General features: G+C 38.0%; 1 protein-coding gene across 1 annotated transcript; it reads left to right on the top strand.

Annotated features, from left to right (window-relative positions):
• Window positions 1–17,887: 17,887 nt before the first annotated feature.
• LOC149275197 (mucin-5AC-like) lies at window positions 17,888–54,688 on the top strand. The gene is made up of 24 exons (XM_089504898.1): window positions 17,888–17,951; window positions 19,250–19,327; window positions 20,411–20,666; window positions 22,361–22,475; window positions 25,206–25,296; window positions 26,309–26,415; window positions 26,835–27,057; window positions 30,601–30,718; window positions 31,259–31,397; window positions 31,780–31,890; window positions 34,285–34,354; window positions 36,855–36,992; window positions 37,115–37,279; window positions 39,950–40,084; window positions 40,469–40,521; window positions 44,079–44,230; window positions 45,127–45,265; window positions 45,404–45,514; window positions 45,789–45,971; window positions 48,843–49,082; window positions 52,066–52,222; window positions 53,217–53,345; window positions 54,151–54,295; window positions 54,673–54,688. The coding sequence occupies exons 1-24, from the start codon at window positions 17,888–17,890 to the stop codon at window positions 54,686–54,688; spliced, it is 3,135 nt and encodes a 1,044-aa protein (XP_089361024.1).
• Window positions 54,689–72,089: the final 17,401 nt, after the last annotated feature.

Here is a 72,089-nt window from a genome sequence, read left to right as displayed (position 1 = left end):
CTGTCCATATGTAATGGAATGCCGTAACACAACATGGTTTGATAACAGTAAACCAAGTAACAAGTTGGGTGGAGAATTTGAAAGCCTGCCCAAACTAAGATCAAGTGGATATGAAATCTGTACAGACCGTGAAATGGAAAGCAGAATTATATGTGAAGTTGTAGAGAATTCAGGATCTGGATCCAATAGGAAAACTGCAGGATCGAGCAGCGAAGAGGAAAAAGACGTTTATACCTGTGACCTCCAAAATGGTTTAGTTTGTCTGAACTCCAAACAGAAAGGCTTACTCTTTAGAAACAAATGTTCCAATTACAGGATTAGGGTTGAGTGCTGTGCTAAGTATTGTGAACCAACACCAAGTACATCTACCTCCCTTAGCACATCAACTTCTAAGCCAACTATTTCCACAGCTACTTCCTCAGGCACTACTACAACTACTTCCTCAGGCTCTACTACAACTACACCAAGCTCAAAAACAACAAAACCTACCTCTACACCACCGGTTGGTTCAACAACCACTCCCTATTCATTAGTGACATCCTCCTCCACTTCCACACCTGCTACCACTTCAACAACCTGCCCATATGTAATGGAATGCCGTAACACAACATGGTTTGATAACAGTAAACCAAGTAACAAGTTAGGTGGAGAATTTGAAAGCCTGCCCAAATTAAGATCAAGTGGGTATGAAATCTGTACAGACCGTGAAATGGAAAGCAGAATCATATGTGAAGTTGTAGAGGATTCAGGATCTGCATCCAATAGGAAAAATGCAGGATCGAGCAGCGAAGAGGAAAAAGAAGTTTATACCTGTGACCTCCAAAATGGTTTAGTTTGTCTGAACTCCAAACAGAAAGGCTTCCTCTTTAGAAACAAATGCTCCAATTACAGGATTAGGGTTGAGTGCTGTGCTAAGTACTGTGAACCAACACCAAGTACATCTACCTCCATTAGTACATCAACTTCTAAGCCAACAATTTCCACAACTACTCCCTCAAGCCTTACCACAACTACTCCTTCAAGCCTTACCACAACTACCCCTTCAAGCCTTACCACAACTACGCCAAGCTCAGAAACAAAGCCTACTTCCACAACACCTGTTAGTTCAAGAAGCACTCCCTATTCATTAGTGACAACATCCTCCTCCACTTCCACACCTGCTACTACTTCAACAACCTGTCCATATGTAATGGAATGCCGTAACACAACATGGTTTGATAACAGTAAACCAAGTAACAAGTTAGGTGGAGAATTTGAAAGCCTACCCAAATTAAGATCAAGTGGATATGAAATCTGTACAGACCGTGAAATGGAAAGCAGAATCATATGTGAAGTTGTAGAGGATTCAGGATCTGGATCCAATAGGAAAAATGCAGGATCGAGCAGCGAAGAGGAAAAAGAAGTTTATACCTGTGACCTCCAAAATGGTTTAGTTTGTCTGAACTCCAAACAGAAAGGCTTCATCTTTAGAAACAAATGTTCCAATTACAGGATTAGGGTTGAGTGCTGTGCTAAGTATTGTGAACCAACACCAAGTACATCTCCCTCCCTTAGCACATCAACTTCTAAGCCAACAATTTCCACAACTACTTCCTCAGGCCCTACTACAACTACTTCCTCAGGCTCTACTACAACTACTTCCTCAGGCACTACTACAACTACTTCCTCAGGCCCTACTACTTCCTCAAGCCCTACTACAACTACACCAAGCTCAAAAACAACAAAACCTACCTCTACATCACCGGTTGGTTCAACAACCACTCCCTATTCATTAGTGACATCCTCCTCCACTTCCACACCTGCTACCACTTCAACAACCTGCCCATATGTAATGGAATGCCGTAACACAACATGGTTTGATAACAGTAAACCAAGTAACAAGTTAGGTGGAGAATTTGAAAGCCTGCCCAAATTAAGATCAAGTGGGTATGAAATCTGTACAGACCGTGAAATGGAAAGCAGAATCATATGTGAAGTTGTAGAGGATTCAGGATCTGCATCCAATAGGAAAAATGCAGGATCGAGCAGCGAAGAGGAAAAAGAAGTTTATACCTGTGACCTCCAAAATGGTTTAGTTTGTCTGAACTCCAAACAGAAAGGCTTCCTCTTTAGAAACAAATGCTCCAATTACAGGATTAGGGTTGAGTGCTGTGCTAAGTACTGTGAACCAACATCAAGTACATCTACCTCCATTAGTACATCAACTTCTAAGCCAACAATTTCTACAACTACTCCCTCAAGCCTTATCACAACTACTCCTTCAAGCCTTACCACAACTACTCCTTCAAGCCTTACCACAACTACGCCAAGCTCAGAAACAAAGCCTACTTCCACAACACCTGTTAGTTCAAGAAGCACTCCCTATTCATTAGTGACAACATCCTCCTCCACTTCCACACCTGCTACTACTTCAACAACCTGTCCATATGTAATGGAATGCCGTAACACAACATGGTTTGATAACAGTAAACCAAGTAACAAGTTAGGTGGAGAATTTGAAAGCCTACCCAAATTAAGATCAAGTGGATATGAAATCTGTACAGACCGTGAAATGGAAAGCAGAATCATATGTGAAGTTGTAGAGGATTCAGGATCTGGATCCAATAGGAAAAATGCAGGATCGAGCAGCGAAGAGGAAAAAGAAGTTTATACCTGTGACCTCCAAAATGGTTTAGTTTGTCTGAACTCCAAACAGAAAGGCTTCATCTTTAGAAACAAATGTTCCAATTACAGGATTAGGGTTGAGTGCTGTGCTAAGTATTGTGAACCAACAACAAGTACATCTACCTCCCTTAGCACATCAACTTCTAAGCCAACAATTTCCACAACTACTTCCTCAGGCCCTACTACAACTACTTCCTCAGGCCCTACTACAACTACTTCCTCAGGCCCTACTACAACTACTTCCTCAGGCCCTACTACAACTACTTCCTCAGGCCCTACCACAACTACGCCAAGCTCAGAAACAAACCATACTTCCACAACACCTGTTAGTTCAAGAAGCACTCCCTATTCATTAGTGACAACATCCTCCTCCACTTCCACACCTGCTACTACTTCAACAACCTGTCCATATGTAATGGAATGCCGTAACACAACATGGTTTGATAACAGTAAACCAAGTAACAAGTTAGGTGGAGAATTTGAAAGCCTACCCAAATTAAGATCAAGTGGATATGAAATCTGTACAGACCGTGAAATGGAAAGCAGAATCATATGTGAAGTTGTAGAGGATTCAGGATCTGGATCCAATAGGAAAAATGCAGGATCGAGCAGCGAAGAGGAAAAAGAAGTTTATACCTGTGACCTCCAAAATGGTTTAGTTTGTCTGAACTCCAAACAGAAAGGCTTCATCTTTAGAAACAAATGTTCCAATTACAGGATTAGGGTTGAGTGCTGTGCTAAGTATTGTGAACCAACAACAAGTACATCTACCTCCCTTAGCACATCAACTTCTAAGCCAACAATTTCCACAACTACTTCCTCAGGCCCTACTACAACTACTTCCTCAGGCCCTACTACAACTACTTCCTCAGGCCCTACTACAACTACTTCCTCAGGCCCTACTACAACTACTTCCTCAGGCCCTACTACAACTACTCCAAGCTCAAAAACAACAAAACCTACCTCTACACCACCGGTTGGTTCAACAACCACTCCCTATTCATTAGTGACATCCTCCTCCACTTCCACACCTGCTACCACTTCAACAACCTGCCCATATGTAATGGAATGCCGTAACACAACATGGTTTGATAACAGTAAACCAAGTAACAAGTTGGGTGGAGAAATTGAAAGCCTGCCCAAATTAAGATCAAGTGGATATGAAATCTGTACTGACCGCGAAATGGAAAGCAGAATTATGTGTGAAGTTGTAGAGGATTCAGGATCTGGATCCAATAGGAAAAATGCAGGATCGAGCAGCGAAGAGGAAAAAGAAGTTTATACCTGTGACCTCCAAAATGGTTTAGTTTGTCTGAACTCCAAACAGAAAGGCTTCCTCTTTAGAAACAAATGCTCCAATTACAGGATTAGGGTTGAGTGCTGTGTTAAGTACTGTGAACCAACACCAAGTACATCTACCTCCATTAGTACATCAACTTCTAAGCCAACAATTTCCACAACTACTCCCTCAAGCCTTACCACAACTACTCCTTCAAGCCTTACCACAACTACGCCAAGCTCAGAAACAAAGCCTACTTCCACAACACCTGTTAGTTCAACAAGCACTCCCTATTCATTAGTGACAACATCCTCCACCACTTCCACACCTGCTACTACTTCAACAACCTGTCCATATGTAATGGAATGCCGTAACACAACATGGTTTGATAACAGTAAACCAAGTAACAAGTTAGGTGGAGAATTTGAAAGCCTGCCCAAATTAAGATCAAGTGGATATGAAATCTGTACAGACCGTGAAATGGAAAGCAGAATCATATGTGAAGTTGTAGAGGATTCAGGATCTGGATCCAATAAGAAAAATGCAGGATCGAGCAGCGAAGAGGAAAAAGAAGTTTATACCTGTGACCTCCAAAATGGTTTAGTTTGTCTGAACTCCAAACAGAAAGGCTTACTCTTTAGAAACAAATGCTCCAATTACAGGATTAGGGTTGAGTGCTGTGCTAAGTACTGTGAACCAACACCAAGTACATCTACCTCCCTTAGCACATCAACTTCTAAGCCAACAATTTCCACAACTACTTCCTCAGGCCCTACTACAACTACTTCCTCAGGCCCTACTACAACTACTTCCTCAGGCCCTACTACAACTACTTCCTCAGGCCCTACTACAACTACTCCAAGCTCAAAAACAACAAAACCTACCTCTACACCACCGGTTGGTTCAACAACCACTCCCTATTCATTAGTGACATCCTCCTCCACTTCCACACCTGCTACCACTTCAACAACCTGCCCATATGTAATGGAATGCCGTAACACAACATGGTTTGATAACAGTAAACCAAGTAACAAGTTGGGTGGAGAATTTGAAAGCCTGCCCAAATTAAGATCAAGTGGATATGAAATCTGTACTGACCGCGAAATGGAAAGCAGAATTATGTGTGAAGTTGTAGAGGATTCAGGATCTGGATCCAATAGGAAAAATGCAGGATCGAGCAGCGAAGAGGAAAAAGAAGTTTATACCTGTGACCTCCAAAATGGTTTAGTTTGTCTGAACTCCAAACAGAAAGGCTTACTCTTTAGAAACAAATGCTCCAATTACAGGATTAGGGTTGAGTGCTGTGTTAAGTACTGTGAACCAACACCAAGTACATCTACCTCCATTAGTACATCAACTTCTAAGCCAACAATTTCCACAACTACTCCCTCAAGCCTTACCACAACTACTCCTTCAAGCCTTACCACAACTACGCCAAGCTCAGAAACAAAGCCTACTTCCACAACACCTGTTAGTTCAACAAGCACTCCCTATTCATTAGTGACAACATCCTCCTCCACTTCCACACCTGCTACTACTTCAACAACCTGTCCATATGTAATGGAATGCCGTAACACAACATGGTTTGATAACAGTAAACCAAGTAACAAGTTAGGTGGAGAATTTGAAAGCCTGCCCAAATTAAGATCAAGTGGATATGAAATCTGTACAGACCGTGAAATGGAAAGCAGAATCATATGTGAAGTTGTAGAGGATTCAGGATCTGGATCCAATAGGAAAAATGCAGGATCGAGCAGCGAAGAGGAAAAAGAAGTTTATACCTGTGACCTCCAAAATGGTTTAGTTTGTCTGAACTCCAAACAGAAAGGCTTCCTCTTTAGAAACAAATGCTCCAATTACAGGATTAGGGTTGAGTGCTGTGTTAAGTACTGTGAACCAACACCAAGTACATCTACCTCCATTAGTACATCAACTTCTAAGCCAACAATTTCCACAACTACTCCCTCAGGCCCTACTACAACTACTTCCTCAGGCCCTACTACAACTACTTCCTTAGGCCCTACTACAACTACTTCCTCAGGCCCAACTACAACTATAACTACTTCCTCAGGCCTTACCACAACTACTCCAAGCTCAAAAACAACAAAACCTTCCTCTACACCCCCTGTTGGTTCAACAACCACTCCCTACTCATTAGTGACAGCATCCTCCTCCACTGCCACACCTGCAACCACTTCAACAACCTGTCCATATGTAATGGAATGCCGTAACACAACATGGTTTGATAACAGTAAACCAAGTGACAAGTTGGGTGGAGAATTTGAAAGCCTGCCCAAATTAAGATCAAGTGGATATGAAATCTGTACAGACCGTGAAATGGAAAGCAGAATCATATGTGAAGTTGTAGAGGATTCAGGATCTGGATCCAATAAGAAAAATGCAGGATCGAGCAGCGAAGAGGAAAAAGAAGTTTATACCTGTGACCTCCAAAATGGTTTAGTTTGTCTGAACTCCAAACAGAAAGGCTTACTCTTTAGAAACAAATGCTCCAATTACAGGATTAGGGTTGAGTGCTGTGCTAAGTACTGTGAACCAACACCAAGTACATCTACCTCCCTTACCACATCAACTTCTAAGCCAACAATTTCCACAACTACTTCCTTAGGCCCTACTACAATTACTTCCTCAGGCCCTACTACAACTAATTCCTCAGGCCCTACTACAACTACCCAAAGCTCAAAAACAACAAAACCTACCTCTACACCACCTGTTGGTTCAACAACCACTCCCTATTCATTAGTGACATCCTCCTCCACTTCCACACCTGCTACCACTTCAACAACCTGCCCATATGTAATGGAATGCCGTAACACAACATGGTTTGATAACAGTAAACCAAGTAACAAGTTAGGTGGAGAATTTGAAAGCCTGCCCAAATTAAGATCAAGTGGGTATGAAATCTGTACAGACCGTGAAATGGAAAGCAGAATCATATGTGAAGTTGTAGAGGATTCAGGATCTGGATCCAATAGGAAAAATGCAGGATCGAGCAGCGAAGAGGAAAAAGAAGTTTATACCTGTGACCTCCAAAATGGTTTAGTTTGTCTGAACTCCAAACAGAAAGGCTTCATCTTTAGAAACAAATGTTCCAATTACAGAATTAGGGTTGAGTGCTGTGCTAAGTATTGTGAACCAACACCAAGTACATCTACCTCCCTTAGCACATCAACTTCTAAGCCAACAATTTCCACAACTACTTCCTCAGGCCCAACTACAACTACTTCCTCAGGCCCTACTACAACTACTTCCTCAGGCCCTACTACAACTACCCAAAGCTCAAAAACAACAAAACCTACCTCTACACCACCTGTTGGTCCAACAACCACTCCCTATTCATTAGTGACATCCTCCTCCACTTCCACACCTGCTACCACTTCAACAACCTGCCCATATGTAATGGAATGCCGTAACACAACATGGTTTGATAACAGTAAACCAAGTAACAAGTTGGGTGGAGAATTTGAAAGCCTGCCCAAATTAAGATCAAGTGGATATGAAATCTGTACTGACCGCGAAATGGAAAGCAGAATTATGTGTGAAGTTGTAGAGGATTCAGGATCTGGATCCAATAGGAAAATCGCAGGATCGAGCAGCGAGGAGGAAAAAGAAGTTTATACGTGTGACCTCCAAAATGGTTTAGTTTGTCTGAACTCCAAACAAAAAGGCTTCCTCTTTAGAAACAAATGTTCCAATTACAGGATTAGGGTTGAGTGTTGCGCGAAGTACTGTGAACCCACACCAACAAGTACAACTACCTCTCTTCCTACATCGGTTACTATTTCCACATCAACTCCTGTGATATATTCCTTGCCTACGTCTTCTTCAACTACCTCAGCTACTATTACATCTACCCATATCACTGTCACTTCAACCTCTGGAACAACTAGTTTCCCAGTGTCTAAAACAGCAAGCACTACCTTTTCTACATCACCTTCTTTTAGTATTACATCTTCAAGTACAACAGTATCACCATCACCACCAGTTACGGTGTCTGAGCCCACAACAATATCTACGTTTTCCAAGACCACTCCACCAACGCCATCTACTACATATCCAACTATGAGCATTTCAACTTCATGTTTCTGCCAAGTCAACGAATCTTTATTCTCACCCGGTAAGCCAATTATTATGTATTTTAGAGATTTGGTATATATTTGAAACTCCACTGCTAAAACCCTTTAGGTGGAATGATCTGTCACAAGTTTCTTTGATCTGTTATATCTCTGTTGTTCTAAAACACGCAACATTTCAGAGCTTGATGCATAAATTACAGAAAACATTCTGTAATTCAGTACAAGTGTACTATTTCTTTTATTTCTTGTGTGTTTTAGTCTGCTTTCCTGATCTATAAAATTGCATTTCAAATAATCAGTAAGTTTTACCTCTTGTGTAATGCAAAACTCTATGTTCCGAAGGTACAGACACCATGTTAACGAGGTGTTCACAGGCAATCAGATCTTCTCTTTATTAGTAAAAGTAATTTTCATTCATTAGATATGGTGGATGCCTTCATAGATCACGCTTCACATTGGCACGAGCAGCCATTCCACGAGTATGAGATTTTAAGATCCTGGCAGAGAAACTAGAAAATCTTTCACAAAGTACGCTCGTTATGGATACCATAGTGAGAGATAAAACAACGCACAATAGGAAACAGGAAATGTTGAATCAGGGACCACCACGTAGGCCAGAATGGTCAGCACCATGAGGTTCTCTTTTATTTTGTCAAGCAATGGGTCCTAGAGACATAATATATCTAGGACACCAGAAACCCTTGGATCAACTTAGAAATATTTGATTTTATTGTCAACTATATAAACATTTGCTTGCAATTAATGTTTTATTTATTTTTTGCTCTCAGGCGACATCATCTATAGAACCCTAGATAAGGTTGGTTGTGAGTACTATGCAAAATGTGGTGTTAATTGTACAACAGAGAGGTTTGTTGGAAATTGTGCCTCAACAACAGTCTCAACCGTTTCTTCTGTTGTGACTAAAACAACTGGCCTGACCACCTCAGCCAACACAACTTCAGTGATAGTGTCCACAGTCTCTACAACTGTTCCTGTATCCAGTAGCCCATGTAAGTAAACATTTAAATGATGCAAAAACAAAACCACATTTTCATCATAAGGATACAAATAAGGTTTCCTGTATATACAGAACCAGACAGTAAAAATTCTGAATTTAGAACCCAGATAAGATTGTTTATATGCAACCATAGTCAGTTAACTGTCAAGTAAAGCAGAACTATGCAGTTTGCTCAAGTACACAGAAAAAAATGTGTTTTGTAAACTATAGTTGGGAAATAGCAAATTAATGAAAACATGTAATTATATAAAAAGTACATTTCCATGTGCAAACATAAGGCCATGCCAATATCAGGAACAGATACAGAAAATGTAAAAGGATTCTTTTATACATACAAGCTATTAAACCATAAATAGTGTCTTATACACAAATAAACCCCTTAATGACAAAGCCCGTACATGTATGGGCTCAAAATGCATTGTTTAGGGACCGCCCATTGTCCTTAAGGGGTTAAAAATTGTTAGGAAGTTTCCTAAATTACAAATATGCCTTATTTATTTTACAGCATGTGGTGAGTGTGTATGCCAGATGCCAAAATGTGAAACAGGGTATCGTGTGTACTCTTTCCTGCCACCGGGTGCCTGCTGTGTCAATATTACTTGTGGTAAGCACAGTATTATTAAACAAATGTATAGAAAATTTTTCCCTAATTAACAATCTGAAGAGGAAGAAACTTGTTTTCCTTTAATACTGGAAAAATCCAGCTCGATCTCAAAACAGGACTACAATCTTTAATTTATTCTTATTGTATCTTTATCCACAGTACCCGACTCTGTTTGTGTGGTTGACAACAATGTATATCAGGTAAAGTATCATAATTCTTATAAAATGTACCCAATCTTTGCTGGCATCATGACTTATCCAGCTATCCAGAAAATAGTTTTTTCTAAATTAATTAGAACAATTCCAATAGACTGTAAGCTCGTTTGAGCAGGGCCCTCCTCACCTGTCTCTGTTAGTCTATTTGTTATGTTACATGCTACTTGTTATGTCCTGTCTACCCATTGTACAGCGCCATGGAATTTGATAGCACTATATAAAACAATAAATAATAATAATAATCTTCATTATATTATGATTATCCATCTTTTCATTGCCAAGGCAAAAGTAATAAAAGTACAAAGCAATTGTATTAATCCTTACATAGTCTAGTTTTAATATGAAAATGATTGGTTTCTAAATCATTTTTAGATTGTTGTTGCCCAATTGATGAAATCCCCTTAGCTTTAGAAACCTATCCATTTGCTGATGGGTGGGAATTCACAGCCACTTTAGACTGTTTTTCCAATTTCCCAGTAATCCACTTTTGACTTTGAGCCACCAGTGTTCATAAAGGAACAGGAACGACCATAAAGGAACTACCTATAAAGATATTATTACATCCCGTGACCAGAGAATGTCAAACAGTTTTCTGTAGGTTTCATGTATTTTAGGAACTGAAGTTCTATCTGGTAGATTTACATTGGTTGTTTTCAAAGCTTGTTATGTGTCCAATGAGATATGGCACAAAGTTGGAGTAGGAGGATAGGAAATATAGGATCCATGGCACCATCCTATTTAGATGGTTGCAATAGCCTTACAGCTGAATTCATAATTGTTTAATACCTGGAATAAACTTTTTACTTTTCTTGCAGGAAATAAAATCAAGAATATAATTGGCTATTTTCAGATATAAAATAAGGCTATAATTTCAGCTTGGTTCACATTAATGACACTTAAATCATTGTTTCGATATCACATCTCATATTGTGTTGGCACGGCGTGAATAAATATATTTATTGTTTATTCTAGCGGGGATCTATCATCCCACAGCCAAAAGGTTCATGTCAAACATGCTTATGTTCTAATGAAATGGACAAAAGTTCTGAGTTTTATGCTGTAAAGTGCCAGCCAATTGAGTGTAAGAAGACATGTAGTCAAGTAAGTGATCTTATTTTGTTACTTTCTTGTCACTAAGTACAAAATAACACAGTATCATCCCATGATGAGCTTTGTCTCATTTTATATTGTATTAGATGAGAATGAGACTCTAAAATACTTGGATATACGGACTAAGCACTATATGGACATATAATGTGGCGGAATTCCTAATCGTTATGCTTCAGATTTCTGTTGTTAAATAGTATTTATTATATTTTTTCACATTGGAACGTACTAAGCTTTTTCCAAATCACTTTTTAGATTTAAATAGTATTTGCTAGGTGTGCAGTGATTTCTTTTCTTTGTTGAATGTACATAATATGTACACATTAGTCATTTCATTTTAATTTATATGCATTTTAGGGTGTGCTTCTTTTTTTAAACAAAAGCATTTCTATTGGGCTAAATAAACTAGTTACCTGAACCAGATGCTATCACCCTACTCTGAATTGAAACCTTAATTGCAAAATAGTTTGCCTTATGTTAATTGTTATTCCAGATGTTTCAAGGATTCAAAGATTTTTACGTCTGGATTTACATGTTGTAAAGTAAAGCTGTGTGCACAGTGTTGTTTTAAAACTATGACATCATAAAGTCTGTATATTTTGTATTTCACTTAATGAATGAATAAAGAATTAGGAACTATACAATACTGGATATTAAAATAATGAAATTCAATATTATTGTATCTGCGAACAACACATTTATTGTAAAGTAGAATACATTTCTAATACATGTACCTACTTAAAATTTAGGGTTATGTCTATAAGCAAAAGGAAGGACAGTGCTGTGGTGAATGTTCACCGCTTCAATGTACTATGAAGGGAGAGGAAAACACAGAAGTAAATATTAAGGTAATGTATCACTATTTATATTAAAAGATGTTCAGTAAATCCTCTGATCTAGTATCACACAGTGAAAATTTTATGAAATAAATATTATTAGTCATATGCTAATTTAGAGCAGATTGCTTTTAAAGGCATCACGGACTCGCTGGTTATTATGTGTTAAATCATCCATACTATACTATTTAATTGTTTGAGTGGAGAAAGTTCTAGCTATGTTTATTTTGTTACACACAACATCAGTTCTGGACATCGATGAAATACAGACTCTGAGACGTTGACCCTTTGAAAATATTCCCTATTCTTTGTTGCATAGATTGGAGATACATACCGCACAAACTACAGTACGTGCAGCTATTATGAATGTAATGAGGAAAATGGTGTGCCAATTCTTACCAAGGTGAAGAAAGTCTGCCAGAATCTAGATCTCTCTAAATGTGACATGGTATGTAATCCCTTAAATGTTTTATATGGGTTTTAAAATGTTTTTTGAGACAAACTTTTTTTTGTAAAAGAAACCACTTGATGTCTTCTAATTTCATGCAAAGTACTGAAACTCTGATGTTTTGTGCTTTTTAGAATACCCTAAAATATGACGAAGATGGTTGCTGCAAGACATGTCAACCAAAGAACAGTAAGTAGCCTGCGGGAATTATTAGCTTGAAAATTGACCTCTTCTTACACTTGTTACATATTGGTAGAGAGCAGATGCCATCCTTTTACTAGGAAAGTGCTTGGATAAAATCTAAGAAACAGGTGAATGACTGGGACCCTTTGGCTGAAACAAAATGTGAACCAATTCACAATCATACACAGGGAGCGCTGTTATAAAATTATATAGTCTTGGTATCATTTAAGAAAATGGTGCAAATAATTGCACTACATTTATTCTAAAAAGACAATAACACTTTTAATGTAATCTTTTGTTATGTTCTATTTAATATTGAATACATTAAATATAGGAAAAAGAACATTTGAAAGTTACAACACTTTTGTTCATTTCACGTTTTATATTACAGACCCTGAGTGGTTTCCTTTTGTGGTTCATTTTGGCGACAATTTGTTCAACTATAAACATCCCATCACCATCTATAAAATTGTATGAAAGATATTGAAATGTTCTCTCTAAGAAATGTGTTCTAAATTCATATTCGTTTTGTTTTGTTTCCAGTCATTACAGTTACAGAAAAACCCAAGATTATCGAAGACTGCAGTTTGCGTAAGAACATAACAGTCCTGAAACAGGGTGACTGTGAGACTGAGGTTGAACTCTCATACTGTGGTGGACCATGCATGGGATCTTCCATGTAAGTCACTTGTTTTTCATGACACTGCAAAATAGTTTTCTAAATCACTGTATTGCTATAAATAAATGACATTGATTTAGAGCAGGACCCTCTCTACCTAATGTATTGGTTTGCCTTAGACCGTCTTCTCATATACCTTGAATGTATGTATTGTAAGAAGCGCTGCTTAAATCACTGGTGTTATAGAAATCTAGGATAATAGTAATATTAATAATTGGTATTATAGTTAGAGGGTTCAAGTTGAATGCTTGAATAATTGATAATGTGTTCTAGAGATGGGGCAGCAATAGAGAAAAACTTAAGTCAATACACCATAATAAAAGCAGACAAATAGCTAATGTATTGAGTGAAGAGAAGGGTTTAGGGGGCAGACACACTCTGGACTGCTATAATGAGAACATTCTGGGCCACTACTGGGAGCCTTTTTGTGTGTTTGACTTGTAGATTTTACAAAAACAGATGTGACTTTTAATTCATGTCTGTATCCTGCATTAAAGTTAGTGATTAAATTAAAACATTGTAATAAATAAACTGCTTCAATATATTTACTTATGTAGTCAGGAACCTTTTCTTAGCTTGTTCTTGTAGTTATATTGTCACATCTTTGTTTTCTCAGGTATTCAATGGCTAAGAATGGTATAGACCACAAATGTACTTGCTGTACTGAGATGGAGGTAGGACAGAAGACAATCCAGCTGCTTTGTGCTGATGGTGTCCGTAAAAGTTACACTTACATCGATGTCCTCCGTTGTGGCTGTGCTGGGGCTGAGTGCACGCCTGACAGTGGTCTTACTGGACTTCATAAATACTCCAAGGAAAGCTATGAGCTTAACTAAATGGTTCATATTGAGAGCTAGGCCTCATTTTAGACTTTTAAGGTAAAATGTATTTGTGCATATTAGATCTGTAATGTCAACACAATCATTGTTAACATTAGATAATCATGATCTAATGTAATCTGCAGTATTTTGGAAAGCAACACCCAGTTTTGTTTAATGCAGACTGTAATAAATTTTGAAGCAAAATATTGGAGTCATTTGTAATTTGTTCGGTTTCATGTTTAGTGGTAATTTACAGGCTACTGGATATTACAATGATCTATTGTTTAATGATTTATTAAATAAACATACATTACATTTCAGTTCAAATCAAGTGAACAAAGCATGTTAAAAGAAAAGAAATCAACAAACAATTTACAAACACCTGAAGCATCCCTTGGAAAATACATAGAATATATCTGCATTCTGCACTAAGCAGCAGTGTTTTGTCAACCAGATCACAATAATCAGGAGTTTAAGACAGAATTGGAATAGTAATGAGCAGCCATTGACCACTATTCGATTTTCTTCTGTATTTGGTAGATATGGTAGAATTGTTGCCCCGTAACACCTACTAAAAAGGGGACCAAATAAAAACATAACCTTACTTTGTTTTGCAAATTGTAGCTTGTGTCACATTTCAAGGGTCACATATGTATTGTTTCTGAATATATTTTGGGGGCTCTTACAGGAATTATTTTCCAATCCCCATAAGGCCCAAACATTCACTCACAAATGTGGAGCTGTGGCCAGCTTTCCAACTCGGATATGGCTTAGATGAATAAAATATCATGCGTCTGAAGGCGCAGGTCTTAACACAACTTACGAAAAATAAACAGGGATTTGTAAACTGCAAAATACAGGGCCAGGACATATCTTATCCATAAGCATTTTAGCTTGCACCTATATTGTCTGTAAGATATAGGTGCAGATCTTACTTTAATATAACAAGTTAAGTATGATAGGCACTCTACCTATTTATCTAAACCAGATTTTAGGATAAAGCTGTCTAGTACCATCCTTGTGTTTCAATGCAAGGTAGAAAAAAGGACTGACGTCTACCAGAGATCCAAAACAGTGACCACTGGAAAGAGAGACCCAAGACTCAAGGACTACTCCTAAACATTAGAGACGAAATGTATAGGACTGCCAGGACTTCTGCAGCTTTGCTCTAAGGAAAAAAACTATGAGCAACCCAAATACAGGTCAAAGGAATACAAGATACAATAAAATGTAAAGCATAAGCTGAAGGTTAGGCAGGTTGCCTATTTAATGTAGCCAATCGCAATCTAAAGGTCAGGCAGGCAGAGTTCAGTCAGTCTAGCCAAAATCAAAACCAAGAAACTCCCTACACGCTCAGAGAAGTTAGATACTGTCTAAAGTAAATTGTTCAAGAGGTCCAAAACGATAGATGTGTGAGTGATATTGCGATATTAAATCAGGCAAAACACTTTGTACACGAATATCAGAAATTTATCCAAAGTGCAGGAACAGAATGTGTGGAAATGTGCACTAAATAATATCTGGGGATGTCAGTCAGAATATAGATCCATGACAGCACCTAATTAATAGACCAGAATGCTTAAAAAGTTAAGCCCATCTTTCACATAGAGAAGGGTTGTGGGCTACATGGTTTTCAAAACAGCCTCTATCCTGCTTGAAGTACAGTATATTATTTTTTATTGATTTACCCAGCTAACTTATTATTATTATTATACTTTATTTATAAAGCGCCGACAGATTCCGCAGCGCTAGACAAGATGAAAATTTTACACATAACGACAAGTACAATACCGTAATTGACATATAGATACGAAGGGCCCTGTTCCTGCAGGAACTTACAATCTAGAACTATATTCTGCAGTTCCATACAATGGTTAAACGGGTCATAGCAAGTAGTACTTAACATAACCATTTTGACTTACCGAAACAAATGGTAAAGACGGCCCTGCTCAAACAAGTCTAAAATCTAGAACATGGGTGCAATTCATTATTAATTTAAGTATGAAGTGCCTCATCCTCAGTTTTTAAATACTAACGTGGACAGCACTGAATAAGGTTATAAAACAACCTGTATGATAAACATCTATGTATATGTATCCTGGTTTGGTAGTAAAGGTCACATTTGATTGCTTTTTTACACCTTGCCCTGTGAAAGGTTGAAGGCTTAGAGCCTGCAAACACAGCTGAGACAATACTGAATCATATTTATCAGTCGTTTAATCTGACGCTTAACTTTGGTACAGGACACTCCTTTTAGATTCATTCTGACTCTAACAATGGGTTCAGCTGGCATGACAGCCTGCTATTGTTCTAGACACTGGATTCTGGGATCATGTGACCTCATTGCAGTCAGGACGAGCTGCTCTGTAATGCTTTGTGATCCTTGAAGTCCTGTTGTTGTGGATTTATATTTTCTTCTCCCTAAAGGGTATCATTAATGGCATAAAATGGTGTAGGGAAACAAATTATCCCGTGTGTTACTGTACAGTAATAATAAAAAAATCCTTATGAATCTGCTTTTCCCTTCCTGTTTAATGGTTTTCAACAGAGACATGTAACCTGGGATTGTCTTTGGGACTTTGATGAGCTGGGTCTGTCACTGAATCACAATCCTAATCCGTAGTACATATATGTGATCATAAATAGAGTGTTTTGTAGAGATTTAAAAAAAAGTCTGTATGTCTGCTCAAAGTGACCTAAAAGGCAATACATTGTTAACCACCGCTCCTTCAACTATTTTTTATATTAATGCACAAGGTGCAGTAAAGATTAGAAGATGGAAATAAAGTAATACAGTGTGTGTTCTTAAATAAAGATAATTAATAAACAAATAAAAAAGAAAACAAGGAGGAAATAATGGTAAGGGCTTGGGGTGCAACCTGGAATTAGATAGCTATAACATTTAGACTTACTGAAAGAACTCAGATGTCCAAGATCAGTTAATGTATCCATGTTCGTGTCAATCTTTCCTCAACCAGTAGTAATAGAAGGTTTGGTAGTCTGCAGCCAGACCACCACTACATCTCGTCACCCAGCAAGGTTGTCTTACCACCAAGTTCTAATCAATCGTTTTGTTCTCATGGGTCTAGATAACAAAATTCTCCAAAAGTAGTGCACTTAGTTGTCTATGTGCGAAACGTAGATGTTGAATTTTCTTAAAATCAAACTGTAGAGGAATAAGAGAAATCTCCAAAAATAATATTATATAGTATACATGTGCTATGTGCCTTTTAGTAGTGAATTGCAGTAGCCTTGTAAAATTTTAGGTGAGACGCAAGAAAATATGTTATATCATGCATTATAAATGAATACAAGTGGAAAGGGGAGAGTTAAGTATCAAATAGAAAAGAAATTGATCTTATCTACTATAGGAGCCTATGTAAATTCATGCAATTGGCACTTTCTGGTTTCTTACACAGCATTGTATTTCATTTGCTGGATTTCTTGTCTTCACGGTTCAAAAAATTGGCAATGGATGCCTCAAACAAAATATGGTTAGAAGGAAAACAAGGCTAGTGGAAGTATAATAGGCACAGAATAAACCAAAATGCATCTGTTTAAAGAACATGCTACCTTTGCTGTTTCAAAGAGTGATGACCATTTAATAAAAAAATGAGAACACTGCTATTAAATAAGTATATAAATACCTATATTATATTTTGTAAGAAGAATTCAAGCACATACTTGAAACAATGTGCTGGTTGATTGTATCAGGGAAATAATGTTTTATACATCCAAGTCAAAAGTACACTGGAGACTATAGTCAGATACAAAATGTATCCACCCCGTGTTTTGATGGAGATGAGTTGTGTACAATATAGGGACCCACCTACAATGTGAAAACTGGGAGTCTGTCTGCAATATAAGCCAGATGCAAACACGTCGTTTGTTCTTCCTCAGCAGTACAGCTGAGAAGCTTGTGGCCAAGTCATGGACAGGATGGGACTTCACAGACCAACATGGATTCTCATGTTACAAGTGGTCTTCTTCTTCACCGACTATGGTAAGAACTTCAATGAAAGCTATATATCTTTGATAAAATACATAAACAAACCCACATACATGTGTGCACTTCTACATATGTGAGCAGTATTCCTTAGAAAATATTTAAAAGTCAAAAAATAATGAGCAAGATCACTTGTGTCGGTCTTGCGGCATTTCTATATAGTCCCATGTGAAATTGTACATGAAGTCAGATATAAGTCTGAATTTACTACTGAATTATGCCTTTTGCCATGTATTTGGATCTTGTTCTAGCAAACAGAATTTTGGTATTTATCCATACAACAAAAAAATCACAAAAACATATTAATTTAAGAATCTCTGTGTTGTATATTCTTGGGTACTTTTTCACACTTGAAATACTTTCATCCTTACTACAAATGGGTTTTCTCATCTATATACAATCCCATTAGAAAGAGTAATACTAAATGACCCCTCTATCATTTTTATTTATAGTGGAATGGAGATAGTTACAAAGATTTTTTTTAGAAGAAAACATTATATATAATATTGCAAATAATTATAACACATGAATGTAGTCAAAATGCTTTTGATTTGACTCATTAGACCTATGTATACAAATGTATACAAATGCAAATTCGGAAATTTGAAGTAATAAAGCAGATGTAGATTTCTTTCTTGCGTAATACAGACAAAAATGGGGTTCAACATTTGAAAATGTAATGATATGAACTTGTAAACAAGTAAAAGAAAAGTAATATTATAAATTGGACAATATTCTGTGTTGAAGGATTGGGGGTATACATTTAAAATACAGCTGTGCACAATCTTAATCCATAGTTACATATGATACATGTGTTGTAGAGGTGCAGGAATGGTCAAACACCATACCACTAAAATAAATAAAATGGAAGGTGTTCGTTACGAAGTGCTTACAAAAGAGGTGTATGAGCAGCTGGCCTGGGGTGGCATGGGTCCTTAGATTTAGTGAAAGTCATAATTAACATGAAATTCAATGCCAGATTTAGTGGTTTTGTCAGATTTAATACATATTTCAATATGTTGGATACAAAAGTGGGCACAGCCAATTATTTTTTTCAGGTAATGCTGATCATTGGATATAGGTATTTTTTTGGAGACAAGATAGATTTTTTAAACCTTGAGGCAAAATTTAACATTATGTAAAAACTGATTTTTTTGGATAACTGAATACTTCTTGACTTCTGTCCTTTTCAAACTAATTACCTTTGCAACTGTATTGAATGAAAAGGTCTGGTGAGTCAGTGTAAATGTTGCTAAATAATATAACAATAAGTGTATATTGTGAATCTTTTCTAGCTTGGGGGAAAGAATGTTACCAGATGGAGCCAAACAAGGATCAATTTAAATACCTGAGAAGTCAGAACCTATTTGACGGTACAGTATTACCTTAAACATCTAAACATAATTAAGCTTTAGTCCCTCCTTTCTTTTTAGTTATATGTTCTTCAAGAATTGAAATAAAAGGCCTGCTAAGTGTTTTAGTATTTTAATTTTAGTATCAACATATCATAAATGAGTAATGCTTGTCAGACAGTTTTTGAATGCTCTTCATTTATTAAAAAGACCCTATAAGCAGAAGATGGCTGATAACTTTTAAATCTTTAGACATCCTAAATTGTGAAATAGCAGCCCAAGACACTCTGGTCGGGCATATTAAATAACATTTTACACTAAACAAAATGGTTGAACAGATAGAATACAGAGATTTTCCAATACTTAGAAGAATGTTGGCTGAATCTGGAAATTGTATTCTAGGCCCATTTACAGTGGTTGCCCACATTCTTTAAAAATCGAAGCAAAGACGCTTCTGATCCCTGTCTCCTTTGATGACCCTTTATTGGGTTGAGAGATACTGCACTCGAAGGTCGCGCGCATTCTGCACTTCTGATTATCCCAGCTGGAGCACAGACAAACCCAATAATACACTTTTTTAAATTACTTGTTCTTGGTGAAGTCAAGAATTCATCGACTGTTTGTGGCCCTCAAGGCCTGCAGTTGAAAATCAATCCTGTACAACAATATGGTAGTTCTTTGTCCTACTTTTACACACATGCATTAAAAACATGAACACTGAATGAAACAACAGCACTTACAGACTTCTGAGTACTGAATGGGTGGTTTTGACAGCCTGCGTGCTGCAGTCTTCATGCTTAGCTGGGGGTGGAAGTTTCTGATAAAAACAACAAGTAATTGTAAACAAAAAACTTGATATTGTAATTTTTTTATATATTTAAAAAAAAATTGAAATTGTAGTTCCTGATCCTACAGCATAATTTACATTTAAATTGTTTTGTAGTTTATCACTTTATTGAAGTGTTACTGCCTTTATTAGGTTTAGTGTGTATTACCTGATGTTTTGTATTATTTAGAGAAGGTCTCTCTTATCTGCCGTAAGTTTGATAATATTTGTGGCATTGTTATAGCTGTTAAAATGACATATACATGTTCTCTCTTTAGTTGTCCAAAACAATGAAAGAGTCTGCAGCACGTGGGGTTACTATCACATCAATACATTTGATGGTTATACGTACAGCTATAAAGGTTATTGCTCATATATTTTGGCCAGGCACTGCCACAACTCCTTTGAAGACTTCAACATACAGTTCCGCCGCACAGTGGTAAACAAAGTGCCAATCATAAACTCAATTACTATGAAGTTGGAAGGCCAGCTCATTGAGGTGAAGAGAAATACTATACTAGTCAATGGAAAAAAGTAAGTTTCAGGTTTAGGATTCTCAAGTAGACATATTGCATAGATGGCCTAACAACTAAGGAAACTGTTTAGTCAGGAGCGTCCCTAGAGTATTTGGCACCTGGGGCGGATCCTGTATGTGGCACCCCCCCACACTTTAAAATTTAGAGACACCCACAAAAACTAATGTTGGCAAGAATATTTATTTAACAAGCTTGTAAACTTTGTGTCGATTGGAAAAAAACAGAAATCTGAAAGAACATTATTAACTTATAAGTAAATTAGATTGCCCCAGCAACAGCCTGCCTGTGCCCTCTCTCCCCCTGAAACAGCCTGCCTGTGCTAGCTCTGCCCCTAAAGCAGCCTGCATGTGGCACCTCTGCCCCTCAAACATGCAGTCTGACTGTGCCACCTCTGCCCCTGAAACAGGCATCATGTATGTGCCACCTTTGCCTCAAACCAGCCTGCCTGTGCCACCTTTGCCCCTGAAACAGTCTGCCTCTGCCACCTCTACCCCTTAAATAACCTGCCTGTGCCACCCTTGCCCCTTAAGTAGCCTGCCTGGGCCACCTCTGCTCCCTTAACAGCCTGCCTGTGCTACCTCTGTCCCTAACAGCCTGCTTGTCCCATTTCTGCCCCTAAACACTTATAACATTCACTCTTCATTCTTTGGAATGAAGCTTTACATCTATCCGATGCATGTTTAAATTCCCACACTGTATTAGCCTCCCCCACTTTTGCTGTGAGGCCATTGCATTTATCTACGACCTTCTCACTAAAGTAGATCTTTCTTAAGGTACATCTAAACCCCTGACTCTTTAGTTTTAGACCATGACCCCTTGTTCTAACATTGCTCCTCCTTTCCAACTCGACAGGATCTTCCTGTAGTAAACCTGTAGTAAACCTCCATTTCTGCCATCTCTATCCTTTCTATATAACTTGTATCCTGGTATCTCAACATTCCAGTCATTTTGCTCATTGTATCAGGTCTCAGTAACTGTCACTAAATCCACATTATCACTTGTTTCCAATGCAGTAAGTACAGAGATCTTATTCCCTAAACCACAAAGCTTCTTATACACCACTACCAAGCTATTTTCCAAACTATGTGTTACAACGTGTTTTGGTTTAGCTATTTCTACATCTGTACTGATCCCACCATTCCTTTCCAAGCTTCTCAAAACCAAGACCTGCTCAGAACCTACACAATCTACCCTTTTAATGCTATCTTCACTCCCCCCATGCTTTAGTTTAAAATCTCTTCCTTCCCTCTAACCATCTTCTCCCCCAGTACCGCAGTCCTCTCATCTTTGAGGTACAGTCTATCTCTATCTATAGAGTCCGTAGCCAACTGCAAAGTCTGCCAGGTTCCCTCAAAACCCAAATCCCTCTTTCTTATACTACTTTTGCAGCCACAAATGTATCTCCCTAAGCTCCCACTGCTTAGTGTAGTGTGTGGTACAGGTAAAATTCCTAACAAAATATTACCTTGGGGGTCCATTCCCTAAGTTTATCATCTACTGCCTAAAAATCTTTTTAAGGACGCCCCACCTGCCATTGACTTTGTCATTAGTACCAACATGGACTATGACCACTGGGTCATCATCAGCCCCTCACAACAACCTATCCACCTGGTCCACATAGGACTGTATAGTTAAAATTATTTTGTGTGGATTCATGTAAATGAACATATCCATGTTATCTTATTTTCTCAGAGCTGATATTCCATATCAGAAATCAACTTTGAAGATTTATCCTGCAGGATTGACCATAGTTTTCAATTCAAAAGCGGGTGTGACTGTCACATGGAATTTTATTGACTATTTACAGGTAATAATGTAGTATATAAATATTGGTCATTATGGATTTATAGATTCTTTATGAATTCTCTGTCTTGAAACACCATTTCCCCACAAATCATTTAGTAAGGTTTCCCGGTAGACAAGTATGCCTATTTGTTCTTTATCATTTACTTGACACCATAAACTAGCATGGTTGGTATGCAATCAGTTATTAAACTGGTATTTATAAAATAGATTTACAACAGTGGTTTCTAACATTCAACACAAGGCTATCACTATTGGACCAATAAAATGGTTATTAAACAACAGAACATAACATTTAGGCCTATCCTAGAGTTCGTTCGGCCAGATGAAGTTTCATAAGGGGGCTGTGTTTTTTAATAAATGTATTTGCTAAAACAGGAAAAATACCCAGCAAATTACTTTACATATATAGTCTGCTAATGCATATCTTGCCCATGCCTAAGAAATGCAGAGGTAAATTGAGAAAGAAAGGTGTATTGGCAATAAAAATAAAATCAACATATTTCTTCACGTACAATATAAATTATGCAGGCCAGGTCAACTCTCATTGAAGGAGTTAACCCTTCATAATTTGTAGTGACATAATTAAGTACAAATGATTCATTTACCTGCAAACTCCTATTTAGGGAATATATCTCAGAGACATATGGAGAGACCTAGCACAGAGACAGATAAAGAGACCCAGATAAAATATAGAGTAAAATATATAGGAACACTTTATAGAAGTAAACATCTATAGGACAAGCAATTAGCTTGGTATGTAATCATACCAAACACACTAAACAGTAGTACTACAGAACATAGTGTTTTTATACATAGTTTACTAATATACATAAAAGAATAAGCTATTTCTCCTATTACATACAGTATGTGACATATGATGGACACTGCCCTAGGTCTGGCAAAGGGCAAACTCCCTGCCCATAGCCACTTTCTGTATGCTGAGCTCTTGGATATGGCGTTATAACTTGATGTTCTGCCTCTTAAGAGTGTGCTGCATAGCTTAAAGCACGTTAGAGGGTGTGCAGCACAGTCCTCTGTAGAATAAATGGGCTGATTAAGGAGATCAGATATATTTATTTTTAAACAATCAACTGAACAGTGACAGAGGGGCTGTGCCTCCAAGAAATGTCACCCTTTCATGTGGACCTGTTGGCCTAGGCCAGAATACATCATTACTTTTATTTCGAAATATCCAGCAGATTCTACATCACTGATAGAATGTTTTAGAAATATGAAAAAATTACATAATGAGCATACTTTCTATTAGGAGGTGGAGGACGTTTGAGAATGAAAATAATAAAATAAATAAATATACTAAGAACTAGAGCCCTGCGCGGGACTGTTTTCCTAATCACGCTGAATTTCTGACTATTACCGTCTGCTCCCGCAACGGGTGTGTTCCAATCCCGCCTGCTCCCGCAACATATGTGTCCAATCCCGCCCACTGCCGAAAACATTCTGTCACAGCTTTTAGAGATTTTAGTGAAGAATTTAATTCCCTCATTTACAGATACTCATTCATTCCCTCATTCACAGATACTAATAATTCACAGATACTCATTCATTCCTTAATCACGCATACTTGTTCATACAAACTCTCCAACCCCCTTGCCTGAACTGCAGATTTCCTGCGTACTCCCGCAAGGCTGCCTTCGCGTTGCTCGCACACAGCGTCTCTTCTCTTTCCGGCCCAGGGGAAGCAGGAAAGGAGCAGAGTCATGTGACGTAAATTCATGTGACTCCGCTGGGTTCCTGGCGGAACAAGAGAAGAGACACTGTGTGCAAGCAATGCGAAGGCAGCCTTGCGGGAGTGCGCGGGATTACTGGGACCGCAGGTACATTGTCTGACCGCCCGCTCCCGTCCGCAACACCCTAAAATGCCTGATGCAGTCCTCTACTAAGAACTATATTAATAGAGGAAGCTGTTCTGTGCATAACCTTGACAAGCAACATGGCCTTTAGCCTAAAGGGACAGTTTAATGTCACTGACACTCCTACAACTGAAAAAAATGCATGTTGAGTTACTCTGTGAGTATTTTAATATGTATTTTTGCAAAACAAAATGACAGAAAAGATGCACCTCAACAGCCAACCAGTGTCAGGAACATGCTCCCATTGAAATAGATGTGAGCACTTTCCACAGGAATGCGGATGAGGTCTGAATAGACACATTAGACCCTCACTATAGCTTTCACCAAGCTATCACTGGAGATGACTTGATGTGAGTATATTGCTAAACACATCTTCTTGCATCTCATTTAGATGAGGAAGGGGTAAATGTGTGTGTGTGTGAATTCCAACTATATGTTTGAAAACAGGATAACACGAAAAATAAAAGAACTGCACAGCTATCATATTCATTAAAGTACATATGATGGCTGGAGTGTACCTTTAAGCGGTGTCACTATGATGCCAAATAACTAACTTCAGTATCAATCTTTTGTACTATTAACCTGCCCAAGAAAAAGTACATGCCTGTAAGAAATGTGTAAAAAGAAACACTGGTTTATATAAGTGTTCCAATTGTCTAAGGTCACTGACCCATAAAGCTGACTTTTCTAAGTTAACTAATCAGTCTATTATTTTAGAGGAACAGTCATGTGTAGCAGTAGGTATGTAAAGTTGTGTAAGCATTTTGCAAGTTTGAGAAGTTTAAAAGGCGATGCAAAAATTTCTGTTTTTCCAGGAAATATTTACCACATTTTATATTTGTCAATCTCTGTAACTGTAGGTAGAGCTCCCAGACAAATATAGAAACCAGACATGCGGCCTTTGTGGAGATTATAATGGATTTCCCCTTTTTAATGAGCTTTTCCAAGATGGTAAGTATTTTCACCAGTCGGTTTTATGTGTTCTTTCATGTCTTCTTAAGCCTTTTAAAAAATTCTGAATAGTACTTTTTAGTTTAAAGATGCAAATAATGTGAAGAGTCAGTGAGGAATAAAAGGGCCACACTGAGCCATTTTGTAAAAAATAGGGAAATAAATAATACATTCTTTTGAGTGATGCTTTCTGTTACTTACTTTAACTTTACAAGACAAAGTAAATCTACAACTTGGAAAGAAAATGTTTAAATATCCATAGCATGTTAGTTTTAGCTAATAATTACAAACACTGAATACTGTTTGTAAGAAATCATTTTTTTTAATTTTCTGGAACCCCGAAAACATTTTGGGGGTTTTCTATGACTTTGTATTTGTTTTTATTTACACATTAATATCTTTAATGCAAATGTTTTCATGTTCATTTGCTTTCTCCACCTCCAAGAACTGAAAGCCAGTTATTACAGTAATGTGTTCTTTGGGTTATATGATCCTGATTTAACATTTTGCAGTGGAACTGTTCTTAGCTCTATGATTTAGATATTTTCGATTTTTAGATATTTTACACAAAAAGTCAGATTTATGGTTGCTCTTGCATTGTTTTTTCTTGTGCTTGAGAGAACTTAATTCTTCTGGTTACTGGAAGGACTACTGAACATTTTAAAATTTAAATATATAGTTAAGCTAAAGGGTTTATCAGTATGCTTGGAAAAGCTGTTTAGGGTCACATGACTTTTAAATTATTTAGGCTGTTTTTATTTAAATAGTGCTTAAAGTCTTAGTAACTATTGATGCTATAAGAGAAATCAGAACAAAAAAAAACACAAAAGCTTCTGGTGGCAGCTCTAAATTAAAAGCAGCCCCCTGTGACTCCTTTCTTCACAGGAGAGCTATGACCCTGCCTTTCGCAAAAATAAACTCAACACATATAATGTGTTTGTACTTACGACATTGCAGGATATGGAGGTTTGCTGTCATTTGTTAACATGGTTCTGTGCTAAACTACTTACAGGAGAAAAACAAGGAATAGACGAGTTTGTGATAGAAAACACTGTGTCAGATCCTGGGGAAGACTGCCAGCATATCGATTTACAGAACCAAACTTCGTGTAGAACCGTTGTAAGTAATATGAATTTAAAATTAAAATGTTCTTAATGCCATTCGTTGCATTTGTTCCATTTGAAGCACTTTAATGCATATGAAAGCTGAGTAGTCACTTTATGGTTTCATATGGTCCCTCTTGCAAATGTTCTTTTTGCCCAGCTATTTGCCATTCAGGAAATGTGTTCAGCCTGGTGGCTGTATATTGACTCAAAAACCACACATAAAAGGACAGAAGTAGATTAGGTATTAAAGTTGGCTGTGATAGCCAGTCCAGGCTTGTAAAAGTAAGAAATATAAAATCTGGTTGTAGCCCATAATCTTTCAATCAGAGCTACTCATGCAGCAATTGCCACCAGAACCCCTGTCCCAGCCAGCCCTGCACTGGAAGGCAACCAACATTTCATCTTCTGATTAATCTGATTACTCTTTTCTAGAATGAAACCTGCAGAAACCTGCTGGAAGGCCCTGAGCTCTCTGGTTGTACAGAACACTTGGACATCTCAGCCTTCCTTGAAATATGTACCTTGGACAGCTGCATTTGTAAAGCCAGTAATCATCTAAGTGAATTCTGCCTCTGTACCACCATATCAGAATATGCCAGACAGTGTATAATTGCAAAAGGAATACCTGACAATTGGAGAGGGCCTGATAAATGCTGTGAGTATTTATGACTCCTATGCATGCAAGGTATAAAGAGATCATTGTTTACAGATATGCATTTTACAAAGATATACAGGATCTACAGTAACTGAAGCAAGAAATGAATTGTTTGTCATACATTTCAACATCTTGGGAATCTTGGACTCATGTATTAAGAAGTGGGGATTGTGCTCCGGGCAAAACAACCACCCTTTACCAACCCACCAACCAAATAATACACAGACAACTGTATATGGATAAAAACAGGCCACAGCTTTATTATAAAAAACAAAACCATACTGTGTTCACCAATTTTCAAGAGAAAAATACCAACTTATAAACAAATAAATATTAACCATAAATATTTTACGCTGAAAAAACATACAAACCTAACTAACACAGTAATAATACATTAACTCCGTCCTTGCCGCCCCTGATTCCATACTTGCAACCACCGAGGTAATCACCTCCCCCCTCGTCCAGTACAACAAACTGCTCCCTGTGCTGCCATCTATCAGTGCTAACCACCAGCCGACTATAAGCTCGGTGGGCACGACCAAGGTCATTGACCTTACCACAAGAGGTTAGGGGAGGATTGAGACTCGCCTTTCAGTCCTTATCACCACCTTCCATATCCACCATTACCAATTCCTGACCGGCAAAGACACGCCACCCGCCTGCTGTGACAAAGAAAAGAAAGTTAGTTCACCCCTATATCTCCTCTGAAAGCACGCCCCCCCACCATGCACCCACCAATCATTGGCACTCACCCACACTCATACATGTACCCAGGACATTAAGCTATGCTAAGTCCTAGGGGCCTTTTCACCTAATCTAATAAAATAGAATAGACAGTTCCAGTTTTGTGCCTCTGATGTTTCACTAGACAATGATCAGTAGGGGTTGAAAAACATTAGAGATGCAAAAGAGAGCAAAAAAGGTACCCTTAATGGCATGTGTGACTTACTGCTACAGAAAAGACTCCATATTGGGCCATAGGCAGGTCATACGAAGCACTGAATTCTCCATGGTTGGCAGGGGCACTTGTACTTGGTAAGCTTATGCCCCTTATACCAAAGCCAGATTCTGCTGTCATACAACTAGCTGAGTCTATAATGCAGTAACCACCATTAATTGGCAATGGCTAAGTCTATACAGTAGCAACGGCTAAAAAGTGGATTTCTAGGTACTGATTTTTTAACCTGGAGAAGATCCTAGGAATCAGTGTTCACCGAAACGGCACATCCAGTAACTTAAACTGCTTGAGATCAGATTTATAAAGACATAAGGATGCCAGGTGTCCAGGAGTTTGGACTGGACTGGGCCAATATCCTAATCCTCCGACGAAGAATTCAATGAAGGGTCATACATTGTTTCTAATAGCTTGTAGTTTTTTGTATGATTTGCTAGTCTAAAAAGATAGAGTGGTGATTTATTGCTATTGTTATTTTCAGTATATTTTTGTGTGAAAATTTATAGTGTATCGTGGTCAGAACTTAAAAATTTACATACTATCAAGCCTTGTGCAGAAATGTGAAAAGGAAGGTCACCTTTCATGCAGTTGCTTTTTGTCATTTTTAGCTCCACCTAATGGAGAATGTATAAAATAAAACATTAGGTTGAAAGATAGAATTCCATTCTCAATTTCATCCCAGGAACCTGAGTTTTATATCAATTTCAAGGTTTAATAAGGTCTGAATATCACTGTCCCAGTTTTAGTGGATAAGGTTAGCAACAGGACTTTCCTTTCCATTTTCTGTTGTTTGTAAAAACAGTATTAATACTCGTATGTCTTTGGAACACTGAGATACACACATACCCAATAGACACTTTGAGCTACTAGAAGAGTTAGACATTAAAGAATGAAGAAGGGCGGAGAGATTTGGGTCCGGAAGAGGGACATCCGGGAGGTATTATCCCAGTTTATGCTTTTCGCTTTGGTGTGTCACGTTTGAAATCCATGCATAAATACAGGTAACTATACAGGTGTACCACCATCTTTTGTGCAGCGGGCAATCTGGCAAGTAAATTTGGTCTTCCTAATATTTGCTATGTAATTGTTGCTGTGAAATTGCTTCTTGACTATTGCTAAAATAGTTTTCTGTTTTTAGCCCTAAAATGTCCTGAAACAATGATATACAAGGAATGTGGAACAGCTTGTGAAAAAACCTGCAGTAACCAGGAGGCATCATCATGTGACCGCAAATGTGTTATCGGCTGCTTCTGTCCAAATGGTTTGTTAATTGCTAAACAATGGCTTATTTTATCTGTTTTGTATATTAGCTTGTTCTACAGGCATCAGAACCACAATAACCACATCCTCCAATCTTCATCTTTGGGAAATACAGCCCCTTCCCTCCTTGGCCAAAAGGCCTGCAGAAAAGCCTGATACCCACCAGGGGTACTACTCCTTCTTCACCCAAAAAAACAAATCTTCTTGAAAATAAGAGTGAAAAATAAATTATAACCGGAATGTATGCCACTGAGTGTGCTGCTTTTCATACTGTTGATCACCATCTTCTTCTTGATTTGATTTCTTTGAAATAAATGCAAGATACAGCTCTCTCCTGGATCTCCTAATATCTGTCCAATTGTTCACCTGTCACCTTCTTTGGCAAGACATCTTCACCTCTTACACTTTCTGTTGGCGTTTCCCAAGGATCAGTCCTTGGCCCTCTGCTCTTCTCTCTTTACACTTCATCTCTGGGCAAACTAATCAACTCATGTGGCTTCAAGTATGATATAGCATTCAAAAGTTTTTTATGAAAAACAAGGTAATTTCTATCTGTGGTAACATATTTGCAAAAGGGTTTTCTAATGACCAATTAGCCTTTTACACTTAAACCTGGACTAGCCAACATGCCATTGGAATACAGGAGTAATGGTTGCTGATAAAGGACCTCTGTATGCTTATGCTCCATTAAAATCAGCTGCAATAGTAATTTACAACATTAACAATGTCTACACAGTATTTCCGATCTATTAGGTGTTATATTAATGGAAAATCAACTATTTTAACAAGTTTAACAAAAACAAGAGCATTTCTAAGTGACCTCAAACTTTTGAACGGTAGTGTACTGTATATGCAAATGATACTCTAATCTACTTGTCCTTTCCAGATCTCTTTCCATCTATCATGTCCCATATTCCCTACTGTTTGTCTGCTACTTCTCTGTGGATGAACTCATTATGTTCTCCTCTCCCATCTCCACCCCTAGTTGGTGTTATATAAATAAAATATAATAGTAATACTACTAATATATATATATATATATATATATATATATATATATATATATATATATATACCGTATATATACCATATATATATATATATAAAAATGAGACAAAACTGTAAGTATAAAAACCAGTGTATAGTAATTGCAGTCGACGACCAAATGGATAGGCCTTAGCCATAAACTACAATATATTTTAATATCGCAATGAAGTTAAGATACTAAAGATAGAACTTTATAAATCCCATTATGAAAGTTTCTATCAGTGACGTATGTAGAATAATACTGATTTTTCTCGTTCTTTATATTTCAATCTTATTTCCAGGCACGGTTTTTGATGATGTGAGGGAAAGAGGCTGTATACGTACATCAGAATGTTACTGCAAGTACGCAGGATACAAGTACGAGCCAGGGGCGCTATTACTCCTCCCATGTCAAAACTGGTAATACACCTTTTTATTACACTTTTTATTGCACCTGTTCAAATATAAACCTTAAATAAGGTTTAGATACCGCATTACAAATGAACATTATTGTACATAAATTTATGGTGGATTAATGTTTTACAATGTACAACTTAAAAAAAATAAAAAAAATCCCTGGATATATTTTGGGGATTTAAAGATCTAAAAGTGTACTTAAAGAACAATGGATGTGGTGTTACAGAATGGGGAAAATAATGTACAAAATTGTACCTATATGCTCATGGATGAACAGCTTTGCAAAAAAATTTACATCACACCAATCACACCAATAATCAGATCTATAAACTATCAGAAAAGTGGCTTATCCATTGTCTTAATGTTGGCGTGTATTTGCTCAAAATCTGAAACCCCAAGATTGGAAATGGGAGTATTGCAAAAGAAATACGTTTAAATTAATGTTTTAATGGCTTAGTGGTTACTACGAGTATAGTAAGGAATTATGCACAGCATGATTCTAGACATAATTAAGCAAAATGTTTTAATCTCTGTCTGTCACAGTACCTGCATAAATGGGTTATGGAATTGCATCAATACCCCTTGCCCTGGTGTCTGCTCACTGGAAGGAGGGGTTCACATTACATCTTATGATCAGCGTCGTTATAATTTCCATGGAGAATGTTCCTATATCCTGAGCCAAGTAAGAGAAAAATGTAATCGATTGATTGTCTAACTTGTTATCCTGGAAAAATAAGAAATTTTCTGCTCTTTAATATACTTTCAGCTTCAGGAAACTAAGGGCACGGTTTCAATCATACTTGCACGTGTAGTAAAGTAAAAGCAGTGTAGTGTTTTATGGGTTCTAATATCATAATACAGTCAGTGTATCCAGGCACTAATGATGATGCTCCTGGTATAAAAGAGAAAAATCACTGACATTAGACAACATGTGTTAACCTCACTATTTTGTATATTGGTCATTTTAATGTTATTAGTATCTTTGTACCAGATGTAAACAAGGTCATTGTTCAGAATTCATGGAGAACGTATGTTATCTGATCTGTGTTATGTTTTTTTTTCAGCTTTGTACAATGTCATTGTTCAGCGTTCATGGAGAACTTATGTCATGTAACCAGAATGAGGGAGAGCATTGCTTAACAAAAGTAATGCTATCACTTAAAAACATGGAATCAGTAAGATATCTTAACTTTTTATTGGGTCAGGTTAGGTGGGGCACTGGGGCAACATCGTTATTAGGGGGCCCTTGTATATATTGTGTATTAGCAAGCCATTTCTGGCAGTTTTTTATTCACCCTTAGACAATAGCACAATTTAGGAATGAAAATGGTCCCACAAAACTGCATGAAAGCGATCACAGCTATAGTAACAGACTGTCAACACATAACCACCATAAGTAGTATAACAAACAATGTTGTTCCCCTATGGTAGGGCCACACACACACACAGTAAGATACCCAACACACATACACACACTCTAACACATTTTAACATACTTAAACATACACAGTAACATATTTATACACACACACTAACGCACTTACATACACATTAACGCACACGCATAGTAGTATACTCACATATATACTGACATAATTACACACCTACTGACACAGTAAAATACTTTCACATACTTTCACATTCTGTAATAAACTTTCACAGACACAGACTCACAGCAATATACTTATACACACACAGTAACATATTTACTCATGCACTTTAACACATACACACATATGACTGTTGTAGCTTCGATTTTCCGGGCTAGGCTTAACTCCCCATTAACCCCAATAATGACACCACACACCTCTGAATATGGATAAGAAATGGCCACAGCCAATTTTATTTATTAGAGTCATTGTCACGCCAAAACCTGAAACAATAAACATAGGTGCGTTAACAAGGACAATGACTCAAAACACCAACATGTAAATATATACAATAAACACAATGAACACACCAAGCTTGCCAAGTAATCCAGGTACCATAACCAAATACCACTTAAGGAAGGGACATACCCAGATGCCCCCACCCTGACCTGAGGTTCCCAGCACTGACAGCCAAGAACCTCCCAACAGATGTTACCAACCATTCACTTACCACCACATTAACCCCCTGCATACCTGGCAAGCTGCCGCCCCACAGACTGACAAAACGACACAAACCAACAAACAAAAGAAAAGGGAGGGAGGGTGGGACACACAACCAGGTAAGCTAACCACAAGAATGGTTCCTGAGCCCGGGAATTCGACCCCCGAAATTCCCGCCAAAAAAGCCTACCCCTCCTGCGCACAACTGTCAGGGCCCACTATAGCCCATGCTGGCCCCCCGTAGGCATCATACTTACTTAAACACACACACATCCCCTGCATCCTACCTTTATTGTCCACACACTGATGAGAGCTGTTCTCCTTACTCGATGGCTCAAATGCTCCCAATGTCTGAGTAAAGGGAAATAACATAATAACCCGATGCTCAGACTCAGCGTGCAGGGACTGAGGGAGTGCGGCACTCAGGCTCAGCAGTATTCATGGCCCAGGGTGAGGTTTAGCACAGTTGTACTGGTATTGAGGGCCAAAACGGGACAGGGGGCCCTCCCTACAATGCAAAGGCATCTGTTATGCCAGTACACAACAAATCATCTATCAGATAAGGCAGTAAAATAATGAACCTTCAGATTTGTCATGGAAGCGGCTTCTGTCTTTGTGTTGATTATATTAATTATATTGATTATGCATAGACATACAAAGGAGTGATGCACATACATGCATATACACATATGTTTAATAGGCACAACAACATGCATTCATGATATCTCCACATAAATTCATACATACCTGCATATTCACAGGTCTCAGTAATCTCTTTTCCTGTAGCTTCAGCTTCATGGCTGGGGGATCCTGACACATTAACTCTGACCTTTGCCCTCTGGCCTTTTCCCTTACAAGCAGAGAGCCATGTAGCTTCCACTCTTGCTGGCTTTAACACGTCACGACAAAAGGAGCTTCTTACTGACTGATCCTTTCACATGACAGGAAGTAGGACGCTGAGTCCATCTGGCGCCCATCTTACCCAGCACAAGAAGTACTGTATTCAAGTTGTGTATGTGAAGACACATACACAAATTACACTGTAGCAAGTAAACAGCAATTAGGAGCCTCTGCCATCAAAGGCTCTGGGGCAAATGCCCCAATTTCCCCATTGTTAATTTGTCCCAGTCCCAATTAATTAATACATAAAAAAACAAAAGAATTTTAAAACTGGGCCACCTCTTCAGTCTTCTCATTTATTTGCATGTATATGTTATTTAAGTGGAATACTTATTTGAGCTAGCCCCACGTATTGCTTTTTTAAACTGGTGAAATGCTCTCATGAAATCATCCCACATTAACTGGGCCAACCCAGCGATTCTTTTTGGAAGACACTCAGGATTATCCTTTTCATTCCTCTGATTTTGCATACAGTATATGCTTTTGCACCAATGACTTTTCATTTCTGGTAACAAAAAAACAAAAGAAACAAAAAAAAGGTTGTTCACTAAGATTTTACATTTGCTTCCTCCACAACAGATCCTAGTTATCAAACATAATGGATATGTGAAGTATAACTCGCAAATGGTGCAGTTGCCTTTCAGTTCTGGTAAGAAATTAAGTATGCAATCTATGATCCAGAATACACCGGTGTTAAATGGATGATGTACATTATTGCATTAATAATTGGGGTGGTTGCGTTATGGGGAAAAACATGGCGTACTCCCGGCCATTCAAATCGATGAGAGTTTTGCATAATTTACCAATTTGATTTCACGGAATATCTTTTTGTGTGGCTGAGATTTTTAATGCAGTGCTATTTTCTGATGGGCTAAAGATTTATGGCTATAACTTACCATATTTGCTCGATTATAAGACGAGGTTTTTTTCAGAGCAAATGCTCTGAAAAATACCCCTCGTCTTATAATCGGGGTCGTCTTATAATCAGACCTCAAATAGGTCTGACTATGAGACGACTAAGATCCAGATCCCCCGCAGCTTCAGGAGACCTGGATCCTCCTGTCTCCCCCCCCCGGCCCCACTTACCGGTACTTCTGAGTCCCCGGTGTGTAGCTGGGGCAGCGTGTAGATGTCTACGCGATTCGCATAGGCAACTTCCGCTGCAGCAGGAAGGAGGTGTGGCTAGCAGCGGGGGTTGTCTGCGTCCATCGCGCAGACCTTCCCCGGCTGTCAGAGATCAGAGTTCCCCGCACCGGTGCTGGGAACTCTGATCTCTGACAGTCAGGGAAGGTCTGCGCGATGGAGCAGACAACCCCCGCTGCTAGCCACGCCTCCTTCTGGCTGCAGCGTAAGTGCGTGGGATCTACACGCTGCCCCGGCTACATGACAGGGAAGTCAGAAGCACCGGTAAGTTTGGGGGGGGTTAAATGGGGGGCATAAGGCATTTCTGGAGGCAGAGTGCTCTGTGAAATGCCTTTTAACCCCCTTAATGCCACTCTGCCTCCAGAAATGCCTTTTTAACCCTCTATACGCCACTCTGCCTCCTGAATGCCTTAAACCTCCCTATATGCCACTCTTCCCCATAATATGCCTTTTAACCCTCTAAATGCCAGAGTGGCATATAGGGGTATAAGGCATTTCTGGAGGCAGAGTGGCACATAGGGGGTCAAAAGGCATATCATGGGGCACAGTGGCATATAGGGTTAAAAGGCATATCATGGGCCACAGTGGCATTTAGAGGGTTAAAAGGCATATCATGGGGCACAGTGGCATATAGGGGGTATAAGGCATTTCTGGGGCAGATGTGCATAACTGGGGGGCAGGTTGGAAAATAGAAGGAAATAAAACCAAAATATTTTTCACAATCATAGCTTTTATTTAAAAAAAATAGTTTAGATGAATTAACATTTACTGGTAAAACTTTTTTCCTATAGGGTCCTCTTATATTCAGGCTTTTTCTTTTTTTCCTAAATTAATATTCAGATTTGGGGGGTCGTCTTATAATCAGGGTCGTCTTATAATCGAGCAAATACGGTAATTGTGATACCTAACATTTTTTTGTTATATATGTTTGGTTTGCCAGGGCAAAATGTATAGATTTATAAAGCATTATCATATTGCACATCGCTGTACAATGGGTAATGTATATGTGATGAGTAGGAAGAGTATGTAGGAGTAGGCAGAGTCATGTGAAATGGAAATGAGAGTTGCAGAAATAAAAACCAGAAATGAGCCTGTGAGTAGGTAAGATGCTTGAATTATTTACTGTGGGGGATAGTTCTGCTCTAAAGTTAGATAAAGATAAGAACTTCAATGGAACGCTTCCACAGAGGGTTGTCTTGTAACACTTGTCTTGTAATGTATGTTCTTTGGATATAACAGTAAGCCGACTACAGGTTGTCTAGTAATTAATTTCACAGGATACAAGTTGGTTATAAAAATAATGCATGCGCAATCTAAACAATGTTAAATAGTAAATGGTAAAAGAAATCAACACATTCATATCTGTTCACCAGAACAGATATTACAATAGTATGACTATGGAAATGGTGAGGAGAGGGGTATAAACAAAAAGGTGAGAACAGACAGTGCTTAAGTGGCTTACTCTGAGGTTTAGCTCCATCAGCATATCAATCTAGTTCAAAAATATAAGACACGAAAGAACCAACAACTTTAGACGTATGTTTCAACCTCTAAGTCCCGCCAGCAATGTCTCTGATATCAAGTATGCCTCTTACATTGTTGTAAATGACAGAAGCATTCCTTAATAAGCATAATAGCCCTCAAAACAATTCATTAAAATGCATTCTATTTGAGGGAATTTGAATGGTGATAAATAACTAACTAAAATATGCAAAAAATATAATGCCTTTTGAGAGACCAGTTGCAAAAAAACATGAATATACTTACATTAGAGTAGACTCAACCGCAAATAATACTAGTTTTTATATAGCATGTGAGGCTTTGTTTTTTCTTATTTTTTTCCCCAGGAGAAACTTATTTATGGCTTTACATATAGGAGATCTAATACCCACCTTACATTTTGCCCACATGCTCCAAAGTGCTACACTTTTGATTCTTCCACATATACAGTACGTATTATGTGCGATCTATTATAATTGTTTTAATTACTTTATTCTGTTAAACAGAGAATCTGACCGTTTTCCAACCGACTACATTCTACATCATTGTACAGACAGATTTTGGCCTCCGTCTGGAGGTACAGCTCGTCCCTATTATGCAGCTCTACATACATTTGGAGGCTTACCACTATGGTAAAACTTGTGGTAAGTTTAGTTTATTCTTTATAAGAAGCATATGATTATACTCTCAGATTTTAGTTCTCTGAGTATTCACTTTAACTGCCTCTTTATTTTGAGATTCATATTTTTTTTTCACAAACCTGCAGGTCTATGCGGAAACTTTAATGATAAACAGTCTGATGACTATATGACGCCAGATGGAATGACTGTGCAGGATATCAGTACTTTCACTTACTCTTGGAAGAGTGACCAAACCTGCAAAAAAATACCGAATGTAATAGTTGACCCCTGCACCATAAGTCTTAAAAAAGGTAATAGACAAAATGTTCTTTTCAGGTGAATCCACTGCTCAGGTAACTGATTCACTGTTTTACATGAACTGCACCTTGCAGCAGGCATACTTAATTATTCTGATAGAACATATTATTTTTGTGGCATATATACAGCATGCCTCTCAAGTGTCCATCTTCAGGAGGAACGGATACTCTGTCCCTCTTTTCTCCCCTGATGTACCTCCTCTCTAGGAGCTCAGAATATTTTATTGTTATGTGTATATTTTTGTATTCTACAGCTCTACAGCACACAATTATGTGTATATAAACAGTACCAATATCTTTATAGATTAAATTGTACAAATAAAGTATATTATTTTCTTTCTCAGTGCCATGCTCATTCATATGAATAGGTACCTACTAGTCCCACAGTCACATATAAAGTTTGATAAAGCTTCCCACCCTACAACTCTTATAAGACCACCTTGACAAGCATAAAGATAGAAAGACAAATTGATAGAAATATGGCTGCATGTGTGTATATTTAATATTTTGTCTTAAAATTTTGTATATTTTAAGAATCAAACTCTTCAAAGTTTCAAATCACTTCAATTATTTTCTCCTTTACATGCATCGTATGAACAGTAGATGAGCGGTAGATTATATCGTGTCACTTTTGCCATTACAGAACCATATGCCCAAATGTGGTGTTCTAAGTTGAATTCTAGAAGGACAATTTTTGCCGCTTGTCACAGTAAAGTTGATCCATCAAACTATTTCACGGTATGTCATTTTTAATTTTTTTTTTATAAAACCCCAATAACTGCATTTAGCAGACAACAATACACTTACAAAATAGCAAAGGCTTCAGGATAAGTGAAGCATAGATATACATATTAGGGTCATTTCTAAGGGTGGGTAAAATGAGAGTAGCAGGAGCCAAAATTGAAGCTGTTCTAGATTTCAGAGCAAGCTTAGAGCCATGTTAATGGTACCTCTACCATTAATACTGTACTGAAGTAGATAAAGTTCTGCCACCTCCACCTGTCAAGTTGGGATGAGCCCATGAAGGGTGGCTAGTCAAAGTGATTTAGAGGAAAAAAGCATATCTAGTTGCCAGCACAAGAATTGGGTGCCATATTCATATGTTTCCAGTGGGTTCTACCCTTCATAGATGAATGGGCCCAGTCAGAATCACAGAATGTTTCACATAAAAACATAACATAAAATATTTAAGAAAACAAGATGTGCCAACTTTTTCACAACATACTGAGTTAGTAAAGCATTTAGGAAATTATCCATTTAACATGTATATATACAGTCCTCTTCTCTGAATAAGAAAAGCTGTTTCTCACTTAGCAAAACCAGCATGAAACGCACCAATTGTGCTATTTAATGTACAAAAAGAATACCGAACATGATGGGGCTTAGTGGATATCTGGAATGTCTAAAAAAAAAATTTAAGGAAATATGTTTAAGCTTTCTGTTTGTTCTTTTATTATTTAACAGGCAAACTATGTATCCTATTTTCCGAGGCAGGCATATGTTAAAAGGTTTGGGTGAGAAAGCATATATTTACAACACATAGAATTTTAAAAGTGTTAACAACAACAACATAGATAGATTTTTCATGCTCTGATGATTAATGTCAAGTTCTCATAGGTGATACTTCCCATAGAAAAAGAATATACACACAGTGTTAAATACAGTGCTGTTTACTGTAATGTAGGGTAGCATTGACAGAGCCTGGGTTCATCTCATTTTGTTCGTATAAAGTACCATTGTCTACAGACTTACCATCATTGCCTGCCATAATATTTTGGGCCACTTTTCCCTTCTCAAACATGTCAACTTTCTATTATGCTAAAACTAGATAAAAAAGAAAACAGCACAATATTTTTGAAATCATTATTATTTTTAACTTGATACTAGTGATAAAAACATTTGTAAAACATTTTGTTAATAACCATAGCAAAATATTTTGTTTACTATAAATTTAATGAAGCCCACACATCTACATCATAAGGTACATACTGATATGTTACACAATAGTATTGTAAGGGGTGTCCTAAATGTGTACTATTCCTGCAGGCATGTCTGTATGACACTTGTTTGTGCAGGAAGCAAGATGACTGTATGTGCGCTGTGTTTTCCTCATATGTACGAGCTTGTACTGAAAAAGGAGTCAACCTTAAAGGATGGCGAACCCAAGCATGTGGTATGTCCTTACAGAATCCACTATTTTTCTTCTTTGTGTTTTAGATGTTTTAGATAACTTACATAGTGAACTTGATAAGAAATGCTGTAAAGCAGGCCTGTTACTCAGATCTCAAGTTTTATGGTCTATCAGTGCCATCTTTATACATAATTGGGCAAGCTTCCACCACCCCAAGACCAATTCTTGGTGTGATTCTCAGTATATGTGCTGCCTGTTACTAGTTGCAGGGATTTGATTTCATATCTTGGCACTATCCAAAATCAGGTAGCATCAGGAGGGAGGGAAGAAACTTTAATGGACAGGTCTGAGCCAGCAGCTACAGAGACTTCCATCTTCAGATTATGGTAGATTTTAAAAGAGGCAATTGTAATTCCTGGACTGTTTCAGTGGTGCATTTAATTAATATATATATATATATTCTTCATATTCTGAATGTAGCAATATAAACATTGTAAATAAATACTTGTTTTATATTATGTCTTTTTTTCAAGGCAAATACATGGATGAATGTCCAGAATCCATGGAATATCAGTACTCGGTCAAAACATGTCAACCTACCTGCAAGTCACTAAGTGTGTTTGACTCATCATGTGATATGGATTTTACTCCTGTCGATGGGTGCATCTGTAAGCCAGGAACCTATATTGGGGAGCATGGGGAGTGTGTTAAAAAGAGCAGCTGTCCATGTTATCACATGGGGAATACGTATAGTCCAGATGAAAAAGTGAACAAGAATGGAGTTATTTGGTAAGATTATTTGATTTCTAATTTGCTTGACAAAAAATAAAAAGTGCTTACAAAATGTTAGAATTCTATTGAACTCACTCATAAGTCTTACAAACTTTGTTTTTAATTGTCTGTATACGTACAATGGTAATATGTTTATATGTACAGTTTACCAAATTTAAGCTGTCAACACTATTTATAGTACAGTACAATAAAAAAATACTTCTTCAACAAAACATATAGATTATTAAAGACTTACCTAAATACTGTTTTATGTTTTCCAGTACTTGTCGAAATGGAAGACTGCACTGTGATTTTGGAGACATACACAAAAAAAGTAAGACGATTAATATCTCATATCCTGTAAAAAAATTTATTTTTTTATTTTTAATTTTGCAAAATACAAAAGTACAAAAAAACATACATACATAAACATATAGAGGTGTTATGAATATTCAATCAAACAAATACAGTTATGTTAGCTTTGCTTTCCTAGGCATAAACTCCCCCCATCGTACTCTCCGCATCCAGCTCTATCTTCTCCACTGTATTATATTAATTTATTAAACTATGTTTGTCTACTAGATTTTATGATTGAAAAGTTTAGTTGCCCCTTTTATGAATATGTTTGCTTTATTCATAATGCAGTATCGTAAAATGTTATGTTGTAATTATTTAATATATGTATTATATATATTTATATAGATATTGTAATTATAAAAATATATATATATATATATATATATATATATATATATATATATATATATATATATGTAGGGCAGATTGTATTGACTAGGGGCACTGCACAAGGCAACAGTGGGTGGTCTTAAAAGAAGCCATAACCAAGGAGTTGCTGCCCCCAAACTTGCCTAGTCATCCTGGGCCAGAACATGGTGCTGATTAAACATCCAGTAATGCATGTGAGCTGGCTCAGCTCCATCTCATACGCCTTCTCTCTTTATGAGCCATGCTTCAGAGAATACCAGTTATCCCAGTTATATGCCTAACACTAAACACTGTAGTGAGTTCAAGTGGATTTAAACTCTGAATGGCCAATCGCCTTGAGATTTGTTTTTGAAACAGGGTTTATTTATTACATGTATAGGTTCCCAGAAGATTATGTAGCACTTTTACAAAAGGTGTAAAAGTAAAATAAAAAATAACATTACAACTGACAAGATACAGTTTGATAATTAGTGTATGTAAGGACATACTCGTAAAGAAGGAGAAGGGGCCCTGGTCTTGCAAGATTATGATCTATTCATGTAATTAAACTAGGTTGACTGAGATACTTTGCAATTGATGTTCTATCTCTAGCCCCTAAGAAAGCTGAACAAATAACTGATTAATTATTTGGCAGATTGTACATCTCCTATGGCCTATTTTAACTGCTCACTGGCACCTGAAGGCACCAAAGGAATTGAATGTTTAAGAAGCTGTCAAACATTGAATGTGGACTGTGTAAGTATAACTCTAAGGATTTAATTGTGACTTGAAACATGATACTACATATCAACAATAACTTCAACACTTTGACCTCAAATCACGTCTCTTTCACCACCGTGTGACATTGTGACACTTTTTTGCCAACCTGAGACTGTTTGAAAGGATACTTCAATGTAACAACCCAATGTAATATCTTAATTAGTGGTCTAAATAGGAAAACCTTAACTCATACATGATATTCTTTATTATGTGACAATAGTCACACATTTTTTCCCCAAAGTTTGGATACCCAGCTTGAACACAGGACGCTTAATTAAAATGTTAATAATTTTTTTGTATTCTGGTCTTTTTGTAGCCTTTTAAGCTTGTAGTTTTGCTCCAAAGATTTACAGAACATTACTAAAATTAAAGAATGCAAGTGGAGTAATGTGTTGTTCTGCATATGAAATCATGAGCAATGTGCTTTATTTATACATACATGAATCAGTGTATGATATTGTTTAGAGATTATTTATATACTTGTGTGTGTATATGTTTTATTTATTTAGCCTTAACCAATGTACATAGTGCTTTACAGCTTACAATGTAGCAAAGGAGAGGTATAATAAATACAGTCATAATGTAAATGTAGGGGTCATCATGACAGTCCACAGGTGCATGTTTGTACATAAGTGTACACTATACAACCAAAAGTATGTGGACACTTGGTCATCACACCTATATGAGCTTGTTAGACATCCCATTGCAAAACTATGGGGAACTATGGGCATTAATATGGAGCCCCCCCCCCCCGCCCCTTGCAGCTATGACAGCCTCCACTCTTTTGAAGTGGGAATTTGCGCCCTTTTAACCAAAATTGCATTTGTGCAGTCAGGCACCAATGTTGGACGATAAGGCCTGGCTTGCTATCGCTATTACAATTTATCCCAAAGGTGTTCGATTGGTGTAAGGTCAGGGCTCTGATCAGGTCACTCAAGTTCCTCTACTTCAAACTTGTCAAATCTGTTGCCACGAACTTGTAAGCATACAATTGTCTAAAATGTATTTGTGTGTTGTTGCATTAACCTTTCTCTTCAATTAAAATAAGAGGTCCAAACCTTGAAAAGCAGCCCCAGACCATTATTCCTCCTACATCAAACTTTACAGCTTTGTTCTGTGAATGTGTGGTCTACCACTTTATGGCTGAGCTGTTGTTACTCCTAGATGCTTCCATTTCACAATAATAGCACTTAAAGTGGACTGGGGGAGATCTAGCAGAACAGAAATTTTATGAACTTACTCATGGCAAAGGTGGCATCCTATGACAGTACCACGTTTAAAGTCACTAACCTCCTCAGTATGACCCATTCTACTTCCAATGTTTGTCTGTGGAGATGACTGCCTATGTGCTTGATTTTATATACCTGTTAGCAATAGGTGTGGGTGAAATTCATAAACTCAATAATTAGGAGGAGTGTCCATATAATTTTGGTCATATAGTGTATGTGCATGTGCCATATGAGTGGCATCAATAGCTAATGTATTTATGTGCATGCTTATATTTTTGAGAACTACAAGGCCTGGGCAGTGATCATACTTAAGTATACTTTCTGATTTCAGAACCCTTTGAGAGCAGCAGGGTATGGAGACAGGCAGGATAAAGATATACCAAGTGGAAACAGGGGTTACAGCAGGAGACGAGGGGTTCAGACTAAATATGGGATAGTCATACCAAGTGGAAACAGGGGTTACAGCAGGAGACGAGGGGTTCAGACTAAATATGGGATAGTCATACCAAGTGGAAACAGGGGTTACAGCAGGAGACGAGGGGTTCAGACTAAATATGGGATAGTCATACCAAGTGGAAACAGGGGTTACAGCAGGAGACGAGGGGTTCAGACTAAATATGGGCTAGTCATACCAAGTGGAAACAGGGGTTACAGCAGGGGATGAGGGGTTCAGACTAAATATGGGATAGTCATACCAAGTGGAAACAGGGGTTACAGCAGGAGACGAGGGGTTCAGACTAAATATGGGATAGTCATACCTGTAAGAGAAGGAGATATGGCAGACATTAGTGATTGCCAGAGGAGTAGTTGGATGAAAGCATGAATACCAGGGATGGATGTCTGGATAGTCCAATGTAACTCTTAACTATCTACTTATGATGAGGCCACTTGGGGAGAGGCCACAGCAGCTACATTTCCAAGCGTATAATTAAAGGAACAGTGTAACGTCCATGACAGCTTCACTAAAGAAAAATGCATATTGAATTTTCTTTTTAGAAACACAAAAAAATCAAATGCATTAAAGTGAAAAGGTTAAATTGATTTATAATACTACTTTTAAATATAATCTGAAGGCCAACATGACATCTTTATGAAGTCTAAAAAGTAAAAAGATCCTATAATTTCTACATTGCAGTAATACATCTTCTTTAAAATCAATATATTTCATCTTTCACAGTATAGCTCCGAGTGTGTCTCAGGCTGTGTTTGTCCAAGCGATCTGTTGGCAGATGGAAAAGGAGGTTGTGTTTCCCCTGACAAATGCACATGTGTCCATAATGACAGGATATATGAACATATGGAAAAGGCTGTGATTGGGTGCAGCAAATGGTAAGTGATGTTACAGCAGGGAAAGACATCTTTATGGCACAGGACAAAAGTAGGTGTATGATAATAATAATGTACAGATTGCATGTGCCAACTAGTAGTACTTTACTAAAGTTGTTGGAACATGTTCAGTTTACAAGCGAAGGTTGGAAATGCCATTTTAAGTAATTTATGTTAGTCATTAAAAATGACTATTGTTTGTTGTTTATGTTAAGTCTGTTTTATTTATGGATTTGTAATTTACGGATACTTGTGTGTCATAAATGTCTTTTTTTAAAAATCTAATAAATAATAATTTAATTAAAAAAAAAGAAATAGTGACCTATGCAAACTATGTGTCAGACCTCCTACTCCTGCACGCACTTGCTTTCTGCTCAAAGAAGATATACGTGGCAGCATGCTCGACTAGCTCAGTGCCTTAGGCAGCAACCTAGTTGGTTCATATGGTAGGGCTGGCCCTGAAACAACAAAAAAAGAATATAAGACAGGCACTCTGGCAATCATTGTGATTTTATTTAAAATTCACTATTGAGTTGTAAATAAGGATTGCAAGAGTGCTTGTCCTAATTTGTTTTTCTTTTGTTTTGTTGGACACACAAGCATTTCCCAGATCGCCTTGGACTGATGCACCATAAGCTTTTACTCAAGCCTTCAGGGTAAACCTAAATAAACTTACTATTGTGCCTTCCAGCCGTTATTGATAGCCCAGTGAGACTGTCGCAACCTACTGCTTCCTCTTAGCAGGAAGCAGCATCAGGGGCCATTTTATAGAGGAGTCTGGAGACTAACAATATTTATTACCATCATATTATTGTCAGCAGGTGATGTCGTTTGTTGCCCAGTGTAAAAGTCATAGAATTATTATGATGTTACTTAATCGTTTCATATAAATCCCCCAGTGTCTGCAAGAACCGGAAGTGGGTCTGTGAGAAAAATGTAGCCATAGGAGAATGTACGGTGTATGGAGGAGGAAACTATATAACCTTTGATAACAAACATTACAGATACAATGGACAGTGTGAATATACCCTTGTTCAGGTACTTTTCTAATTATTACTAACAGGAAGTTAGTAATAATTGTTTGACTGGTATATATACCAGTACAGCATATACATGTGTATGTGTTTGGTAATCCATACTATTTGAAATCATGTTATTGATTGCTATTGCTTACAGGACTACTGCGGACAGGATATTGCCAATGGGACATTTCGAGTTATCTCAGAGAATACATTGTGTGGCAGTACTGGCACTACCTGCTCCAAATCCATTAAGGTTTATCTAAAAGTGAGTGCTATGTTTCGGGGACTCTCTGCAAATTTTATATCCTTGCTTTAAAACAAATGTGTTCTTAAGAATAATTTTTTTTTTAAATAAATACATTTTCAAAATGTAGCAAGTACAAAATAAAAAGGCAGAGGTGTCATTAATAAAGCAAATCGGCCAATTTACAGTAAACCTGTATTAATAAAACGGTCTAGCCTGCATCCATAAATTATTTTATAGCTATTGTACAGTATTTTGTCAACCTAAAACTTAAGCAGATTTTTCCCACTTTAAGGGTTTTAAGATGATTCTTAGTGAAGGTCAAATGGAATTAACCAGAGAAGAAGAAGAAGAGATGGAGTCTCCTTTTCAGGTTCAGAAAACTAGCATTTATATGATCATTACAGCAAAGAATGGACTAGTCTTTATATGGGACAAAAAGACCAGCCTCATTATCAAGATCACATCACATTTTAAAGTGAGTTTTTGTACTATTTTTTTCTTCCTGAAGGAACCTAATTTATATATATATATATATATGTATTTTGGAATAGTGGACACAATATTCTAATGGCGCCTCAAAACTGATGAATAAAAATGTTCCTGTAAGGTTTGAAATTAGTTGATGACAAAAGGGCAAGACTGGGGATTTAAATCAGCTAAGTAATGGTACCGGTTTATAAATGCTGTGTGCAAGGCCACCAGCTGAATATCTCTGGCTCTGCCCTACACTCTTAAACTCTTGCAGTGTGCAGCTGCATGCTAAGGGATTGGATTTGCTGCACAAGCAACAAAAACGGTAAATGACTGGCGCCATCTGGCACTGGCCCGCCAGACATTTGTCCAGTTTACCAGAGAGCCTGGTACGCCCCGGAGGGTACATTCTTCTTCACTGGAGCTCTGTGTTATAATTAGACTTGGGCACCAGGGGGCTCTTCGTGTTCGTCTTCGTGCTCGTCTTCGGCAAAAAAATATATTTTCGCCTGGTCCTGTCTTCTCTTCGGGCGAATATTCGCGGACATCCTTCGTGTTCGGGTTTTCTTCGTTTTCCCCGGTTAAGGGGTTAATACGGGGTTAAAGCCGCTCTGGCGCCAGCAGTTTAAATGTCCGTATGAGCAACTCTATTGGTCGTCAGAAGGGGGCTCGTCTGCCATTGGTTGATGGCAGACGAGCCCCCTGCTGGCGACCAATAGGGTCGCTCGTACAGACTGTTAAACTCCTGGTGTCGTAATTGTCCGGCAGATCCCGCTGGTCTCCCTGTTCTATCATTTATTAACTGATAGAACAGGGAGACCAGTGGGATCTGCCGGGTAAGTTGCAGCATTGGGATTTTAAAAGACTTTTAGGCTCCTGGTGCTGTAACTTATCCGGCACATCCCACTGGTCTCCCTGTTCTATCAGTTAATAAATGATAGAACAGGGAGACCAGCGGGATCTGCCGGACAATTACGACACCAGGAGTTTAACAGTCTGTACGAGCGACCCTATTGGTCGCCAGCGGGGGGCTTGTCTGCCATCAACCAATGGCAGACAAGCCCCCTGCTGACGACCAATAAAGTCGTTCGTACGGACATTTAACTGATAGAACAGGGAGACCAGTGGGATGTGCCGGGTAAGTTGCAGCATTGGGGTTTTAAAATGCTCGTGCAGACGTTTAAAACCCCAATGCTGCAACTTACCCGGCACATCCCACTGGTCTCCTTCCCTGTTCAATTAATTAAATGTCCGTACGAGCGAACAATAAAGTCGCTCGTATGGACATGTAACTAATTGAACAGGGAGGGAGACCAGTGGGATGTGCCGGGTAAGTTGCAGCATTGGGGTTTTAAAACCCCAATGCTGCAACTTACCCGGCACATCCCACTGGTCTCCCTCCCTGTTCAATTAGTAAGTCTGTGACAGGTTAAATGTCCGTACGAGCGACCAATAAAGTCGCTCGTACGGACATTTAACTAATTGAACAGGGAGGGAGACCAGTGGCATCTGCAGGGTAAGTTGCAGCATTGGAGTTTTAAAACCCCAATGCTGCAACTTACCCTGCCGATGCCACTGGTCTCCCTCCCTGTTCAATTAGTTAGTCTGTGCCGGGTTAAATGTCCATACGAGCGACCAATAAAGTCGCTTGTACGGACATTTAACTAATTGAACAGGGAGGGAGACCAGTGGCATCGGCAGGGTAAGTTGCAGCATTGAGGTTTTAAAACCCCAATGCTGCAACTTGCCCTGCAGATGCCACTGGTCTTTAACTAATTGAACAGGGAGGGAGACCAGTGGCATCGGCAGGGTAAGTTGCAGCATTGGGGTTTTAAAACCTCAATGCTCCAACTTACCCGGCAGATCCCACTGGTCTCCCTCCCTGTTCAATTAGTTAATGTCCTAGTTAACTAATTGAACAGGGAGGGAGACCAGTGGGATCTGCCGGGTAAGTTGCAGCATTGGGGTTAACTTTTTCATTAGGGCTTAACTTTTTTTTTTTAAAGGGTTAAGGGGCCGTGCAAGTGAGCCTATTGGTCGCTTGCACGGCCCTTTAACCTATGGATTTCCGCTCCCGTTAACCCCTTCGATGCTGTGTTAGATAACGCAGCATCGAAGGGGTTAACAGGAGCGGAAATCCATAGGTTCGCTGTCAGGGGTTACAAAGACCGTGCGAGTGAGCCTATTGGTCACCTGCAGGGTCTTCCTCTGGCATCAACCAATTGGTTGATGCCAGAGGAGGTCCCTGTAGGCGACCAATAGGCTCATTCGCACTGCCCTGTAACCCGTGAGGGCGAACCTGCGGATTTCCACTTCCGGGAACTGCCGCGATGCCGCAAAGACAAGGTAAGTTAGAAGAGGGGGGGAATGGTAGACGAAGACGAAGACAATCACTAAGGTCTTCGTGGTGTGTGTCTTCGTCTTCGCCTACGTTTTACCGCCGCCGTCTTCTCTTCGGCGTGTCTTCGGAACGAACACAAAAACGCACTCTTCGTGTTCGTTTCCATGTTCGCCCGAAGACGAATGCACAAGTCTAGTTATAATGTTCAATCCCTAGCAGACAAATGCCTACTCCTTGCACCTTTTAAGTCTAACTGGGAAAACACCCTGCGCCTCTACCTCTAATGTCCATCATACCCCAAGGAGAGGGGAGCTATAGGCATAATGATTATGCTACAATAATAATAGCTCATGATTTGTAAAATATATGCTCATTAACACATTTTGTATCTGCCTGTACATTGTATTTCATATGTGTATATATATGTATATATGCCATATATACGTACCATATATATATATATATATATTAATATATTATATATGAATTAATTTTACAATTTATTTTTATAATTTGTTACTCTTTTATTCATAGAATAGAATTTGTGGACTCTGTGGCAACTTTGATGGAAATTCAAACAATGATTTTAATACCAGAGGTCACTGTTTAGTTGAAGATGTCTTAGAATTTGGTAACAGCTGGAAACTGTCTCCAAAATGTCCTGAGATATCATCATTAATAGAGCCTTGCGATGCCAACCCACTGAGAAAGTCCTGGGCACAAAGACAGTGCAGTATTATCCTCAGCAAGACCTTCAGATCATGCCACAGTCAGGTAAGACCATGTAATAGCTGACCACTTTGGCTTCTTACAAGTGACATAACAAAGATTGCCAGGAAACTCCTTCAAGATGGTGAGGCCCCCCAAGCTCCTCTTACATTCACACACAGTACCATAAACACACATACCAGCATACTTACACACACAAAGTAACATATTTACACACACACACCAATATTCTTGCATACTTAAACATGCAGACATACATAGTAACATACTAACTTACACACACACACACACACTAACATACTAATATACGTACACATACACACAGTAAAATACTTATACATATGCTAACATACTAGCATAATTACCCCCACATATACTAACAAACTTACACACACAGTAACATACTTATACTTATACATACATACAGTAACACTAACATACCTAGACATACTAACACACATCAACACACATAGTAGCATACAGAATTACACACACACTAACATACCTACATTTACTAAAACACACACAGTAACATTCATACTTACACACTAACATATTAATATACTTACATGCACACACACAAACATGTGCATGGGGAGGGGGCAGGCAATACAATTGCATTGGTATTGCAGGCTAAGCCACAAAGTGAAAAATATTTCTTCACTTGGGAGAAATCTCTCTAGTTCTGGATCTAGGATGTGGGTGAGTTGTAGTGGAGAATAAAGGGAAGTTTATTGTCCCATGAAGCCTTTACCAACAAAGAAAGGATATTAAAGTTTGTAAGTACTAGTGATGGGAAGTTCGGATCATTAAAGTGAATCGGATCATTTCGATTCGTTCACTGAAATGATCCGATTCATGATCCGGATCTTCGGATCACTCAGTGTGTCTGCACGGAGTTACTGTTTTCCAGTAACTCCGTGCAGGCACACTAACGATTGGCCCCGCCCCTTTCATTATGAATCCTCCCCCCTGCCTCCAGTGATGTCAATGAAGGCAGAGAGTCGTTCAAAGATTCGGATCTTACAGGGATCCGAATCTTACAGTGATCCGGATCACTGTAAGATCCGGATCATTGTAAGATCCGGATCACTGTAACGACTCTCTGCCTTCATTGGCATTCTAATCATTCAGAGAATATCACCATACTGTTATAAATAATACATTAATAATCACTGCCCCCAGGATTTACATTCCCCTTTACCTGCAACTGCACCTTAAGCTAACTTTATTAAATTAATTAAATTAACCCTCACCATTAAATTAACCCTAAACACCCCATCAACCATGTCTGCCCCTAAAATTAACCCTTAACACCCCATCAACCATGACTGCCCCTAAAATTAACCCTTAACACCCCATTAACCATAACTGGCCCCAAATTAACCCTAAACACCTCATTAAGCATAAATGCCCCTAAATTAACACTAAAGACCCCATTAAGCATAACTGCCCCCAAATTAACCCTAAACACCTCATTAAGCATAACTGCCCCTAAATTAACACTAAAGACCCCATTAAGCATAACTACCCCCAAATTAACCCTAAACACCTCATTAAGCATAACTGCCCCTAAATTAACACTAAAGACCCATTAAGCATAACTGCCCCCAAATTAACCCTAAACACCTCATTAAGCATAACTGCCCCTAAATTAACACTAAAGACCCCATTAAGCATAACTGCCCCTAAATTATCCCTAAACACCCCATTAAGCATAACTGCCCCCAAATTAACACTAAAGACCCCATCAACCATACCAATTTATTAGGTAATTTATCTGGAGTACATGCAATTAATTTAGGGGCAGTTATGGTTAATGGAGTATTTAGGGTTAATTTCTGGGGCCGTTATGGTTAATGGGGTCTTTAGGGTTAATTTCAGGGGCCGTTATGGTTAATGGGATCTTTACGGTTAATTTCAGGGGCAGTTATGGTTGATGGGGTATAAGGGTTAATTTTATGCTGATGACTGAGGGTTAATTTAATTAATTTAATAAAGTTAACTGTAGGTGCAGTTATAGGTAAAGGGGGGCAAACTCAGGGGAATCTAAATCCTGGGGGCAGTGTGAACATTATTAATGTATTTATTTATAAAAGTATGGTATCAGTGATATTCTCTGAATGATTCGAATCTCTGTAAGATTCGGATCCTTGTAAGATTCGGATCCCTGTAAGATTCGAATCATTCGACTCTTCGGATCATTCGACTCTTCGGATCATTCGACTCTTTGAACGACTCTCTGACTCTAAGAGTCATCGTTCCTGTGTGAATTAATGAGCTGTAACCTGACCCCAGAGTCTGTGTCTGAGTGCTCTGCAGATGACTCACAGCTCTAGGATCAGGTTACAGCTGAATGATTCACAGACTGAACCGTTACAAACGAATCGTTCAGTCTAGTGAACCGACTCATCCGGATCACTAAAAAGAACCGGATCAAATGAACGATTCGTTCATGATCCGGACATCACTAGTAAGTACTTTATAGAACATTAGTTACTTACAAGCAGGACAAAAAAACTTACTTTTTGAGGAAGCTTCCTCCATGTTCTGCTATCATCAATGTTTAAAGCAGCCAGAAAAGCCTTCCCATCAAATTTAATTTCTGTACACCTCTGTGGGGGTCCTCATTAGCCCACCAGAAAACTTCCTTTGATGCAGACAGTTGGGGGTTGGGGAAACAATGGAGATGCAAAATTAAGATTCTAATAAATCCCTCCATGCATTTGCTAAGGGAATGATGACAGTCAGCTATCATACAAATTAAAAATGCTTAAGATCGCTTGTGTCGATATTTAATATGTTATGAAAAGGTCAACACATCAAAGAGTTCCTTCTGCAGAAAGAATTTTCTCCCTTTATAAATAAACATAGTTAATGAATTAAGATGAAATTGTCCATCTAACTGCAACTTCAAACCAAAACTTTAGTGAATCAATTATCCTGTAAAAGCTGCAATGTGATCTTCCCAATCCCTTCTGAAGGCATGAACCACTTTGTCACTTGTCCCCATCTTCTTAATTCACAGGTGGATCCTAGCAGTTATTATGAAGCATGTGTGAAAGACGCATGTGGTTGTGATGCAGGAGGAGACTGTGACTGCTTGTGTACTGCTGTTGCAATGTATGCTCAAGCTTGCCTTGCACAATGTATCTGTGTTGAATGGAGAACTCCAAATCTTTGCCGTAAGTACATCTGCTAAAGCAGTATGAAAACACTGACAATAAAGTTATTTTTTTTCTTTTGGGTTAGTTTCATATTATATTGGGCAATACAAACCTAGCATCACATTAAAGGAAATATATTGGTATCTTGTATAAAATAGAACAAGTTGGTCCATTGAGTCTACCATTTTAATTACTTTCTACTTATTAAATCTTTAGAACAGCGTTATGCAAATGCAAGTGTTTCTTCAATTCATGTACTGTGTTTGCCGGCACTATTACACTGTACTGCACTGTAAAAAAAAAAAAAAATTTTTATTGTATTCAAAGTTTTCTATCTTGTCTCCCCTCTGCCATATAGGAAGTATATGTTACAATTTTGTTAGTAAGACCATGTTCTATTTTAGTGGTTCTTCTTTGTATTCTCTGTAAATTGGTAGTGTTTTTCTGAAGCCATTGTCTGTAGAATGGGAAACAGTATTAAAACCAGTGATATTTAAAGAAATAGTACATCTTTTTTCCTGTTACTGAGAATGTTTTTTCCTGCCCCTTCGCTACACTGTCTGTTGACCTTTAATTCACTTGAAATAAAAATCAATTCCCTTTCTTCTGATACAGTTATTAGAAAAGAACCATTACAGAATATCGTAATCGGTTTTATTAGGGTAATAAAAAAAACAAAAAAAAGGTAAAGACAATTTTGAATAAATTAACGTGATGATGCTAAACGTTTTTAAGGCTTTGTAAAAGTCTAGTTTAGCGTGAGATATTAAAGCAGGCAAAAATAGATGGACAAAGTAGATTGATTAATTTAATTGAATTATGACAGACACTGTTTTTTATTTCATCATAATTTTTTTCCTAAAAGGGTCTTTTTATACCAGACATTAGAAAGGCCTATACATTTTAGAGATTATTATCAACAAACTGGCAATAAAGGTTTTTCAAGAGAAGTTTTCCACTTTTTGTGCTTTTTATAAAATTGCCATCTCATGTGTTTTTCCTATCTCTGTAGCTGTCTTTTGTGATTACTTTAACGTGAAGGGAGAGTGTAAATGGCATTATAAGGCATGTGGAGCAAACTGCATGAAGACTTGCCGGAATCCATCTGGAAGCTGCCTATCAGAGTTACTTAACGTGGAAGGTAAATAAAATCCTAAAATTATTACAATGGCAAATATCACGCTACTATAGTTATTATTGGGCTCTATTTGCTAAACTGTGACTGCATGTAAGTTAGCAAAAAAGTCTATTGCTCTCAACTCACATACACTCAACAGCAGGAGAGTCAAGTTATTGTGAGTTAAAAGAAGCATAAATGGCTTGCGGATTCATTAAACCCCAAGTTACTTGGGAGTAGCAAATGCAAATAACCTTTACTGGCAAAGAAAGCGGATTTGGAGACCCTTCACTCTCCCCTGAACATATCTAACACATAAGAAATAAAAACAAACTGTTAAAGAAAAGATCACCTTTTTCTTCCCCCAACCTTTGTTTAATACAATGAACCTAAGGAACATATAGACCCTATGCATACCACCATCACGCTTCACCACCGTTGAGGTTACAGTTAATAAAACCGCCAGCATAGGAGACATAGAAGCCATCATGTGCTTCTCCCCACCTGGAAAATATTTTCATCTTTGACTCAGGGAAAATGGCCATCTCAAACATTGAATGAAGAAAATAACTTTCAATTAAAATTGAAAACTGAAAACTAAGCAGGGGATAGGGGGTCCTAATGGAAACCTATACACCTCCAAGGTGTATTTTATTACCCTGCCATAAATACTCACTGTGTTGGGGAAGAGGGGAGACCACTATTTCAACTGACCACATAACTTCTTAGCGAATAGACCCAAAATGTTTTAAGAAGGTTTCTGTTCACTAGGGACAAAAAGTATAAGGCTATGGCTTCAGCTATTTCCCATGTTATTTCTTTCTTCCAGGCTGCTACCCAATTTGTCCGCCTGAGAAACCGTTCTACGAGGAAACTAAAATGAAGTGTGTGGACCGGTGTGGTTGCTATGACCAGATGGGGAATTACTACGAGCTATATGAAAAAGTAACTTCCTGTAACAATTGTGAAACTTGGTGAGTTGTGTATTTTGCATAATACAATTGTATAATGAAGGATGTATTTTACTGGAAAACTGAACAAAAGTTTGTCTATCCGTCCATAAATCCATTCATTTATTTACTTAAATAGTAAAAAATGCAGTTAATTCAGTTAAGCCTTAACAAGATATCCATAACTGCATTAAACTAAAAAATAATAAGCACATTCCAATTTTCTCGGAACTCTCCATGTGCAGTTGGTATATTAACTCGTTACAAATAAAAATCCTGTTCATTTAACCAGTCTTCAGCTACAAGTACTATCTCCTTGGTCTGTTCCCCTTAATGTAAAGGGCAATGTCATATGATACACAGTATCAATCTTTTTAGCAAATTGCTAATTTGTTTTGCAGGATCTGTTCTTCATGAAACCATACCATCAATATTAGTCATTTTGTTTGCCCCGGTCTAGATAAGCATTGTATCTTAAATTCCCTCAATAATTTTACATGCTACTAATGTTAAATATATCGGTGTACAATTTCAGATGTGTTGTGACCACTTTTTAGATAATTGGAATAGAGACTTTGCAGTAGCCTTATTGTGCTCCCAAAGAACAAAATGTCATTGGTGTCTGTTACAGTATTATACTTAGGTTCTTCAGCCATACCATGATCTATTCTAGCATTATCCACTTTTCTAGTGTGACTGAGGTTGTATATAGGTGACTGTGAATAGTCCAACATTGGTATTTGTGTAAAAAGACAAAAGAAGAAACATGGATGTTTTTAGCTACGCTAAAGGCCTGCTTCTTTTTTTAGTATTCTCCACCTTACATTAGGGTTGTATGTATGCATGTATGTATACATTATAAGATGGAATAGTTGCACAGCTCAAAGGAGCTAATGGAAAGTAATGGAGAAGCTGTTGGGTCTATTAATATTTTTTCTGTGTTTAATTATTCCCAAAAGGTATGTACTTCTTCATATAACAACTAAAATGCTTTTTTCCTCTATGTTTTTCATATGTACAATTTCACCACAATTGTTTTCAAAGAAGCATTGAATAGCTGGAGTGTTGGTCTTTTAAAATGAAATGTCCTTGTGAGTTTAAAACTGTATTATGATCACTGTTCCCTTACCATATTTTAATATTACTCTTATTAGTAATTACAAGGTTAATTGTATATGTATGTCTGTCTATATATACACGCCGGTATGTATATATATATACATATATATATATATATATATATATATATATATACACATACCAATCAGCCATAACATTATGACCGCCTACTTAATATTGTGTAGGTCCCCCATTTGCCAACAAAACAGCTCTGACCTGTTGAGGCATGGACTCCACTAGACCTCCGGTGTGCAGATCATTTAAGGTGGGGCTTCTATGGCCACCAATGACCCTGTCGCTGGTTCATTGCTTTTCCTTCCTTAGACCACTTTTGATAATTTTATGGCTGATCTCAGTTTATATATATATATATATATATATATAAATATATATATATATATATACACATTATCTAAACATGAACACATGTAAGAGTGCTACAGGCTTTTAGTTTTATATTGACCTTCACTTTTTTATACTGATTTCCCTGTTTTCCAGTAAGTGCACACCAAAAGGGATTAATTGTGAATATTCTGTAAAAGGTAAGGTAGAAATAACAATCTACATTTACAACCATGATTGAATGTAAATGAACATAACATGCAAATCAATGGAAAAATGTATTTCTCATCTTTTTGCCACTCAAAAACCCCCCAAACTTAAAACCGTGGAAAAATGTGAGAAATGTAATTTATGTAGTTTCTTGACCCTTAAAATGTCTCCAATGTATATGATTGACTGTATTGTTATATTTTCTGTGTAGCTTGCTTCTGTGAATACAATGGACGGATATATCGTTACAATGAAACCATATCTTCTGGTTACATTGGTGGAGGACTCTGCTTTTATCTTGTCTGTGGAGCTAATGGCACTGTGTCCAGACATGTGTACCCTTGTACACCAACACCACCATCAATAACTACCAAAGTATCTACTACAGTCACAACATTGAATGGTATGCTTGGATTCTGCAAGATAAGAACTTTAAATTACCTGTTCTCTGTGACATGATTAAGAAAACTTAGAGACATAAAAATGTATTAATACGCACAGAACAGTAGATTCAAAAAGTACCAGAAATGTAATCTAATTTTCAAGTCATTGATGCAAAAACTAAACAGGTTGCATAACCGCATTGAATACCTTTCCCTGGAGTAGATTCACCATTAATTCCAAAGATATTATGAAACTTGAAATTTATTCAATATTTGCAGTATTCTTTTTTCTATATTGGGCTCGATACAATGACCTGTCTTAACCCTTTTTCGGTTTGAAGGTTGAAATGTATTCAATATTTGCAATATTTGCAGTATTTTTTTTTCTATATTGGGCTCGATACAATGACCTGTCTAAAATCGGTTTGAAGGTTGAACTCGGTAATTTCTAGACTTCTAATTTTTAAACATAAGACAAACACAACAACACATGTGCAAAGGAGTGTAAATTCTATCCTTTCATTGTCAGATGAAATTACCGTATTTGCTCGATTATAAGACGAGGTTTTTTCCAGAAAAAAACTTCTGAAAAACCGACCTCGTCTTATAATCGAGGTCGTCTTGTAATCAGGCCTCAGATCATCCCCCACGATACCTCACAATTCCATCGGCAGCCGCCGCCGCCGCCGTATCAGCTGCAGCCACCGCCGCCGCTTCTGTATTCGCGGCAGCTGCCGCCGCCGCCGCTTCTGTATTCACGGCAGCCGCCGCCGCTTCTGTATTCGCGGCAGCCGTCGCCGTTTCTGTATTCGCGGGAGCCGCCGACTCCGTATCCGCGGCAGCCGCCGCCTCCGCCTCCGTAATCCGCGGCAGCAGCCGCCGCCTCCGTAATCCGCGGCTTCAGCATCCTCCGATGCGGCCGAATCGGAAGCTGTGACCATAACAGATGCGCGGGTCACGTGGGTCGCGCTGTTCTCACCTGACCCAGCTTCGTTTTTTACGTTTTGTGCCTATGATTCTATGCAAATCAGTCCTACCTGACAGTCTGTGCTCCTGTTCACAATTTGTGAAGAGGAGCATAGACTGTCAGGTAGGAATGATTTGCATAGCTGGTTCAATTAGGGGCACAACCTAGTGAACTACATTTCCCATGATTCCCAGACCCCTTTAAGCGTGACTGAGGAGCATGGGACATGTTGATGGGACATGTTGATGGGACAAGTTGATGGGACATGTTGATGGGACATATAGATCTGCTATTCCCACTGACAGGTGAGAAAGAAAAAAGAAAAAAACACAAAAACAGTGGTTTTGATTTTTTTCCCATTAGGGTCGTCTTATATTCAGGCCTTTTCTTTTTTTCCCCAATAAGATCCAAAATTTGAGGGGTCGTCTTATAATCGGGGTCGTCTTATAATCGAGCAAATACGGTAATTATGTGCCAGCAATGCAATACCAAATAGTGTAGAGTATGCTATGCATGGCGTAACCTGAATTTAATCAATATTTTACCTTCATATTTCATGAGGTTGAAGGGATACTCTTGTCATCATATGCACTTTTTGGTATGGCCCATTTTACGATATCATGGGGGGGAATTATAAAGAATCTCTCCAAATGCATTTGCCCCGTTACCCACCCCAGCTAAATGACCTGCATGTGATGTACTAACCTCCATTCACATCTAGCGCTGTCACTGTTTAATGCCGGAGTCTGTTTACACCCCAGTGCCCATTGAGATCAAGAGGAACAACTTCCTGTCACTGATTGGCTGCTTAAGCTGCCAATCAGTGTCAGGAATACTCCAGTTGATTTAATTCAAAGTGCTTTATTGCTACTGATTGGCTGCTTAAAATATGTTGGATCATGGAGGAAGAAAGAAGATTTGTGTCAGGGAAGTATTTTCTTCTATTTAGAGGGCTTAGGTTACTCACAGAGTAATTTATTATTCATTGTTCTAGAATAGGGTTGTGTCCCTTTAATTGTGCTGGCCATGCTACAAAAGTATCTTTTAGAAATAACCACATCTCAGATTTGCTACAAATACCTCTTCAGTACAAGTGCCAGTTGAGAGACAGACTCTAATTTAAAGGTATGAGGGTGGAAAGTTAAATATATATTACATAAATATATATATATATATATATATATATATATATATATATATATATATAAAAATGGTTTTAAAAAAACAACCACTGATCTTTGGAACCGTTTTACTTTTCAATATTAATTAAATCCAGACTAACCTAGCCTAGCCAAATATGAAACCAAACTATTTCTGAAGAGCAGATGAAAATCTGCATTCTCAGCTCTAGGCACCACTACTTGCATTTTGTATTTTAATATTAAATTAAGCTATTTAATATGTGTAGCCTTAAGGCTCCCTATCATTTACAGATATTTAATTATGACTCACATATATATACGCTCTGGGAGTTCGATCACTAACTACTGAGTAACAATTCAGCTCTCTTTTATTTCCTTAGTCTATAAATAGATGGATCAATGAATCAAGACCAATGTTTTGTCAATGTTTTGCTGTTTATTGATATTCATAAATATTTTAAGAGGAGGATTTAGCTGTAATGGAGGATTTAGCTGTAATGCACTCTGGGTATCGTAGATATTTACAGTGCTAGCAAAATATATATATATACATATTAACTATACATATAAATTGTCTCTAGGTTATTCCTTACTAGCCCATGTTCAAGGTTTTCAGAGAAAAAGTCTGATTTTAGCAGTATATCCTTTAAAAATGGCAAACCTATTTTTTTTTATGACAAACCTATTTTATTACAAATCTTATAACAATCCTGTGCATTTTTATTTAATCAAATGTGACAAACATGAACATCACTAAATTTATGTTATCTTTTTATTTTATCCAGTTACTTTTACCACAACTTGCAAGCCTGATATCTGTACATGGTCTATGTGGTATGATGTCAGCACACCGGATACCAATGAGGATGGAGGAGAGTTTGAAACATTTGAAAATATAAAAAAGAAAGGTTTTGAAATATGTAAATATCCCAGTAATATCCGATGTGAATCTTCAGACTTTGGAGGAACACCTGCTGAGATGGGACAAGTTGCAACCTGTAATATAAAGACTGGTTTAACGTGTTTCAATAAGAAGCAGTTTAGGACCTGCTATAATTATCGCATTAAAGTGTTGTGCTGCATACCTGGCACTTGTCAAGTATCCACAACAGTGCCCTCCACAACAAGTCTACCTTCAAGTCTGTCAACAGTCACTGCTTTTACTAGCACATCAGAAACAGTATCAGTTACATCCCCAACTACCAGTATAAAACCTAATATTACAGAAACTGTTGCAACGTCAATATCTACTGTCAGTTATGTGACTGGGACCACTTCTTCTATAATAACTACCCCAATACGAACATCGCCAACTTCAACAGGAACTAGCAGTTCACTGACAACACAGTGTGTCTGCATTTTTCAAGGCTTAAACTATGGACCAGGTATGTATGGTTATGTTTAGTATCACTATGTGAATAATTAGCATCGTTAGAGGACCAGCCTACTATCTGGTAGTGAATCTGAATTCCTGTGTGAAACTAGATCAATATTATGTGCAGTCTGGAATGATATAATTATAAAATTAATTATCCATCACTTAATAACTGGGGTTGAAAAAAGGCCATCAAGTTCAACCTTGCTGTAAACAAATGAATCTTCTTTAGTATTTCTTCATAACTACATTATATACATATACACATACAATTAGTACAAATGGTCTGAGTCTACTACCAATATCAACACATACTGAAGACAAAAAATTCTCATTATTTGCTAAGACCAACATTTGACTTAATGACTGCTTTAACACTCTCTGGCATTGGTTCTAGATGTTTGGGCAGAATTTTGCAACCCATATTATTCCAGCACTTTTTCAGAGCATCCTAGGGAATGTCTAGAGATGCCACAGCATGTTTCATTTTTTCCCTTTTCAAATGTTCCCAAAGATGGGTCAATGGGGTTGAGGTCTGGTGATTGCGATGGTAAGGTAAATTGGCATTTCTCGTTCTTCTTTGGATTTTAAATGCACCTACAGACCTAAGTGGTCTTTAATTCTCTATGACTGTTATGGGCTTTCAGGAAAAGCATGGTTTAATGCTAGTCAGAGAATCTGACCTCTTAAATGGTAATAACATTAACCGATATTTATTGAGCACATTTTTGTGACAGGTACTACAATCTTTATTGAGACTGACAATAAGGGTTGCGAAACCGCGATCGTATGTGATAACACATGTGCAATTATACGTGTGGCAATACCATGTATCACTTCTACTACATCAAAAACAAGCCCTACTTCCACATCAGTAACAGCAACAGGTATGGCTTTCTTTTTCTTCATTGTTTTCAATGTATTGTCATTTTTAAGTCTACAGAAATATGATGTTAGTGATAATTGTGTGTAAGTAAAATGTCAGTAACAAAAATGTAACAAAAATGTCCAATTGCAACATGAAATAGGAAATTGTAACTATGAGTCATTCTGTCTACATATTACGTCTAATCTAAACAGAAGCCCTAAAAAAAATCAAAATATGTATGGGCTCCTCAGAATAAAGAGCTTTAAAGTTCCTACGGTAATAAATAAAAACCCTTGCTAGCATTGGCTATGGTAGCTTCAATTATAGGCATTATAACTGCTTCCCAGCAGTCTAAACCATGTTCAGGCTGTCAGTGATCGGAAAAAAAGTGGTTTCAGACACAGAATCATGTGTCGGGTCATTGATAACTTGAACGTGGTTTGTTCTGCTGTAAAGCAGTTATAATACTGATTAATTTGTCTACCACAGTGGTTTCTATTAGGTGGGTTTTTTAATGTATTATTCTGAATAGAGCAGCACAAGTGCTATAGAAAGCTTATTGATAACAATTTTCTATGGCGCTCATATACAGTTATTTGACTACTAGTAGTATTAGCTGGAAATAGCCCTGTAGATAAAATTTACCCTTGTATATTACTCAGAGTGGCCTTGACTAGATAAGTCAACAGATTTGGAATGATAACATGACTGTCAGTTCTCAAGATATGTGAAGATTGCAATTTAAAAACAGTTTGAAAAAACATGAGATATTAGCAATCTTTTAATTATTCAATATGTTACAGCTGCTAGTACTACAACATCTGCAAGTGCCACAACCTCAGAGAAAACTGTTAGTGTGACACCCTTTCAAACATCTGTAAGCTCCAGAAGTACAAGTTCTCCTGCAACAGCATCTGTTACAACAACATCTACAAGTGCCAGATCATCAACTGCTAGTACTCCTGTAACGAGATCTGCTACAACAACATCTACAAGTGCCACATCATCAACTGCTAGTACTCCTGTAACGAGATCTGCTACAACAACATCTACAAGTACCACATCGTCGAGTGCTAGTACTCCTGTAACAGCATCTGCTACAACGTCTACAAGAACCACACCATCAAGTGCTAGTACTCCTGTAACGAGATCTGCTACAACAACATCTACAAGTGCCACATCATTAAGTGGTACTACTCCTGTAACAGCATCTGCTACGACAACATCTACAAGAACCACATCATCAAGTGCTAGTACTCCTGTAACAAGATCTGCTACAACATCTACAAGTGCCACATCATCGAGTGCTAGTACTCCTGTAACATCATCTGCTACAACAACATCTACAAGAACCACATCACCGAGTGCTAGTACTCCTGTAACAAGATCTGCTACAACAACATCTACAAGAACCACATTGAGTGCTAGTACTCCTGTAACAGTATCTGCTACAACAACATCTACAAGAACCACATCATTGAGTGCTAGTACTCCTGTAACGAGATCTGCTACAACAACATCTACAAGTGCCACATCATCGAGTGCTAGTACTCCTGTAACAGTATCTGCTACAACAACATCTACAAGAACCACATCATTGAGTGCTAGTACTCCTGTAACGAGATCTGCTACAACAACATCTACAAGTGCCACATCATCGAGTGCTAGTACTCCTGTAACAGCATCTGCTACAACAACATCTACAAGTGTCACATCATCAAGTGGTAGTACTCCTGTAACAAGATCTGCTACAACAACATCTACAAGTGCCACATCGTCGAGTGCTAGTACTCCTGTAACGAGATCTGCTACAACAACATCTACAAGTGCCAGATCATCAACTGCTAGTACTCCTGTAACAGCATCTGCTACAACAACATCTACAAGTGCCACACCATCAAGTGCTAGTACTCCTGTAACGAGATCTGCTACAACAACATCTACAAGTGTCACATCATCAAGTGGTAGTACTCCTGTAACGAGATCTGGTACAACAACATCTACAAGTGCCACATCATTAAGTGGTAGTACTCCTATAACAGCATCTGCTACGACAACATCTACAAGAACCACATCATCAAGTGCTAGTACTCCTGTAACAAGATCTGCTACAACATCTACAAGTGCCACATCATCGAGTGCTAGTACTCCTGTAACATCATCTGCTACAACAACATCTACAAGAACTACATCATCGAGTGTTAGTACTCCTGTAACGAGATCTGCTACAACAACATCTACAAGAACCACATTGAGTGCTAGTACTCCTGTAACAGTATCTGCTACAACAACATCTACAAGTGCCACATCATCGAGTGCTAGTACTCCTGTAACAGCATCTGCTACAACAACATCTACAAGTGCCACACCATCAAGTGCTAGTACTCCTGTAATGAGATCTACTACAACAACATCTACAAGTGCCACATCGTCGAGTGCTAGTACTCCTGTAACGAGATCTGCTACAACAACATCTACAAGTGCCAGATCATCAACTGCTAGTACTCCTGTAACGAGATCTGCTACAACAACATCTACAAGTGCCACATCGTCAAGTGCTAGTACTCCTGTAACGAGATCTGCTACAACAACATCTACAAGTTCCACATCATCGAGTGCTAGTACTCCTGTAACAGTATCTTTTACTTCCACATTTGCAAGTGCTACAACCTCAGAGAAAACTGTTAGTGTGACACCTATTCAAACATCTGTAAGCTCCAGAAGTACAAGTTCTCCTGCAACAGCATCTGTTATAACAACATCTACAAGTACCACAACCTCGAGTGCTAGTACTCCTGTAACGAGATCTGCTACAACAACATCTACAAGTGCCACATCATCAAGTGCTAGTACTCCTATAACAGCATCTGCTACAACAACATCTACAAGTGCCACATCATCAAGTGCTAGTACTCCTGTAACGAGATCTGCTACAACAACATCTACAAGTGCCACATCATCGAGTGCTAGTACTCCTGTAACGAGATCTGCTACAACATCTACAAGTGCCACATCATCGAGTGCTAGTACTCCTGTAACGAGATCTGCTACAACATCTACAAGTGCCACATCATCTAGTGCTAGTACTCCTGTAACAGCATCTGCTACAACAACATCTACAAGAACCACATCATCGAGTGCTAGTACTCCTGTAACAGCATCTGCTACAACAACATCTACAAGAACCACATCGAGTGCTAGTATTCCTGTAATAAGATCTACTGCTACAACATCTACAAGTGCCACATCGTCGAGTGCTAGTACTCCTGTAACGAGATCTGCTACAACAACATCTACAAGTGCTACAACCTTGGAGAAAACTGTTAGTGTGACACCCATTCATACATCTGTAAGCTCCAGAAGTACAAGTTCTCCTGCAACAGCATCTGTTACAACAACATTTACAAGTGCCAAAACCTCGAGCGCTAGTACTCCTGTAACAGCATCTGCTAGAACAGCATCTACAAGTGCCACAACCTTGAGTGCTAGTACTCCTGCAACAGCATCTGTTACAACAACATCTACAAGTGCCACAACCTCGAGTGCTAGTACTCCTGTAACGAGATCTACTACAACAACATCTACAAGTGTCACAGCATCAAGTGGTAGTACTCCTGTAACAGCATCTGCTATAACAACATCTACAAGAACCACATCATCAAGTGCTAGTACTCCTGTAACAGCATCTGCTACAACAACATCTACAAGTGCCACATCATCGAGTGCTAGTACTCCTGTAACGAGATCTGCTACAACATCTACAAGTGCCACATCATCGAGTGCTAGTACTCCTGTAACAGCATCTGCTACAACAATATCTACAAGTGCCACACCATCAAGTGCTAGTACTCCTATAACGAGATCTGCTACAACAACATCTACAAGTGCCACATCATCGAGTGCTAGTACTCCTGTAACATCATCTGCTACAACGTCTACAGGAACCACACCATCAAGTGCTAGTACTCCTATAACGAGATCTGCTACAACAACATCTACAAGTGCCACATCATTAAGTGGTAGTACTCCTGTAACAGCATCTGCTACAACAACATCTACAAGAACCACATCATCAAGTGCTAGTAGTCCTGTAACAAGATCTGCTACAACATCTACAAGTGCCACATCATCGAGTGCTAGTACTCCTGTAAAAGCATCTGCTACAACAACATCTACAAGAACCACATCATCGAGTGCTAGTACTCCTGTAACGAGATCTGCTACAACAACATCTACAAGTGCCACATCATCGACTGCTAGTACTCCTGTAACAGCATCTGCTACAACAACATCTACAAGTGCCACACCATCAAGTGCTAGTACTCCTGTAACAGCATCTGCTACAACAACATCTACAAGAACCACATCATCAAGTGTTAGTACTCCTGTAACAAGATCTGCTACAACAACATCTACAAGTGCCACATCATCGAGTGCTAGTACTCCTGTAACAGCATCTGCTACAACAACATCTACAAGAACCACATCATCGAGTGCTAGTACTCCTGTAACGAGATCTGCTACAACAACATCTACAAGTGCCACATCATCGAGTGCTAGTACTCCTGTAACAAGATCTGCTACAACAACATCTACAAGTGCCACATCATCAAGTGCTAGTACTCCTGTAACGAGATCTGCTACAACGTCTACAAGTGCCACATCATCAAGTGCTAGTACTCCTGTAACGAGATCTGCTACAACATCTACAAGTGCCACATCATCTAGTGCTAGTACTCCTGTAACAGTATCTTTTACATCAACATCTGCATATGCTACAACCGCAAGTGTAAAAACTACTCAAACATCTATAAGCTCCCAAACAAGTGCTAGTACTCCTATAACAGTATATGTTTCATCACCTATACTATTATCCACCAGCCCTGGAAATATAAGCGACGTTACCACCAAACAAATTGTAAGTCAACAAGTAAATCATTTTTAATTGTTTTAACAAGTTAGAAGTTTACTTATATACTGAACATACAGCTCTTTGTTATTAACAATTTTGCATCCTTAATCTAGGCATTTGAAACAGTCCATTGTCTTACCCACTCCTGGGTTCCTGCCTCTTTAGTCCCACTCACCAGAGTACTAATGGCAGGTACCCCATGGATATAGTCTCGCTGTCCCTGCCATACATTGCTGCAAATGGTGGGGAATCATCTTCTACAGCATTTGCGGCTGGCCGTCCCCAGTGTGTAGTTCTGAGTAGAGTGCATGCATGCAAAAATTTAAAGGGCAACCTCTTTCCTATACTTTTAAAGGGGAGCACATGCCTAGTTTTAATTGCTGGTTGTACACTTCCTTTCACTTATACCAATATATATTTCTTCACTCACCTTGTAGCCCTTGCCAAGTGCTATTCCTTGTTATTGATTTGTCCTGCACTAGTTTTCCGTTCCTTGCCTTGACCACTAGTTATCTTATCATATTGTACTCTCTCCTCTGTACCCGATCTCTTCTTGGCCTTGACCTTTATTCCTTCCTTATCCCAGTGTACTGACGTCTTGAGTCCTGCTCTGATCTAGGTTTTGCCCATTAGGTGATATATAGGTATATCGGGTATCTATATAGCGGACCCTTATCCTGACACCTATACTTGGCGTGACATCCATAAACCATTTCCTTGCACTTTGAAAAGTATTAAAAAGGTTTCATATTACATTATTGATTGATATGTTTTTAAAATCATACTTGGACCGTATTAGCCAGTTCCATTGTTAAGGTGCATTAATACTAATAAGTGATTGATTACCATAAGTGATAAAGCAGGAACAAAGGTCATGTTAAAAGAGTTAAAGGGACATTACAATTAAAAGACAATTATTTTAAAAGTGAGTGATGAGCTTCAACGTTTTACTATAAAAAATCCATTCTATCAAAAAAGTGGACATGTAGCAAGCATTCAGTGCCTAGAGGCACCAAAACCATAGTACTTTTTTTTTTTTTACCATGATAATGCGTTTTATATATAGATGCAATTTGTCTATAGCTATATCAACAGCTTTCAACACTAGGTCTCAAGGGCGACAAACCTGTTAGGAGTCCTGTCCATTCTTTTATGAAAACAAGTAACTTCATGAACTTTTGATTGAGATTGAGATATCTTTGCTTTGGGATTGTGGCCTGTTTGTAGCCCTTGGGGTCTGAAGGTGAAAAGTGGGGCCCTGGTTTCAAAAAATGTATATGGATAATGCTGTAATTCAACTTTCCAAAATAGCCTTTTATAATACTTCTGTTTTTTGTTTTTATCTTTCTTAGACTCCTTCTCCTTCTCCTCCATGTTTAGAAAGAATTTGCATGGACTATAACATGACTCATAACAAATCATTGGACTGTAATGATACACAGGCCCCCTGTAAAAGCAATGAAACCTCATTGATGATTTATGATGAAAAAAATTGCTGTTTTTTTACTGTATGTCAAAGTGAGTAAAGTTACATTTTAGGATAACTTATGGACATTTAAACCTCTAAAATAATGCCTTTTTGCGAGTTATGACTGCAGAGAGGCCATCAGTGGACTGCAGAAACTGTTGGTGTATATGACTTTATATATAAATAGATACTTTATTAACAGTAGATCAATCAACAAAAATAATTAAGGGAGGGGTTATTTCATTAGACATGTTCGAATTAAAAATTTGTCAAACTAAGATACAAAATCTAAATGACAGGTGTAAATACACAGGGCTGGCCTTTGGGTTTCCAGTGCCCTAGACATGTATCTGGTGCCTTATTGACACCCACACTTATAAGCATAGTAGAGAATGTCACTTATTTGGTAAATTTTACTTGAGTTGCGAGAGGGTAAAGTTGATATATAGCACACATGACCTTTAAGTTCATTTGAAGAAATTCTGATTTAACTATTTTTACTTTTTGTAAGGTTGCCGGTCAGTAAATGGAACCGAATATCAGGTATGTATATGTTGGTTGGATTTCACTTTATTCTTAAGTTATCAATTGAGAAAGGGAAACTAATAATTTCTAAGCTTAACTCTAGGACATGTAGCCATGTTCACTTTCTCATTCAGTCAATAGTAACTTAACTGTCAAAATCATTCTTAGAGAGAGAGAGAGAGAGAGAGAGTTACAATTTACCAATTTCTCTTTGCATTATGAAGAGCAAGCCCAACTGAACTACATCTAGAATATGAGATCAGTTGGTCCTACATAATTCATAGTTAAAATGTAATGGATCTCTTAAAAGTCACTTTACCATTATACATGGCATGCTATGTTCTTATTACAAGAATGATTGTCAAGGTTGACAATATAGTAAACTCTCTGGGTTGAACCACAACTCTCCTGCGGACTAGCGGGCAAACTCCTGCTTTAGTAAATAAATTCTTCTGTGTCAATTTGAGAGACAACTCAGAGAAGCTTCAAGAGGATTGGCAGATGATGACTATAATCTTAAGGCACACAAGTGACCACAGGTGCTAGAGAGTTTCCACGAGTCTAAATTCTATACTGTAACCACAAAAAGTGCTGTCTGTAAGTACCTTGGTTGTGGAGATCTGAACTTGGTACAAGTACAGTGCAAAGTGGCCAGCTATGTATCTCCAACATAGTTGCACTCTGAGCCTTGTGTTGACTGATCACCTAAAGCAATTACTCAGATCTCTTTTGCCCATCAGCTTTACCTAAAAGACGATGGGCAGCCTTCTCCTACCTCCTCTCTGGAAGTGGAAACTTCCATTAAATACAAATGCCCTGCGTTTTAAGATCACAGTTGTCCCCTACTACAACAGGACACTCCTATCCCCTATTAAAAGCAATGTAAAATAGAAAAAAAAAGAAAAGGAAATTTGAAATGAACCAGGCCTTAGTTTACTCAAACCTGCAGACTATTGAATAAAACTTCCTCAGATTGTTGATTATGCATATTGTTTGACTAACTTTCAGCCGGGCTCTGTATGGATTGAAGGCTGCCAAGAGTGCAAATGTGATGCCATACTTCTCAGCATAACTTGTAAACCGGTTACATGCCCAGCACAGCCACCTAATTTATGTGCTGCACCAAATGAATCTGTAGTTGTTCTCACAAAGGATAAGTGCTGCCCTACATCTGAATGCCGTGAGTATCTAAAGTCTAAAAATACTTAAAACCATTAAATGGTATGCACTAACTACTTAACTAAAACTAAATATAAAATATAACACTGGCTATAAAAGTAGAGGTCTATTTTATTTTTACTTAACCATGGCTGTATTCTATTTTTCTAATATATTTTATGTAGACCTATAAATATGTATGACCAATGAGGTTATTTTTTTCTTTAACAGGGTGCAATCCTAACAAGTGTCCAGTTCCAATAACATCATGCTCCATTGGTTATGATCTAGTCCTAGGACAGACAAACTGCTGCCCCAATGTTACTTGTGGTAAGTTTCAAATTAGATAAATATGAAATGATATCAGTAAACACCAACCAAACAGATCACCTGGAATTTGTGTGCAGATAAGCACAGGTGTCTATTCTAGAATAATTGTTACATGGTTTGTCTATTTTGAAAAAAATACAGAATTCTGGAACTTTAATGATCCCACTGCAGATTTCTTGTCCAACCTTGAGAAACTACCATTATAATTCGAACTCTTGAAAGGATGGAGAAAATCAAAGAAAAATAATGACAAAAGAGACATACTGGATTATAGTGAATTATATTGAGAGAAACACATTAATACACTCGGAGACAAAATATATAGTTTTATTTTTCAACACTTTTTGATAAACAAAAATCAAAAGGATTTGTAAGGATTTCTCTCTTATAAATACTACAGAGAGTAAAACTACTAAAATAGTTAAAAAAAATATGAGGGCATACAGAACTGTTCATGCTAATTCTTGATGTTGTAGAGGGTTCAAACTGGTCCATTTTCCCATATCCTCATTACTAAATTATGTAAATTTCACAAGGCATTGTCCTTGCTGTATATTTTCTAAATTAATATAATATTTTCTGTTTCCGAAATCCCTGTTACTTACACATTTCCTTAATGTTTAACTTTACAGTTAAAAAGAATGTGTGTGTGAAGAATAATACAGAATATAAGGTAAATATACTGATATTAAAATAATTGCTTTTTTTATTGCACAAAAATATCTTCTGTTTTGGGTGTTAAAAAGCTTTTACCATGAAGGGCATTCATGAAACATATAAAAGGTTAGAAGAGATAATAAACTATACTAAATAAAGAAAAAAAGGTTTCATGGCAAATGTTTCAAGAAAGTGTTTTTTTCTTCTTTTTTGTTATTGTTTGAGGGCTGGAAGCGAAAAGAGTGTAAATGGTGTTGCATAATCTTGTCACTCGAAGGTGTCGGTGCTACTTAGATGTCTGGCTGTTGACAAAACCATGCTATATACTTTGAGACGTCTTATCTACCTAACTATGTACATATTTGCCAACGTCTGAAAACAATTTCTAGAGACACTTTTGCGGCACAGCTATCAATTATTTACTTAATATCGCACCATCCATTCTATCATTCCCTGTGCATTTATAGGTTGTGCTATGTGTTATTTGTTTTTCTTTTTTATATATATATATATGAGCTATTCCATCAGGAAAGAAGAAGTCCGTTATTTGTTATAAGTATACATTTTTACATTTTTGAACCACAGGGTGGTCCATTAAAGGTTCTAAATTTATTTCTATATTGGTTCACAGCTCACCTACTCTAATTTTTTTTTCTATTCTTCAATTCTGGGTGTTTTTAACAGAGACCACCTTGAGTATTTGGTTTGGAGCTTCCCCCCCCTCCTTTCTCTCTCCTTTCTCCCTCCTTTCTTTTACAAGCGCTGTATTTCATTTATATATACCTTAACATAATGATATGTGTCTTGTTTGTATTAGATAATGCTGTTCTGCATATATTGATTCAAGTTTCAGACTGTGTATGCAAACCAATCAATTCTGTCTAAATCGTTCCAATGTTAACTAATGTCAGACTGTGATTGTACAAACTACTTCATTGTTCCTGATACCTAGTTGCAGATGTAGTTTAGTCCCAGACCTGGTATGCATAGTTCTGTAATGAATGCATAAATGGCTGTTCCAAATCCCAGGCTGTGTTAAATGGGAAAACAGAAAGAAATGGGAGAAAAAAGAAGAGAGGAAAAAAGAAAAGAGGGTGAGACTAAAGGGGGGGGGCAAAATGAGAGAGAATAAAGAAGTTGAGATTAGAGAGAAGTGAGAAATAAGCGAGAGTGTAGAGAAGAGAGAAAGGGGAGGAAAAAAGAACAAATGAGGAAAATTACTTTTACTGGCAGATGAATCCATCTGCATCAGAACAAAAAAAAGCAGACAGTTTCCAGACAGACTCTGATTCACCCTCGTTGTCTACATTACATTGTGCAATAGCTCCAGACAACACACCAAGAGATATCTGAAAGTACTGGGACAAGCTCCCAAATCCCGGGACTATCCCGGTAAAATTAGACAGCTGGCAACTATGTATGTAGTAGTGACCCTGTTCCTTTAAATAAACTGTAGTCATTGTATATAACTCCCTGCACATTCATTGTTTTCTCGGGTTCAGGCAGCATTTTTATTAAGGTTCAGTGAGAACAAATGGACAAGACAGGAAAGGAAAATTATTAGATATAGTAGCTATGCCATATAATTGCACTGATCCCATCTTTACTAAACTAAATATCTACATCATGATTCCAGTAACTGGACTACAACCAGTACAGATATGTAGCACTTTTTATAAATTAATTTAGTGTATATCATGGGGAAACAGATCTTTAAGTGAATTCTTCAAACTATATAATTAAAAACATTATGATGTGCCCCTCTCCTAACTACAGAGAATATAAAAATGTATGATTTTGTATAAAAAAAAACAGGCACCATTTTCATACCTGGGAACTCTCCGGGTTTGACCCGGAGATTGCTGGGTGAGCGCTGCTCCTTCGGTTCTCCGGGTCAAGACCCGAATCTTCCGGGTTGCGGGGTCTTGACATGCCCTGTTCCCCGCCCATTTTTAATCTTTTTAAATGGGGGGTGTTTCCTGGTTAATGGGGAACTCCCATTAACGTCAGCGGGACCGCCCACCGACGCCAGCGGGACCGCCCACCGACGCCAGCGGGACCGCCCACCGACGTCAGCGGGACTGCCTGCTGACATCAGTGTGCAGTCTGGGCAAGGCCGGAGCCCAGAAGTTCCCAGGTATGACCATTTTGTAGCTAAACTGCTAGGACTTGGTGGTGACTTCAGCTGTTTATAATGACGTCAGTGGATGCAGTCCTTTTAATCCTCCTTGCTACTTTTCTGTCAGGAGTCCCAAGAAAAAATTGTTTTAATAAAAGCACAAGTAGAAGCAGAAAATGCAGGAGCCTTGCAGTTCTCAGTTAGTAAACCCACATGAAGGAAAACTCAATTGGACTGCTGTTA

This window comes from Sceloporus occidentalis, unplaced genomic scaffold, assembly GCF_023333645.1.
Source record: "Sceloporus occidentalis isolate IW3139 unplaced genomic scaffold, rSceOcc1.0.p SCAF_295, whole genome shotgun sequence".
NCBI lineage: Eukaryota > Metazoa > Chordata > Lepidosauria > Squamata > Phrynosomatidae > Sceloporus > Sceloporus occidentalis.
The sequence above is the reverse complement of the archived record's forward strand: the minus strand, read 5'-3'. Positions and strand labels throughout refer to the sequence as shown.

Coding starts and splice junctions, on each gene's coding strand:
- LOC149275197 (XM_089504898.1), top strand. CDS start 17,888: ATGGGACTTCACAGACCAACATGGATTCTCATGTTACAAGTGGTCTTC. Junction 22,476..25,205: donor ATTTTATTGACTATTTACAG/GTAATAATGTAG, acceptor CTGTAACTGTAG/GTAGAGCTCCCAGACAAATA. Junction 40,522..44,078: donor TGGAGACATACACAAAAAAA/GTAAGACGATTA, acceptor CATCTTTCACAG/TATAGCTCCGAGTGTGTCTC.